The sequence below is a fragment of the Centroberyx affinis genome, unplaced genomic scaffold, assembly GCF_046629955.1.
Source record: "Centroberyx affinis isolate AG114_WGS23_722 - 3 ecotype Tasmania unplaced genomic scaffold, CSIRO-AGI_Caff_v1 ptg001851l_1, whole genome shotgun sequence".
Lineage (NCBI taxonomy): Eukaryota > Metazoa > Chordata > Actinopteri > Beryciformes > Berycidae > Centroberyx > Centroberyx affinis.
In genome coordinates, this window is record NW_027280230.1 from 142,148 (window position 1) to 204,542 (window position 62,395).

A 62,395-nucleotide genomic window follows, 5' to 3' on the forward strand; every position below is an offset into this window, starting at 1 on the left:
TTGTTGAAATGCACTACAGAAACATTATACCAACACTTTCCATGTTGCTCCTTATTCTCAGGCTTTATTGTGTCTACTGGAATTATATAATCATAACATCTACAGTTCTATATTTGAAGCTCTCAAAGTCGTCTAGGCAAGGCAAGGCAAACTTTATTTATATAGCACATTTCATACACAAGGCAAATACAATGTGCTTCACATAAAACAGAAAAAATACATAAAATGACATTAAAAATGAAAAGAAAGAAAGATGTTGAGCAGTCACTCTCACACTAGTGACACCTCTGGTCAGCAAGTATAACTTCTCTGAGAGTGACTCCCTCAATTTTTTCTCTCAAAAAGGAAATCAATTTATATGAGATCTTGAAGGATTCTTCGAAGGATTCTTCGAAAGAGCCTAGAGTCTTTCCAGTGGTCTTACCCCACCCTATAGGCAGGCCCCACAGCCCCTATAGGACTTATAAATGTTCTTGTAGAACAATACACAGATCATCTAAACAATTACAATTATAAACTTTAAGAAATCCTTCAATTCTCAATACAGGTTTGAGGATCCCATCAGAGCAGATAAACTACTCACCAGAGTTCCTCTAGACTCCTGTTGGGATCCTGTTCGTGATGCCAATTTATGAATAATTTTGCATAAAATATAAGCTGTTTTTTTATGAAAATTGCTGAAGATCTCCATACCAATCTCTGCTCATCTCAGTAAAAGACCATCTTAACTAGGCACAATTACTAATAGCTAAAGTTCATGCTTGCACCATTGAAATAGGGGACTGTAACTGCCTGCTAGCAGCTAAAGTCAGGGCGAGAGTTGGCTTGAGTAGACAGAACCTGGACTAGCAGACTGAGTGTCCCACCATTACAGAGATCTGAGAGAGGGGACATGGGGGGGGGAAACACTGTGCATGTGTAGCAATCCAATTAGCATGTAGTGGTATTATAGAAGGATCTTTGTGAGCGCAGGGGCTTGTCGTTGAGCCTGAGCGAGCAGGCAGACAAGAGGGCGGGCTGGGAGGGAGACCATCTACATGAGTGCTGACGGTACAGTGAGGGCTCTCAAACTGTCCATTAACATTCCTAGTTGTGCCCATTTTAATACAGGCGCAGCCTCGCCCAGGCTCTGGCTGGAACGAGACCCCTGCATTAAGATAATTGGTTCCCATCAGAGGATAATAGAACACATTTTTCATTTCATTCTGAGGCAGGGCATTAGCTGCTTAAAAAGCCGACCACGTGGAAGAGACACACAGCCGCAGTTGCCAACTTCTAAACGATGTCTCAATTCATATAAAATGGGAGCATCCTACCCAAAGCAAGCCAAACAACCCCGCACTAACCAATCCACTATGGTTCAGCAAATGTAATTCGGCTCTTTACCGCTTCTTACTCAAGACATTTTAATTAAGAGTGACAAACAAGGCTATCCTTCAATTCAGTGAACTGGAGAGTAACATCTTTACTGTGACTGCTGTTGACCAGTGGGACTTAATGCTATGAAATTGTGTGGAGAGCCAAAATCATTTTCAAAAGACATGCATAAAACACTCTTCCTGTTGACTGATGAGAACAGAAAAGCATGATGGGAGATAAATTACCACTCAAACATCACTGTCTCTCATCTGGCAAATTGAGGATCACGTCTAGCCCACTCATTCCTTACTTAGACTCCCTTGTTCCACTGCTCTAACTTCAGTTTCTCTCAGTCATCACTTCTACTTGATCGCCTGCTAGCACTAATGTTAGGTTTGGTTGCTTTACTGTAATCCGTCATTGGGGACAACAAGGTGCCATACAGGCCTAGTCATTCAATTCCTAATAGGGACACTAGAGTGTTGCCTAGAGACCGCATACTGCATTACCTCATCCTGCATTAGCATGCGCTGCTGAGTCACGAAGAGGAGGACCCACTGATGCATGTTAAAAGAGGGCATGCAGCAGGGCAGATGGGGGATTATGGTAAGATGTCAGAAAAGCAGGCCTACTTGAAACATCATTAGCCAATGCATAATCACAGTAAAAAGCACAGCCTTACTGCACAGAAAACTGCAGGTTTTGGATGTGACTGAGTGACAGTCCTCTGAGTACAAGTCTCCCATTCAACATCTACTCAGCTTTCCTTTTATTTCTATAATCTAATACATACAGTAATAAAGTCTTCTTCTTTTTTTTTTATTTTTAAAATGGGAATATTCTCGTTTGATAAGTTGTCAAATGCTGTCAATGCATCAGAGCAGTGAAGGCTGGTGGCCCAGAGATTTCAGTATACATTGTGTGTACGAAAAAAAAACCCTTGACATTTATCACTGTCCCCAAGTGCCCAGACAGGATAGGACATGGCAGCGCTGCACCTGCTGTTGCTCATCTCCAAGTGAAAATGCCTGGGTGAGTGAGCCGGGACAGGGAGCATGACAAGTGAAAGGGTGCAGCTTAACTTGGGAAATGGAACATGTAGTACTCTGCAGTCAGTCACCAAGGTGAGCCAAATATAGGGGCACCTTGGACTAGGGTTTCTAAAAGACAGAATATTTAAAATTTAACTGGAAAATTCAGCATGAATTTAGAAACGTTTGAACTTTGGGGAACTTCTATCCACCTTAAAAGGTGTCAGTGACAGGCGAGGAGGCCTGATCAACAAGACTAAGGATGAGACTGACACTCATAAGAGCATAGCTGATAACTGTGTAGAAGTTGTTTACTGCTTATGACTCAAATAAGCTGTAGATATTGTTTCAAGGTGTAAAAGGGGAGACAGAGAGGCTGAATCATTATTGTATTATTTCCAACCCGTCATGAATCTGGGGATGGAGGCAATTCGCATTCAACATTGCCTTAACAGCAGTAGAAATGGCTGAATTAAGAATAGTATGCAGCAACTGAGTTCTGTTAACTATGAATTAAGTGGTTGCTAAAGTGCTGTACGTCTGTGTGCTGCTCCGCTGTGGAAGGAACTCAGCATGTCCTGCTGAGAGTGCCATAGTTAACATGCTGTGCAGCCGGGGAGCTGCATCAAGCAAGCTGTGTTCCAAAAGTAGGTGCATGAGTCACTGGCAGGCAGCTAGTGCAGCAGAAGATACTGTGTCACGTTTCCTCTGTGCAGCCTTCAGCAGTGCAAATAAAAAAAAGACAGAGAGGGAGGGTGAGCAAAAAGACCCGTGAATAACATTCTCTGACTTGGCTTGTGAGTCGTGACTTCCGGTCCAAGCAGCCTGCCTGCGAGCACAAGCACATGTGCGCGCGCACGCACAAATGCAAGCATGCACGCAGACGGGAGGCGAATGCAGAGCGGCGCGGCATTCAATATGGCGAGGTAGGGAATGCCCGTAATTTGCCTCCGGGAAAGATTTGGTAAGAGACATTCAGCTGTCAGCAAAACTACCAGGGGACGGCCAGCACACAAAGACAAATACAAAGGCAGAGAGAAAATGTGTGACTCCATGTGTGAAAGCAAGGGGGGCGGAGGGTAAAGGGAGGGGAAGCAAAGAGAAAGAGAGTAGAGAAACACAGAAAATGATGGGAGGCGCCTAAAATGAAAGCGATTTTAAAGTATTTAGTACAAAAACAGCTATGATGCGTCCTGCCTCCTGTGTGAGGAGACACTCAGATAAACAGCAGGATCATAAATAACTCCACTAGACAGTCTGCTGCAGATCCCAACTCCAGTCTCCAGACACTGCTTGGCAGGAAACAAAGAAATCTACCAGGACCTTTGACATGTGGGCATGGCTATTTATTTTGAAAAACTTAAACATGTTGATACCCCTGGCAGTTCACTGCAACCCGTAAACGCTATAGAAATTTAGACACTAAATATATACACATAGAGCCCCCCCCCTGGGCGTCGGCCAGCCCCTCCTTCCACTTCTCCTTTGTCCAGTTCTCCAGACAGAGGCATGCTGAGCTCCATTAACCACCAGACAGTCAGCAAGTGCAAACTTAGAAGCGTAGAGGCTACAATTTAAGTTGCCCATCACAATCTTGCCACTGGCATCTTCATCATGGAATGGAGTTACCAACCTTTCTCGCTTCAGTAACCTAAATGTTTTTTATCTTCCCAGTTTGTTTTTTTTTCTCCTCTATAATGGCTTGTGCTCATTGAGTGGAACAGGACAGGAATCAGGATAGTGCATTCCTCCGCAGCCCCCATATGCATAGACAGACCTCTAAAGTCAAATCTGAATTGAACCCATACAAGTAAATTCACCATGAAAGTGACTGACAGAGAACCAATCAAGGAGAGTCATCTTTGGCGGTGGATCATAAGAAGTAAAATGTCATTTCTGTTAATCACAGAAAAGTTGTAAAAGAATGTTTGGTTTCAATCACTGATACTGAGCCAAGGATAGTGTTGCATAAAAAAAACAGGATGGAATGCAATGTTTTTGGAAAACATGTATTCCTTATCTCCTTATCTCCTTCCTTACCTCATCTAGGGGGCAAATGGAGGATCTCATTTAGAATACAAGTGTTTTGGCTGATATAAGGTAAAATAATTAGCCTAATAAAATAGAATTACATTTGGAAACAGTGAAAACATGTTAAAATTATGCAATCTGATTTATTATGTTTTTGATTTTTGTGGTAAAAACACTGCAAAAAACACTCTAGAAAATGTTCAATGTAACTGTATAGTTATCTTCGATTATTGCCACACTCAGAAATCTGATAACTACTTCTAGAAAAGGACTGAGGGAAAGGAGAGAGTGAGGGTCTGAATATTTGATGCTATTTATGCATCTGATCACTGAGCAGATCCTCTGCATTAGTGTGGCCCATGTGATATCAGCACATATAACAACAACTACAGAAAGGCCTGAGCCAGATGTTCTTCAGATTATTACCTCCACAAATCTTGAGACAAGAGCTTCGAAAAACATCTTTCTACTTCCTGCTTTCAAATTTGTCCTTCTGTACTTCATAGGCCTTGTCTAAATGTGGGAATGCAGATTTTACAGATTATTTAACTCAGAGACCCTTATCTGACAAAATACTCAAGGCCATTTGTTCCTATTAAAGTCTGATGTATTACTGGTCGAGTGCGGGCAGCCGCCCTAATCTTTGCAAATGTCAGTGCCTCGTTACCCACCAAGTTGCCTAATTAACATTTTCCTCTGTTGAACACTGATAGAGGGTGGCTGAACGGATGATAAAAGTTGGTCTTCTCGTCCGGTCTCATCATCTCTCCTCCAGTCTCTGGCCCCAAGCCCGCCGAGTTGTGACTCTTGCAGTAATATCTTGGCAGTCAAAGGGGTGCCACTCTACACAATGGCGGCCTGAGCTTCACCAGGGTGCTGCAGAGGAATGCTCCAGTGCCACACCAGGAGCCTGGATTAAAGATGAGCTCACAGTCTGGCCAAGTGCCACACTCAGCCTTTTCACTAGCTCATGGTCGTCTAATCCACAGACAAATAGCTGGGTGTCAGAGCAGATGGAGCTGAGCTCTAGAGCGGTGGTAGTTAAGGGTTGATGAAAACTGTTGAGCTCACCTGAAGGCTCTCATCCTCCTTCACCAGCTCCTTCTGGGGGAACAGGTCCTTGGCCTTGATGTACTCCAGACTGGGAGGCCCCTCTTCACCCTGTCAGACACAAGCAACACAGAGGTGGTCAGATAATTCCCCTTTGCCATCAGGTCCGCAGAGCAGGATGGCACAGCTTATAACCTAGGATACATCTTAGAAAATACATGGCTTCTATCACAAATAAAAAAAACGGAGAAACACACAAAAGACAAATGACTAGTGAAAGTTAGTTTAACCACTGCAATGTCAAATCATGGGTCAGAATACTGGTAGGGCCATTGCAAAAAACTTCAATGAAAACAAACACAGCGGTCGACTAAGTACTCTTTCTAGAGTGTTCCTGAATTGAGCATTGATCAGTGTGGTTAGCCTCTGATGTAAGAGACAAGCCAGGTGGAATTTCACAATCCTAGCAAGCATATTCACAGGCATCACGTAGGAGGTTAAATATTGACCATGAGAGATCTAAAATTCACCTCAAATAGGAGGCACAAGACCTTGATTAAGGTCAATTCGGCAAGCTATTTTGTAGAAAGATCAATCTCACCATAATTTCATCCAATACAATTAATAATGGTGTTGTAGGAGGAGGTGCATTTTGTAATCCTGGTTGATTTGACCTTTGCAATCAGTTATTTCACATATCAAAGATAAACCGGGCACCTAATGCCAAGAGTTGTAGCCTTGGACATGGATTGCCACAGTCATGAGCAAACAAAGATACTGGAGCTTTGGAAAATATTTCACACACTTGATATTTTTTTGCATGTTTTCTCTACTGTGGCCATTTCTGATACCAATAAAGTTACTATTTTCTATATAAAAGATGGTCATGTAGACCTAATTTACAATCTCTAATGTTTCATTTCTAATGTAGCTGATGAGTATAAAGACCAATTTATAAGCCCTGAGAGGAGCCTTATCAAGTGCACACTGGTTCGCTGAAACAGGGCCACAACACCCCAAGAAGCAGTAACATGAAGAAGAGACGAACAGAGGGGGCAGTCATCCCTGTCCTTTTTGCTCACTTTCAAGTCATACAATTATCTGGAGAAAAAAAGACAAGGGCACAGGGTAATCAAATGATGAGTCTGAAGGGCATTTCCCTGCCCTTTGATCTTTGCCTAAAAGTCACCACTGAGGGTTTTTTCCCCCTCAGTAGACTTTTCTTCTTAATATCTTATCTTATACACATAGATTCTCTAAGGGTACAACTTGCTGACTGAATGTTTTTGTGTACAACTTTTTCATTCCATGAACCATACTTAAAATCAGTGTTACCAAAATAAAATCCCTCAGAGAAATGCAGTTGCTTTCAAATAAACCGCTCTTTATAGGCCTACAAACATGTACAAACATGACGAGTAAGAATTTTATAGATGAGATGCGGCAAAACTCAATAATTGGAAACCCTATCAGGTCTCATCTACCATATTCCTCCACCAGAGACACTTGGCTAAAAGCCAAGCCATCCCGGCTGTCTCAGCAGCAGTTGGCCAGCTCCCTCCCTCCATCCGTCACTGCCTCCACTCAGACTCTCGGGGGAGGGGGGGGGGCCTTATAGAAATCTTTGTGTGAAGTAAAAAGATGTGTGGCAATGTTGTGGCAGCCAGGGTACACATTTCACTACAAACATTGATGGCTAATGATGTCTACTCGGTTTTGATTATCTAGAGGAGTGAAGGTCTGGAATATATCCATAGGTTATGAGAAACAAAAAGCTTGGAAATGTAATTAATTTAATTTAATAGTTTTAATTTAACTTTAAGAAAAATGGCCTTTATCTGTGTGTAGGTGGGGGTCCTTTGGAGGCAAGCAGCAGATGCTACTGACTCAGTAACTGGTATCTACCTAACAACAGACAGTCTTCATCTCATCACAATATCATAAGCCATGGTGGGAAACCCCCTGATGGCGGATCATACAGACCTCCAACCATGTGAGTAGTCATTACATCTGTCATCCTCAGGTCTCAGCCAGTAATTAAACCACACGACAAGCATACCGCCCATTGGGCTGGCTGGTAACAGATGGAGACGACGTGCCAGCCATGGTAGCCCCTCCTCTCCAAATCACCAAACTTGTCGCCCATCTGATTTCAAAGGCATAGAGATCATAGATATATGATAGCCAAAGCACTAGGTATCAACTCCTGTGACAAAGATATGACATGAGGACTAACTTTGTTAACAGAAGATGAATAAATAGTCCCCATCTCTGGACTTGGCAATAAGGAAATGTCTTATTGCTGACAATTCATTGCTTCATATATCCTGGCTATCACAAGCCAAGCCAAATATCAAGCCAAACAAGAACATATGCAATCTGTCATACCTAAGCCAAGAAGTGGAGATGAAACACAAGACTGGCAATGCAACTGATGGGATGAGGACATAGAAGGTGTCAATACCTTAGGGATCCTTGTTTGTAATGAAAGCTTTGTAGGGGCGTGGGGGGTCAGTGTTTGGAAGAGTTTAATGGGATTAGTCACTACATAAGCCTAGTCTACCTGCTACTTCTACATTATAAATCGTAATAAAAGGCAGTTCTGATGGCAACCAGGGAGGTGGGTGTCAAGGCTGTGCCATACTGACAAGATGTCAACATTCCTAAGATGCACCAGCATAATTACTGTCTGGTATTATTATGAGCTCCATTTCCAAATGATGCCATTATGCTCCGGCTAATGCTGTGCCTCCATCTCCACGTAACAGGCACTCAAGGTATAAGTGAGGTGAAGGCTATTTTCTAACATAAGTAGCTAGAGTGAATGTGGTGACAGAATTAAATATTTCACCTGACCTTGACAAGAACAACAAAGCTGCCCACAAGACGTCCTTGTGAAATACTGCATTTGAACCTGTACTTTAATTCCAAGGAGCTACTTTAGTCTAGACTAAAAGCCTCAATCTCAGATTGGTAAACTTGTCTGAACTCGTCCAAATCTCTTTGCTGTGCAATCCCACTAATCTCCTGACCTTTGACCCGGGTCAGCCTCCAGCATGGACTGAATGATGAGGCAGCTGTGCATCATCAATTTCTCTACTTTCTTCTGAGACTGGGTGGACTGGGTGGACCATGACAGTGGCCATCAGTCAGAGGCGACCTGTGAGAGTCAGGTCATTACAGGTAGATCTCACACGGTTGCCGGGCAGTCTGAACACCAGCCTGCCATCCGGGCACCGACTCATTTGCTATTCTTGGGGAATAAAGTTTGCCGGGATGGGCCAGACAGAGGCCATAAATTACTGGAGAAGGTATCGGTATAGAGCCTCCCCCTCCAGAAATTCAATGCCAGTCACTAGAGAAGAGCATATACTCAACACACACACACACACACACACAGCTCCTAGGTCAATAGCCCATCAACTCCCCTGGTTCCCATTTTTCTTGGTCCTGCACTACTTGCTTGGTAGATGACTTGGCACCATTTGCTCAATTCTCTTATAAAGCAGCCTGATGTTGCACTCCTCTTAAGAGGCCTGCTAGAACAGAGTGTACTTTTAGGAGGGGAAAACGGCTGAGCAGAACTACTCTAGATGATGTTGAACTGCTCCATGAATCCATGACAGAGACGGAGTCTATATACACAGACAGGTGGGCTTAGACTGAGCTAAGCCATGACAAGCAAGCCATGACTTACCAAGATGAAACGTTAAAGAGACAAAAAAAGGACATAAAATGACAGGGGGTATAAAATATAGATTGAGTGGTGCCTGTGTTAGAGAGTACAGGCATAGCATCAGCGTAACAGTGCTAGGAGGAGGACTTTTAGCAGGTGGCACTGAAACCTGTCCTGCAGAACAACCCCTGATTACAGTCTGGTGATTTCAGCCACACAAGTCCCTTTGCATGATAGACATGAAAGACAGGACACAAAACTCTGTCATTAGATGTGCAAATAAACACTACAAGTGAGGCACTTTGTTTCTGTTTTTTTTTTATCCACTGCATGCTGTCCACAACCAGATACAATCAGCTTACAGAAGATTAAAGCAAAAGAAAAATGCTCTCGCTTCCAACGGAGACAGAAAGATGGAGAACAGCATGTCCTGTGCCCAACACGTTTTTGCTTCGTCACTGCTGAGAGCCCGCACACCCTCCCCCACCTTTGTCCAACAAGCAATCAAAATGCTGGATCTGATGGGTGCACACACACACACACACACACACACACACACACACACACACACACACACACACACACACACACACACACACACACACACACACACACACACACACACACACACACAGTTATTAAACAACAATTCGACAGCGCATAAATTCTCTTGATAACATACATTTTCATAATAGTGATACTGGTATCAACTGACTGGACTGGTCTGACATGAAAAAGTTAACACTGTACATCTGCAGGTAAAAAGAGGCTGGGCTCATTTCTAATTTGCTAAAACAATGCTCTGATCCTTTGGTGAAAGCATGTGTGTGAGGCGCTCTTCCAGGGATTACTGTCTGTATGTATGGAAAACAGAAAAAGACAGACAGTAGGACAGCAAGATACATTAGGTAGAGGAATTGAAAAAGACATTGGCACAGTCCTCATGAATAAGAGTCTGGTTGCCATGGATACAACAACCTCTCTTTTGAGGCAGAGAGCCTCTTCTTCTATAATGCCTTTGGAAACAATGTGCTGTCCTTACTCTCCAGATTATTTACTTAATCTGACAGGGGTTTTGTCCTAGAGTTGCCCAGATTAGAGAGCCGCTACGTGATGCAGAGGTGACCTCTTAAAATATGTAGAGGGCCTGCACATTCACTTCCACTTTGAAGGGTCTACTTATTTGCACAGTTTTGCTCATATTCACTGAGGCAGACACAGCTTGGCACATGGTCTAAAATGTGAAGCATGACCGCAAATAAGGTGTCAGGGAGTAACAATAGGACAGGGGTGGATGGAAACAGAAATAAAGAGGCAAAGAGCACATTGAAAGGATAGGACAGAATGAAAAGCTGCAGAGATGCCCGCCGATAAAGAGAAAGAGAGAGATTTGAACAAAGAGCAATCCAGACAAGGACGTTTTGAGAGCCGAGTTGGCCAGTGCAGCCTAACTAATGGGTCCAGATCAGGGATGGCAGAGTATGACGAATCATTCCAAACTCACTCATCTCTCCCCTGTGCACCCTCTTCCCCCTCCAACTATGTTAATATTTTATAGATCACCGTGTTCTAAATGAGCAGTCCCATTTTAGTTTTAAGACTGAGCCATACTCCAAGAGCTGGGAACATAAGCCTGGGCAGGGTTTTCTATAAGAAAAGAGCTTATATCTCTTGAATACAAAGATGTAGTAACACTCTGTTGTACACCGAGCAGTGAGTATGTCTTTCTCTATAAACATGTTTAAGATACCTGTTGCTCCCTGGGAACAAATTAACTAACCACCACCAGTTAGGATGAGGACATGCTGCAATGACCTGGTTAGGATTATACTGTATCAGTGCGCTGGGAGGAGCAAAGGCATACAAAGAAGCAAGGTAAATGTTTCAACAAAAACACAAACCAAGCTGACGGGTGACAGTTCAAGAGATTGAGACAGCTAAGCGAAATTAACAAGCAAGCTTATATCTTATAGCAGGATGAGTAAACACTACAGATAAAGTGAGTCCTGAATTTGGGCCCTAGAAACTGAGAACAGAGTCCAATGTGCCAGCTCAATTATTCCCTAGTTTCTCTTTAGTGCGATGGAAAGTTCATCCATTTATCATCTTGTTGCCCTTGAACCTCTATCAGGAGGCTGTGGTGATGACAGAGGCCGGCAGCACTGACTGAGCCACATACTGCCAGGATCTTGGGGGCGTTCCTCCCTCGGTGCCAGGCAGGGTGGCATAACCCAATATCAGAGCCATCACAGGTACAACAAGGGATGCAGACTAAAACACATCCCCAAAAAGCTACTGGCTCACGTTGCACTTCTGATTCATTTAGCCAGTAGGTATAATGGTATCTGAGTCATGGAAAAATCTTCACCAATTCAATTACGACTTTTTATAGTTCCATTTGGTGGATGCAACATATAGCAGAGGGAAACAAACATGCCATGTGGAGGATAGAAGAGACAGTAGCTGAAGATATGTTTTTTCCACAGCCGGAAAACAGCAGTGGTGATGATGCAAGACTAGGCACAACACTGCACCCCCTGTTTTACTTGGGAAGATTGAAAGAGCTGTGATCCACTGAGGTAACGGGGGACGTTGATTCTAAATTATAAAGACACTGATGCAGAAGGAGGACCGCCGACTCAGCTGGACCACAGGCAGTAAAACACATTAAAGTGAGATCATAAATTGTGTAATGCCTGGCCATGTCTAGAGAAAGGGCTAAGGAGAAGAGGACCAGGCAGCAATACTGTCCTTCATCCACCAGACAAACACCACAAGGTGTTCAAAGCACCTAATGAGTGTTCATGGCACTGAGAAAAATGAGAAATTGCAATGGAAATGAAAGGGGAGTTATCCAAAGATTAACTTCCATTCTTGCTGGGGTGAAAGGTTACAGCTAGTTGCAATAGTGTTAGCATTACCTTGCGTGATGCTAAAAAGTGAGGAATCCCTCACTAAACACTGTCTAGATAAGTTTGAATCTGTACAGTTGAATGGCTGTTGTACAACAGGCTGATTTTTGATAGTTTTCACTAGTGGTTAAGATTCCAAAATGCCATCTTTTATCCAATTTATTCCTATATTTGCCCATTTGTCTTTTTTTAAACCTGTTTTTTGTACCTCTGTTTCCATAGTTTATCTTATTGGCTTTTATTTCTTATAGTTTTTATTGTCTGTAAAACATTTTGTAACCAGTTTGAAAAGTGGTATACCATTCAACAGTGGAGGATTGAGGATTCCAATTCAACCATATAATAGCATATGAATTGGATGGGTATTCAAAGCTTGATAAAAATAGCAGTCCTTTAAAATAACACTGCTACTCTTGATGTTACATTGCAACTATAAAACCCTGTTACCTGTTGCTAACTTACTCTTAGCTTCTTTTCTTTTTTTTTAAATCCATGAGAAATTAAAAACTGCAGTGTTAAATCTATAAATAAAACAATAATCTTTCAGACAACAATGTCGAACTAGAAAAATAGTTATGTGTTTTTATCCAGTTTGGAAAGTCGGCATGGGTCGGCTGGCAGGTTAAAGTGAAAGATGTGGGTTATGAAGCAGAATGTGGCTAATTGGAAAGTTGGCAGTTAACAAAGCCCTGACTGTAACATACTGTATATTCAACACTATCTGCCTTTCACTATGGGATGGGCTCAGGACAATAGGATGGGGCTGATATCCTTTATGTACAGGGTCAATAAGAGCTTAATTTGTGGTGGAAGGCAGGTGTGTCTGCTAATTAGGGGGCCTTGTTGAAAGGTTAGAGGTTGACATGTCGACCAGAGGCTGATCTGAGACAGGACAGGAGGCTGAGACCACCCCGTCTTGTTCCTAAACCATCTGCCAGAGCAGCACCTGCTGCACATTACTCAGTCTCTTATATATAGCCCCTGTACATCCCAATACCATAACTCCTGCTGAACACAAAGTCCTCTACTGCACTGCTCTGAGGCTGCAACAGTGACTGCACAACGCGCTCGCTCTCAACAACGCACATGTTCCCCTGCCTTCCTCCTCACATGCCCTCTTTCTCATCCCGGAGCTGAGAAATGACAGCAAAGGCAATAAAGTAGCTTTTCATCATCTTACGCATGAGGAGAAGCTGAGCTAATTCAATTATTTCGATGTGGTACGGAGTCGACGTCGGTTACTTAATAATAACTGCAGCGCTCACGTGTGTCGACCAACACCCCTCCCACCTCCCCCTCCCCCCATCCCCCAGTGATTGGCAGGCAGGCGAGGTAGAGAGAGTAGAGCATTAAAAAAAAACAAAAAAAAACACACCCATCACAAACCAGACACACAAACACAACGAACACCGAAATAAAAGCCCGTTGACTTACAAAGCAGTTGAGCATGGAGCAGGAGACCCTTCCAGCGAGGCTCATGTCGAGGAGAGGCAGGGCTGTGCCTGAAAGACACACAGCCTGTGGAGCAGCAGCACGACCAGAGCACGAGGAGCCGGCATAACCATTCTTCCCCCAGCCGGAGCCTCTCCAACCCCTGTCCGCTCCAAACCCCTGTACCTACCTCCCCTCTCCCCCCACCTTTTGCACGTTACCCCCCACCCAAGAGGTGCTATGGGACGGCACAACAGTCCCGGCTCTCATTCAGCAACCCCCCCCCCGCCCCCCCACCATCCCCAGAGAGGGGAGCAGAAACAGAGAGAGTGCACACCCGGTCCCTGTTGCACTGCTGAGAGGAAAAGGATAGTCCATAAAGGTACAAAATAAACGCAGCAGTCCACCCGATCAGCTGAGGAAGAACTGAGGGGGAAACTGGAGTGAGGAAACGACTGCAGATGTGCCTTCTCAACTGGAGCAAATGGATGGGGGGGGGGGGGGGAGAACCGTGAGAGAAGAGGAGAGAGCAGGAGAGAGACAGGGAGACAGAGGGAACTGCCTGATGCTAAGCTCCACCCTCTGCATGCGCATCAGACTCCCTCTCCCACATTCACGTGCTCATATTGCTCTCTGCCCTTCTTCCTCTCATCCCTTACTCCTCCCCCACTCCTTCCTCATTCACCCTTCACCGAGATCTCCTCATAAGCATGCTTCTCCCTCAGCAACCAGGCGGTTCAGCACACAGTGTACTGCTGGCAAGCGGAGGATGCTCCGGCCGCCATGTATGCACCATCTAACAGCCACCCAGTCTGCAGTGGCACTTTCTAAAGCGCACACGTCTGCTGGTAGCTGTCTGCACATGCCTAAGCGAGCTTTATGCTGAACGCTCCACCCTGGAGGCTCTCTTTGCAAGGGTTTACTTGCTGTGTTAACATGCTGGCTTAAGCAAAAACAAACTCATGCACGCAGACAGAGGCACAGAGCAGCAGAGAGACACCCCATCCAGTGGTTTTGGACGGTATTCCATCCCGAAGCCGTCGCAGTGGCAGTGACTGATCTAGTGCAGAAGGGAAATACGTGGCAGAGAACAGAGGAGGGAGGGTGCTGCGAGCGGAGCGAGTCTATGCGGAGATCTCCAGTGACACAGCATTCTACAGCCGCTCATTCTCCCTCTCCCCTTTCTCCGAGTGTGTCTTTGGCACCGTCTGAGTAGCTGCAGTACATCATTGCACTGAGCAGGGCTTGCAGCACCCTCTTCTGCTTCCTAAAAGAAGGGGAGGGTATGTGTGTATATGGTGTATACAGTGTCCCCTAAACTAGAGGGGGACACACAGCCCATCCTGCCTCTTACCCCAACCTCTTCCTGACGGGAGGAGCCACTCACCTCTGGTTCCCATTTCAACCATTTGGTGTCTCACTGCTCAGCATTATGTGGTGTGTATTATGAAGTATGCATACCATTAATTAGCTGGATACACAACAAAGCGCTATTCAAACTGGATTAATTTTACCGGGGGAGGTCCTGTAATGTAATTTTTACACGCTAGAGCCCCATTCGGACAGGATTAATTTCACCAGGGTAGGTAGGGTAATTGTAATTATTACTGTTAATTGTAATTCCATCCAGAACAAGCTTGTCGGTGATTTCCCCCCCCCCCCCCACCGACCCCAGTATTAATTTCGTCCAGAATTAGCTACGGTTTTTCAGCGCACTCATAGGTGGTCTGATAATTTTAGTCCAGCTCACAAAGAGACTTGAGAGTGCTTCAACTCCTTTGCAAATGATTTGGGTGCCAGTCATGCTACTTTTTGTTTGCCAGTGAGTGTGCAATTTCATTTTTGTCTGTGAAAATGAATATGGGCTGACATGGACGAATTTGAGTAGGCTTTTGCTTATTTAACTGCCACAAACCCACATATAACCATACTGTACACTCCTTGGGAGTCAATAAGGCAAAGGCAGAAGTTAAAGTCCATTGGGAGAGCTAGAACTTGCATGCTGCTATGATGGGCCATTGTATCGATAGCTACAGTGTAAATCTGTAGGGACTGAATATGTGGAACCTCAGTGGAAGTGATCAGTTGACCTCTAACTTTTCCGAAACACAGAGGTGGGTAATTTGCTCTGGATTTTTCACTTGGTGGATGTGTAAAAAATACAGACATTGCCGATTTGTACTGGATTAAAATTACAGATGCTGTTAGTAACAATTGCAGGACCCCCCCCAGTAAATCCAGTTCGAACAGCCTCAGGGGAGACATTTTGGCATGTCGTCAAATCCCAACATATTTTCCCTGGACTAGCCTATTTTCTGGTGAGCCTCTGACCTCCATCAGCTGGCGTTCTGGCAGAACAGCACGGCATTTGGTCTTCAACTGAAGCTAGTTGTGACTTGCATTAGTTTTCAATTTTCAATTTTAATTTTAGTTTAGTCAGTTTAGTTCTCAAATTAGATTTACTAATTTTACCTCAGCTTATGCTGAAGAAAAAAAAAATATTATTGTTTTTTTTGTTTCAGTTTTAGTATTTTGGGGGTCAGCTGCAAACAGAATATGTACAAATGAGCTACATTATGTGTCCAGCATTAAAAAATCTAACAGTGTTGGGAAATTACCCTGGGATGTCTGTAGTACCTCGGAATATATTGATACTAAAGGTGATTATTCATTTCTAGGTTATTCTATTACACACGGCACACTCAACTTTGAAACACTGAAACAATGCCTAATTCATGCCCATTTTCATTTTATTTCAGGAAGCAGAAATTATAGTTTCAGATTCACAAACTGATTTTTTCAGTTCACTATTTCTCCCATGCTTAGTGTGGCTTTTCCATATATATAATTACATTGGCAGGGAGAGCTGTATGTTGCAGTAGAGGCATGATGTATGGTACTACCGTGCAGTGTGACTTCAATCTCATCATGTTAATGGACTGAGGCATCCGCTGCTGCAAAACGCACTTTCACAAATAAAGCAGAAGTACCTTATAGAGATTTATTTTCATGTCACATGACTCATCGGATTTATTTTCCTCAAGCTATATGCAGACGAGTGGTGAAGCATTATGCATTACAGCAAAGTCCAGTCATGCCAGCCTTACAAGAAACCACATCCGTGCTGGCATATGTGTGCTTAATTGTTTGATAGTGAATGAAAGCTTGTGTATGCTTTTAGAGTGAGTGAGAAGGAGAAGGCGGCACACCTATAAATCAGCTCCTCTGTCTTGCAATGTTGGGTGAGTGTGAATCGCAGCACCATAGTCTCAAGTGTTTATTTCTTTGGCCAAATCCCAAATGATTGGACTTCCCGGATTCCCAGACAAGTGCAACCTCATCAAGTCTGGGAAGGATGAGGGCTATCCCTTGATGAGATTAGCAAGACCATTAGCAAGGATCTCCTGCAGATTTTTTGAACTCTTTATGCAGACTTCCAGTGAGACTTCAGCAGAGATACCATTCAAAAAGGAATGTGTTCAGATGTAAGGTAATTTGTGTCAATAAATTAGTTGAAAATATTTTACATTTTACATACTTTTAAATTTCACCTAAAGCTTTAATACAATGGCACACAATTTGAGTGTAAACCTGTGTAACTAACTGTATTTATCAACCTATATTATTTTAATTTTTTTATTTAGATATTTTAATTGCTAACACAGATCCTATAAATTAAGATTTACCCTCACTCAGGCTTTCAAATCATTTCCCAATTCATCCATATTTCTATCCCACATCTTGTGGTAGAAATGGGCCATCTCCAAGGCTGTTCCAAGTTCTCTCCTAACTTAAACAACCTTGGAGTGGCCAAGTTAAGGACTTGGAAATATGCCAACCAAATCTATGATGGCTCAGTCCACAGGTCCAGTTCAAACACTGGGCTTCAGCCTCCCGCTCTGCCCAGCCCAAACTCCCACAACAGTCAGCTCCCGATATGGCCTCCTGTGTCTCTGGTTTTATTTTAGGAAAGGAGGGCAGCGACTCATGCAAGCAGAGTGTCTGCCTGCATGTTGACACACAGCTATAGAAGCAGGATATGATGAAGACATGAGACATTAGGAAGAGGGTTTATATGGAGCTAAAATCTATTCAAACTCTGGTAGTTCAAAAAGTTGAACATTTGTATCACAAGTGCAAATGTGTATCACAATGTGCAAATGCATATTGCTGTGTTTGCATGCACATTACAATTTGAAATCATGCAAGCGGTAACCTGTAACTAATTAGGACCAAGTACAAAAACACTTTGCAAATATGCAATAAGTTACTGGCATCCAGATTTTTTTCCAACCAATTACAATTATTTTGTAGGTAAAATAATCTCAGCATGCATACAACACCTGCACTGCAGATATTATTATTGTGTTTGTGGCCCTAAATTCATTATAGCTCCGTTAGCTGTGGCAACTCAATCATAGTTGTGGAGACATATCTATTTTTCTGTCAGAAATCACATTTTCACTCTAAATGTACCTTGCCACCAGAGCTCATTTCTCCTCAGTGAAAAATATGATCCTTGGTGCCTTGAAGCTCTACTGAATCGTTTTAAGCCTGTGGACATTTCAGCCCTTCAGTCCCTGCACTTCAGCAGTGTACTTATTCACTGCTGAAGTGTGGAGGTACAAAAAAGTGGTACCAAGAAAAAATAGGTTTTGGGCTGGGTAGGAAACTTTTTGACATCAGGAAGTTCCAACTACCACAAAGCTGAGAGTCGAACGCATACTCGAAATAGCCTACATTATGCTGACGATAGTGCTCTTGTGGTACACAGTCGATTAGCTCCTCAAGACAAACTTGTAGTGGCTGTGACAGCAGAAGGAGACTGTCTGTAAACATCCAACAGTGGCCTGCACCCGAATACTCAAATTTAGCCATCACAGATTCTCCAATTGCCACTGACACATAACATGGAAGCATCTTTCAGGAGGCTTTCATATCGCCCAGGACATCCAAAATCAAACAGGTCTCATTATCCTTTGGATGCTGTAGGAATCAGTTGCTCAACAACAGGAACCTGCAACTTTACACTAAAGTTGTAGTTTATCAGTTACAGTCTATTAGAAGAACATTATACATAAGGTCTTTAATGGATCCTGAAAATGACTTGGCAGGTCCGTGAGCTACAGCAGACTACATCTAGACTACTGTCATTCACAACCTGCTCAGATGGCTTGGCCGCTGGACGACTGCATCCCCCAGAGAGCCCTTAACAGTCAGCTGAGATTAGCTCATTGCTCTGCCAGAGGACCCCAGAAGCTACTGGAAGATCTGTCTCAAGAAATGCGGGCTAAACCCCAACTCCCTTGATACTATGACTTCTGACCATTCTGCCTGGAGCGAGAGGCAACATGCATCTTGCAAGCAGTAGTCAAGATCATCATTGAATACAATGGTCTATCAAAAGCAAGTAAGTAAACCAAAACGTATAATAATGCAGGGTTTCCAATATATTGGTTACAGCTGCCTGCCCAGTCAAATTAACAGCTCCCCAAGTTGATGTTTTTGATGCAGTGCACGGTCATATTTTCTCAACGAAAGTAACAATAAACAATGGGAGTATAATAGTAAGCTAATACTGGAGTAGCAAGCTAGCCAATGATAGCCTCAATAGAATAGTGCCTGAAATGTGAATAAAATACAGCCTAAATATAGCTTACTTATATATACACACAAAACAACATCAAATCCACTGAAATGACTGAACATAAGGAACAAGGAACCAGCCACTGGCAGACAGACTGTCTTCAAACGTCAGAGTAAGGTCAAACAGTGCTAGAAGCAAAAGTCCTTTCAAGGAGAGTTGAAGTCAAATCATTAACAACAACCTGGAATGAACCCTCCAGCTTTAACTACAACCCTCACGGAGAGTTTCTGGTGTCTAGTCAGGAGACTAGTCTCTGTCTCAACCCTCGAGAAAACACACATACAGGTGACTTCATCCTTACGTAACCAGGTGACATCATATAGGGCAGTGACACAGAAGCTCCCATCTTTACATTGTACCTGCACACTGACCTCTCTCGCTCATGCCTCACAGCCCCTAAGAGGTAGCATGGCAGTGCATTCTGGGTACCCAGGGAATGGTTAAATAACCCCATTGTCCTCCTTTCCATGCTCGTATTATCCTGCTGACAATACGGCAGCGTGAGTGGACAACAGCGTGAACTCAATACTTCCCATTTTGTTCCAGCCAAAAAGCAAACATGGCACATGGAGGCTGGGAAGCAATTAAATGCTGCTTCACAAGACAGGATTAAAGGGATCGTGTTACCTGTGGAAAAGACTGCTGGAACACACTTCTTACAGTCCCACCTGAGAAAACAGGCCTTTAGATCAACAACATCTGAGCACAGATGCCTTACAGTAATGGCAGCTTAATATTGCTACTATACTTCATACTTCCTATATTTCAAATGCATGTAGTACAAATACTGCCAATCTCTGTGCACCTGTGAATCGTAATCCTCCAGAAACATCATCAAACTGGATTTGAGATAGGACTAGCTCAGGTCTGCACACTTGTTTGAAGTGCCTCAGTGGGCACATTGTTTTTTCCATCAGCCCCGCCACCAATTAAGCCCGGAGCTAGCCTGCCTGCCGCACAAAAGGTTGGAGCCTGGGCACAGGACCACGGACCATGGTAGCATTCTGTGGACCCAGCCGACCAGAACCTCGGGACACAGATTATTCCGTTACACTTCCTATTTCCGTCCCATAAATGCTGCACCCACTAGCATTGTCACTCATCTTGTCACTTCTCTCTATACAGATGCTGCCCAGCATCTCCCTTTATAGCTCCACCTATCCTGGCTGATGTAGATTTAATGTACATCCAATAACAAAGAGCGGAAGGACATATGCCCATACACATTTACTAAGTCCTTAGGAGCATGGCATTTGGGGGGGAGGAAAGGGGTGGCAGGGGAGGGGTGTGGAACAGAATAATGGATCCCTGAAGTCACTCTAATGTCCCAACAATACTGATCTGATCTCCAGTATTCAACCTATGGGCTATATGAAAATACATAATATACATATATAAATTACTCAGAATGAAGTATAGATACTACTTAGATCAGTCTGTATATATGCTCAACAATCACTGGAAAATAAATGGTATAGGCTCATGTAAAATGAAAGAAGAGTGGGGCTATAGTTTTGCATCATGCAAGTTATATTTGTTATGATATAATTACTACCCTTAGGCACATGATTGCAGCATGACTAGACAAACCACTGATTGTCCGATGTACAGAAAAATCTGAGACTCAGCATTTCCACCCAAACTCTCTGATTCAAAGTCTTTAGTGCATGCAGCAGCTTGAAGAAGCTTAATGCTTTCCCTATCTACTGCTCCAGTGCCATATATGATATCATAATATCATACAGAATAAAACCCTGGTCCCACCTAAACCGAGTTGTCTCTCAGAACTGAAGAGCCACTAACGTCCACTAGGGGGCAACCAGCCTGTGCAGATAGAGATGAGAGGAGGACCTACTCCAACATACCAGTCAACCAGGAGATATAGGAACAGATAAATGGGCTAATCCAATTTAAACAGCTCTTTTCAATACCTACTATAGCGGATTGATGCCTTGGTCATTATGGGTGGAAGTCTACTTTGCACCATCACCACTTAGGCTACAGCACAAGGATTTTATTTTACATTTTAGTCATTTAGCTGAGGCTCGTATTAAGAACAACTGACAATGAATAAGCAGGTAGGGGTTCAGTGTCTTGCTCAAAGACAATTGGTCCCCTCTGCCGCCCTATGAAGTACTGGTGTCTTCTATAGTATCACATATTACCATCAGCTTCTAGATGTGAATGGGAAGAGGCGGCTAACAAGTGTCCATGCTGTGTCTGGATGTGCTCCACAACAGAGGGCTCTCTGAGAGTTGTACAGGAGACACGTGGCAGGGAGCGACTTAGCGGCTACATCAAAGACTTGGACATCTGTTACCTGCCACACAGCACTTTCACTGACGCAGCAGCACGTTCCTGAATGAAACAAACAGGATAATAAAACTTTAGCCCCGTTGAGGAAACTGCTTACTGAACTGCTGCAGAATATGGCTCCTTCAGCCCAAATACTGAGCCCAGACTAGGGCTGACTATGGCGACATTGATAAATCCAATTATTTTGTAAGACACTGTGAATTATTAATCACAATTATTAGTCTTGATGATCATGATATGAGGAACAAAAATATTTTATTGCATTTTTTGCATCTTATATAAATCAACATCTTAACTACTTTATTGAAATGTTTCTATATTTCCAATACACCAATGTTCTATATTATCATTTGTGGAAACTGGGATGTTAGAATTGATTAGATGGAAATTTAACAATCCCTTTGGGGAAATGGGGAAATCAGGAAAATGTATATTAATGTAGCCCTAATCCATATATGAGGTGAGATTGATAAAGTGACAAAAGTAGTAAAACTGAGTTGAGTTGAGTAAAATTTAAGTTGTACTCATGCAGTACATTCTGTAAAAGGGAAGGAATCTCAAACATTTAACAACACCCTGCACTTTGTTTAGGCATGCAAGAGTATGGTACCACTTCCTGTGTGAGAGAGAAAAAGACCCAACTTGGCATTTTCACCCTGAAGAAGCACATAGGAGGACTGCAGCAGCAGCTAGCTTAAAAGCAATCAGGAATCACCCAGTCAAGCATATGACCATATCCGTGTCCCCACCCTCATGGTTTGATTGGCTCACCATGCTGTCAGTCAGTGCTGCGATCTGGGCGCTCCTCTTCGGATCCCTCCCTCTCCTCCCGTCTACCAGGCTCCGCTATGCCAGCGACGGCTCCTGCCAACATGAAAACACACTACCTTCAGACATGGTGTGTGCGTGTGTGTGAGCGTGATTGATTATACACAGGTCTGGATTCCAAAACTGACTCTCCTTAGGCTAAAATACAACAAACAGAATGACAACCAATAGCAAAATTAAACATGCACAAATGGCCTTGTAAGATGGTCTCATTATTGAGGAGGTATGGGTGGTGTTTGCAATTTCACCTACCACACTAGCCTTGGGAAATAGTTTTGCAGTGCTCAGCAGAGCCCCTCCCCCCTCCAATCAAACAACTTTCAGAAGAGAGTGTGCTGTACAGAGGGATGGGTTAACCTGACTGCCTGGGTCAAGATGTGCTGTCTACAAATCAGGTAAACCCTCTCCATGTGTGTAGTGTAGCAGACAGGACAGACATGCAGGCACATGCATGAGGGCTGCTGCTGCCGCCATGGAAACCCTGGTCCAGAACAACTGACCTTCTAATGGGAGAAACTCTGATTCACAGGAAAGACAAACTCAAGATTCCTAATTAAGAAAAGCCTCCTCAGCAGCCAATTAGATAACCTCAGGATATGAAGGCAGTAGAGGCAGACAAGTTCCTCAATTCTGCTCCACACCCAACACTTTAACTGGTGTTCGAGTTGAGCTGGCTGGATGAGCTGGATGGCCAAATCTTGCAACAACACAGTTAACCGTTACCTCAGTTCATTCAAATATTGAAAATCTGAATGGTAGCCTACAGTGCATTGCTACAAGTGGTTGCAGGGATAATAATGCACTACTGTAAAATACCGTGCACTTGACCAAAACAAGTTTCATCAGTACAAATATGTGAAAATACAGTGACGCACCGGCCAGTCTGAAACACAACACCTGGTTTAGCCTTAAATGACTGTATGAGAAGTTACACTTCAACATCGCACTGCCTTCTCTTCTTGTGCAAGAACAAACCCGATCAGTAGGGGGTGGAGGACTCAAATACCCCACAATGTCACTCACTGCAAGATTACAATAAAGAGCGTAACACACACAGACAGCCAGACAAAACACGGGCACTGTGTTCCCTTCTTTGTTACAAAGTTGACCTACTACATTGATTACGAGGATACAACTAGGAACTAGCTTGAAATTCTTCTCACCAAGCAGTGCTGGGTTCTCACTTCCCCACACTTGGTTTTTTCCCCTGACACACCCCCTTTTGCACACAGCTCCACAAAAAGAAGAAAAAAAAAATACTACTCAAAAAATACTCTTCTCAATTTGGACTTCTCTTACCTGAGCAAAAGTGCTGAATCAGTGGCCTACTTTCACTGCAAAGTTTATTGCTGAAACTTTTCCTACCTTTTAAAGTTGAATTAAAGCTAAATTGCTTGCGAAGTGGTAGTACTCTCCGTCTCCCAAACACACACTGGTTGTAATCCAGGGCATGACATACCTCTCTCCCTCCCTCCCTCCCTCTCTGTCTCTATTGCTTAGTCTTTCTCCCTCCCACTCTCTGACTTAGTGCCAGGCTTCAAAGTGAAAAGAGCCATACTACAGGGCACAGACTCTCTGGATTTCACCCACTGTACCAGCACCGTGTGTATGTCTCATCTTATCAACAGGGATGGCTTTCATCACTAACCACTTTATTAGCACGAAACAAACCACCACTTGTAAGCAAAGTCAGTCATAATTGCTTTGGAAAAAAAGCAAGATATCTGTCATGTAAGTGTCATGTAATGGCAATGTAACTGTACATAGCCAATGTGTACTTAAAAATATTGTGCCATAAGTTAGGCTATAGGGCAATTATAACTTGATATGAATAACTTTTCATTAACCAAGATATACAAGTTGAAATAAATTTGACAAACTTTTGGGAGAGACAAGACCAAGTGAAAACAAAAGAGATCAAACCTTAAAAAGATGCAAATTTGGAGTCACCAGTCTTTTAAATGTCCTTGGCATATACTAAACAAACTGTCTTTTTACAATAGTAGACAGTGCAAACAGCCTGAATGTTCAAACATAGATGAAATCCTAAATTCTGTTTGCTGACAGCAAAATGCTTCCTCTAGCCAACTGATTAGATTGCCTTATTTCCAATCATCCACGTATTCTAATATTTTTCTCTCAAACTGACTGCAACGCTCCCTTTAGAGGGACAAAAAGACATAGTAACAAAATATTGCAAATAGTTTAGACAGTTACTTTTCTTCGCCAGGCATATGTGACATTGTGGGAAGAGTTTCAACCAGCATTGTCCTGGTACAGTCAGTCTGGCCCTCTGGCATTGCTGGGTACATAGTTAGCAAAATTAGCAAAATTTTTGAACGCTAATAACACCACTAAAATTCTGTTTTTTGTTAGCAAGCATCTGTATAATTTCGGGGATGGGCTCATGCCAAGGAGCAGCCTATTGTCCAATGCATAATTCAAATGTCCAGCCCCTCAATCACTTTCTCTTCAGACCAAAACTTCCAATCAACCTGCGATTGCAGCAGCCACTTCTTGATATCTCTGCTTTTCTGGACAAAGCTTTTTTTTTTTTTTTTGAGGGAACTTAATTTGTCAAAAGAAAGCAGACTGTAAGTTAAATTGCCAATCACATTTGTGCCCCTAGACACCCCCCCCTCAATTTGACACTAGTTTATTGGAGAAACGCATGCAAAAACCATATGCTGGAGGCTGGAACTTGTGTGTTAATAAACAAAAATAATGTTCCATAACGTTCCTTGCAGTTTTAGTTTAGAACAAAAGTAACTCTAGGCATCTGTTAAACATTGGATTTATTTGGCCAATATTTCTCAACACAAGTAAATACCTTGCGAGTAGAAACCACAGCTAAGATTCCATATATAGTAGGGTGTTTGTACTGCATAAAAACTGAAGACAGAAAACGTTACTATTAATCTCTAGTGACAATCCAACTGCCACGCCTTACACACTCATATGCAGCCTCATGCATGTCAAATCATGTCTTCAAGTACATTAGCACTATGCCTGCAGCACACTGTACATGAAATTCATTCATTCAGCTAATACAAGTTTTATCTGAAATCTCCTGCACTTAAGTAATGGTAAATTATGAGCCCTATTTTTATGCCCTGTTGAGTTGCATGATAATTCCCTCACTGCCGTCTGGTCACTGAGAGATTCATAATGAAAGATTAATATGAGTTCAGCCTATATCAGTCACCAAAGTATGATGTTAAAACTGCCTGACAGTGAAATCGCTTTGCAAAGAGGAACTGGTCTGAACCACAAGTCAAATTTGTGATCATGGTAGATCACATTTTCTCCTATTTATGATGTGGATAGATACAGTTAGTCTTGGTAAAAAGTATCAACCCACCATGCTTTCCATGTTTCAGTCTACATACATCTAACATGGGCAGCTATGAGGATCCCTTGTAAGCAGCACCACTTCATTACTTCATTTTCAAAGCCTTGTCTAAAAATAACATTTTGACACATCTACAGACAAGTAAAAGTGGACCTGGGTAATTGTATTACAACCTATGTCCTAGACACTTTGGCCTGGTAACTATAATTGATACTGAGAGGTTTGAAAAGGCCTGAATGCTGTGTTGTGACAGTGGATCTCCAGTGTAGCGAATGTTGGCGGTTGACTGCTCCTGAACTCCTATGGAGATGTGCGTGCTGAAAAGTGAAAAAAAAGTTCTACCGAATTGAAAGATCACTTTGAAGCCCCAATCCATGGTTGCAGTGGGGAGCCCCATGATGAAATGCTGTTGTCCTATTACTCACTTTGTTTACATAGTGATTTATTGGATTGAAGATTTTTTTCCCCTAAAATGTACGGTTTGAGCTTTTCACTGAAAGACTATAGTATGCCACAGTAAAAGGAGTTTGTTTACATTTGTGATGATTACAGACACAGGAGTAAAATAGTTGTGTATTTTGAGTTATGATGGGCTGGGAAAGTTACAAGTTTGCTAAATATTCTGATTGCAACACCAGTTGTGATTCATGTGAACACTGCTCTTTTTATCGAATTTCCTTTGCAGAAAAAAAGGGTAAACATGAGCTGATAATTTCTCAGTTTGCAAATGATGATGATGATGAAGATTTTCTCCTGTGCAACTTGATTTATAGTGCAACAATTTTGCACAGCATCAGAAGTTATTGTTTAGGAACATCTTTCAAAGAAAGCCTTTTCCTCTTACAATTAATTTTGTTTTGTTTTTGTTTTTTTTCAATTAATTGTGTAGTCTCAAATAGAAAATATGTAAATATGATAAAAGATATGTAAAATAATATGCAGAACTTATAAAGTCTTTCCAGGTATCTTTAAGGACTGCTGACAGGTGGAAAATATTCTCAGAAGTGGAGAGAATAATATTCCTAGCCTATAATAATAATATTAGTATAGTGCATTTCAAGGTACTCAAAGACACTTCACAACAAAAGACAAGGTAAAAAAAGAAGAAAGAACTGCAATTTCAAAACATTAAATCAAAAGCAGACAGATGAAATGACTCAGCAATACAGAAATGACTATAAGCCATGAGTTATAAAAAAAATCTACTGAAAAAATATTTCAAATTGCAAACATACACAAACTTAAAAAAAAAGGGATAGAATTAAATCACTACAGCTTTTTTAAAGGAGGATAGTGAAGGAGAGTCTCTGAGATGTCGGGGGAGAGAGTTCCAAACTGGGGAAAGCCCCGTCCCTCCAGGTCCAGTACTTGGTCCTAATAGCTGGGGTAAGGAGGGTGGGGTCAGCTGATCTGAGGCTGCGGCAGGATGCACGATGATGGAGGGGGCCAGTATGGTAAGAAGGGGCCAGGTTATTGAGGGCTTTATAGATGGTGAAAATAATTTGAACTGAATTCTTTGCTGAGTTTAGGTTTTGTAGAATGGGAGTGATATGATCTCTTGAGCAGGTGTGGGTGAGCAAGAGGGCAGCAGAGTCCAGTACATATTGTAGGTTGTTTTTAGGATTTTGGAGGATGTGCCATAGAGGATACTGCTGCAGTAGTCAAGCCTTGAGGTGATAAATGCATGAATAAGGATTTTGGCAACTGAGAATGAGAGTGACAGATTGAGATGGGCAATGTTCTTGAGGTGAAATGAGGCTGTTTTTGGCTGGACCGCAACAGCGGGGCCAGCCCTACAAACACGAATGTCTGTCACTGACTGAGTGACTGACTGACTAACTGAGTGATCAAGTTACACCATTGGTCGGCCGTGGCACGTGGCACATCATAGGATCACAGAGCCAGAAATTAAAGTTTCGTTTTCTCCGCCATCTTGCTTCTCCGCTGACATCAGGAGCCCGTTTCTCCCACACAGTAAGCAGGCTGACCAATATCATGCATGTAAGCTGAAGCTGAAGTAGAATCTATACAATTATATCATATCACCGTTTATGTCGATGCATATGTGCGAGCTCAGTCCACCTGAAGCCCCCTGTTCTGTCGGCGGAGAGAGAGACACAAACAAGCATGGAGGTTTCATCACGCCAAGGGCTTATTTCCGACCTTCCCGAAGTTTCCCGGGGCCACGATTCCGGCCAGTGCCGATAGCTGGGCGCCGATTTGTTCCCGGCGAACAGCGTTTTCTGCACCGATGGGTACTAGAATGCCTGCCACTTGGATCGGGAGGATCAATGCGGGCTGTGGGCACAGTGGAAACGACAGCGGCGGAGAGAGGAGACGGGACGCGCTGGAACGGAGATCAGTATGGATGTATGGACTATTATTCTGTATTAGCAGTCTACAGCTGAGTTAGTTACACCATTGGTCGGCCGTGGCACGTGGCACACCCATACACGGTCCAGCCATATACTAGGTTTTGACCTAGTCTTGTTACTATTTGGTTGACATGGGGTTCAAAAGAGAGGTATAGGATCAAGATAACACAAAGGTTGGGGGCATGGGTGGACCGTGGATCCGTCAATGTGGAGGAACAAGTCATGAATGGGTTGGGTTTGGGATCTGGGAATGATGACAGTTATTTCAGATTTGTCACCGTTCGGTTGAGAAAGTTTGCTTGCATCCAAGATTTGAGTTCCATGAGGCAGTTGGTGAGGGCAGAATGGGTAGCCGCTGTAATAGACTTGGTGGCAATATAGAACTGAGTATCATCTGCACAGAAGTGGAACTGGAGACCGTGGTGACAGATGATGTGACCGTGGGGAAGCATGTAGAGAAAGAAGAGGAGAGGGCTGAGCAACGAACCTTGGGGGACGCCGTGGGAGTGGCAGTGTCTGATTGGCAGTTGTTGATGTTGATGAATTGGTTGTCTGTCTGAGAGTTATAATTTAGCCTAAACCAGGAGAATGCTGTGCCAGTGACGCTGACGAAAGACTCAAGCCAGGAGAGGAGGATGGAATGTCTGATGGTATCGAAGGCTGCACTGAGGTCTAGAAGAATCAGAATATTAAGGGGGCAGTGTCAGATGAGAGGAGGTCGTTGCTGACTTTTAGGAGAGCTGTTTCAGTACTGTGCAGTGGTCTAAATCCAGATTCAAAGTGTTCACACAGATAATTAGATTCCAGGTGGGTTTACAGCTGAGATGCAAATACTCGGTACAGTATTTTAGACGAAAATGGAATAAACTTGGCCTGTAGTTATATAAAATATCAGGTTCAAGACCAGGGTTTCTGAGGATAGGAGCAACAGCAGCAAGTTTAAGAGCTGTGGGTTGTGAGAAGACAGGTCTTGAAAGAGCAGGAAGGGATGGGCTTTAAGTCACAGGTAGGAGTCTTCATGCCCATCAGTGTTTTAATGAGGTCGGTAGCAGTGATTAAGGGGAAATGAGAGAGGGTCTAGTTGGTGAGAGGACAGGCTGATCAGGTCAGGGTGAGATGTCCAATACAGCAAAAATTAAGGAAACCAATTCTGTCATTACAACCATGTCAGTGGGAGGAACAGTGGAAGAAATAATAAAAACACCCCTTGCATGTCTATTTTGAGGGTGAGGAAACAGGGGATGAAAGATAAGCTCTACTAGCACAGCAATAAACTGTAGTGCTGTCACATTTTATTAAGACATCATGCAGTAGCAGCTGAATATAAAAAGAGACAGAATTTCTCCACCCTTTCAGGGAATCATCTGAGGACATTTCTAGGACGCTAAAAATCAAACATTAAATACCTCTACTAAAGGATAACACTGCTCGATGTAATTTACCCATACAAGTGCCATTTCAGAGAGCAACGATATGGTTATGTGGCAGCAGATAATGGCTATGGTTATGTTGATTAAGTTGAGGAGCACATTTACATTTCAAGGCAGCTATTAAAATTGGATGTCATTAACACTCCAGGGTCTCAGGTAATGGAAGAGTTTGTAAAGACTTCTAAATGCTACCCAATTTGCCCAATAGGTGCAGTAGAAATGTAATGAGGTTGAATAGGCTACTGATAATGAAACCTTTACCAAGATGATGCTATTACTAGCAGGACTTCGGAAAGTCCCCATTCCTCATAACAACCAAAAGCAAGTTTCCCAGTCCCGTAGGGAATCCCAGGGTGTTTCTCTCTGACTAGCAAATCAGTCTGGAAATGTACAGGTTTCATGAGAAACCTAACCTCCGGTGTTTTCAACACAGGTGAAATTGTCAGCTCAACTTAATGAACCATAGACAGCTGACCCACGACAACACAACAGGTGCAAAAGAGTAAAAATATGGTAAAAGTTTGCTGGCATGTAAGGTGAAAGTGAAAGTGGGTGAGAGTTTGAGCCTCCCTTCTGGCTAGTGCTTTACAAGGAGGCGACTGGTTGGCTAAACCGAAAGTATGTGTGTGAGTGAGTTGTGTTAAGTGGTACGTGTGTGTATGACTGTGTGCGTGTGTGTGTGTGTGTGTGTGCTAACGTTAGCATGCTAGCTACCGGATAGCTACATTACTGGAGGCTGGTTTGTAATATTCGCTAATTTGGAAACAAAAAGAACCAAAACGACGTAAAGTTCACATGTTCAGCAAAAGCCTGACGACCCGATAACACCTCACACACAAATACAATGTTCAGAAGTTGCTTCATTTTGAAAATTAAATCGAGTTACTCACTCAGAAAGAATCAGCTGATACAACGGTGACTCAGTAGACTACACGACTTCCGCATTCCCGTGTGATGACATCTACGTCGGCCAATGGCCAGAAAAGAATCCGAACATACTGGACCAATGGCGCTGCAGAGTTTCTAACAGCCAATAGGAGTTTACAACAGGTAAGTGAGTGATGCACACACACCCACAGCACAGCCAATCATGTACGACCATACTTCCAAGGTGCACCAATAGAAAATCACAGCGCGGCACAAACTGTCCGCACGCACGCGCACACACGCACGCGCACGCACATACACACGCACACACCGGCCAACCAGTCATACCTGGTTTTGAAATAAACGAAATAATAATAATAATAGTAATAATAACAATAAACTTTATTTCGATTGTACTTTTCAAAACACAGTTACAAAGAGCTTTACAAAGCAGTAAAAAAAATCAACAGCAAAATCAATACAAGGAAGGTAAAAGAAATTAAAAACCAAGGCAAGAATCATAAAAGGAACTATCAATAAAAGGTCATTACATAAGAGTAAGAAAAGAAGTTACAGATTTAGCCAGCCTAAGCTCCTCAGCTCGTTCCAAAGTCTAGGAGCTCTGACAGCAAAGGCCTGATCGCCTCTTGTTACATGTTGGAGCACGTAACTTTAATAATAATCAGTACAATTACCCCATGTTCATGCAAATGTGTAGAAAAACAAAGTGCATGCACAACTTTTGTGTTTCTCATTCATTTAAGCGGCCTGACACAGACACTGGCATGTGTATGCGTGTGACACTCCCAGTTTGCAGCACTGTAGCTAGGGCCAGACACTATTTTCGTTCATCGGCCTTGCCTGTAATCGCCTGGGCCTGACCTCATATGCTCTCTGATAGCAGTCAACAGCCTCACAGCCCTTCACCTCAGCCCTACAATATGTATGCTACACTCCAGTCACATTGTCCCCTGCTCAGCTAGGCAAAGCATGACCCCCTCATCTGTCGCACTTGAATGTTTTTTCACCCCAAGATAGCAAAATGAATATTGTAAGTGTGCAGTTTACGTTTGAGGTATTATTATCGGGTTATTTTGTCTTGCCGGAGTCTGCCATGTTGCTCCCATGATGCTCCCAACTAGAGTACAAACAGCAGTGAATGACCACTCTAGGTGTGAAGTCATGTGTTAAGTCATGATTAGAGTCCCTGTCCAGCCTGTTTTTCAGTCTCTCTGTCAATGCTTGAGTCAATATGAAAATCAGTATTTAATGGCTATTAATGAAATGAATCACCGTTCAAAAACAGTAATGAAAAATGATTCATCAATCATTCAGAGGAACAATTCAGAATCTAATCATATGCAATTTGAACATTCTTCACTGGGATATGTACTGGTCCTATATGGTTGCTGATCTGTTAGTATAGAGGTCAATACTCTAGCTCCATCTAGTGGTGGAAATCAGAACACAGGGAAGAATCTCAGACTGATGTGGTGACTGGAAATACTGGTTATGTTGGTGTGTTTGTACCACACTCTGATGAGCATCTGTGTGCATCACAAAATGTTCTTCACCTGAGCTTACTGCATAGTTAGTGAGTTATTTTATACATTCAGTATTCAGTATAAGGGATTTATACTGAATTTCAGATACTGGAGTGAGTACAGTATCTGTAACCTACTTGCCTTAATTGCTTTCCCATTGTGGATAGCTGAATTTAATGTGTTAATCTGTTTCATAGAGTTTCTATGACTACTGAGCCTTTGAGTACAGACAAATGAGCAGAAACAGAGCAGGATCGATACTCAGGAGAGCTGACAACACCCGGGCCGGTGTTGTTGAATCCTCGTGCTCCGAGTGCAGCAGGAAGGTAGGAGGCGGACAGGTGGGTGTACATCCCAAAGACCAATCATAGTTGGTCCTCGGGCCAGTACTTATCTGTACACCGACAGGCCGGACACTAATTTTGATCTTTCTGCTGGTGAACTGCAGCCCATCTACAATCACAGCATGGTGAGAGACTTCATCATTATGAGAATCAGTTGAGTCAGATGGTTTCATAGCTGAGTAACTGATGAGTTTCTCCAATGGAGATGAACCAATTTAGTCATTTAAGAGAGCCAGAGTCAGCCTGAAGTAACCTTGTGAACACTGATAAAGTTATAATGATTTGTATTTTTTTTTTCCTTTTTAGACTAGCTACACAGATAAAGGGGAGAAGGTAAGATAAAAACTGCAAGATGACTTTTTGTGTGATGATACTATGCACCTAATTGTTGCACCTGCTGCTTCTGATGAAGAAGAATACTTCTTCATACACGACTAAATGTTGTATATTAATCAGAGAAAACCTTCAGAAATCCAGAGCTCTTTGGGATATTTATAGTGTGATTTCATCCACATCATTCCAAACCTAAAATTAATGTGGCATTTCAATAAAAATTCATCATTCATCATTCTATATTTCCAAAACGCAGGGAATCCACTCTGTTAAGGTGTTATCAATGTGTCAACCAAGAGTTGAACATACCTACTATTCTTTAAAATGTACCACAATTTGTTTTCATTTTGTGCTTTCAATCATTTAGCAAGAGTAGGTGTCACTTTTTGCAAATGGCTTTTGGAATGTAATTCTTCTGTTGCACTTTCCCCCTTATAGCATGAAAGGGGAAAGTTTGTCCGGTTTCATCATTTGACTTTCTGGGTCGGCAATGCCAAACAGGTCAGTATCCAAACTCTGCGCTGTCTGTCCTGAAGCTGAAGACAACAAATGCATATTTCTAAAAGGTTTATATTTTTCACATGTTTAAAATTGACTCTAATCCAAGAATCTCAGAAGAACTCTCACACTGTTGACGAGATTTTAAAGGTTTACACATGTTTGCTGTTTACAAATTCACAAGTTTAGTTTTAGTACAAGAGCATATATTGTTTTTTATATACAGACCGTACAATGGTTCACTTAATAACTGTAAGTTCCAGTTCCAGATACATATAAAAGAGACAGCAGTTGTTTAATCTTTATACTCTGGAAGCTCAGGCCAGTCTTCTTTTGTTAGGTAAATGTTGACATTAGCTTCCTAGTAACAGATACAGTCCAAAGTTATATTTTTAACATAATAGCTATAGTAAAGCTATAATCACTACATAAGCACTATCTGAATCCAAATGCTGATACATTAAATTTACAGAATAGGAAATATCTGAGTTATCTGGTTTTCTTTGTATCTATGCAGGCAATGGGCAGGTCTTTACAGAGTAAATAACATTCCTGCTTCAAAGACTTACTCAATAGTTTATTCAACCGTACTGATTCAGCACACAGGCCAGGTGACACACAGATAGGATTGAGCAATCTCACACAGTCAATATCTCTCCAGGCAAGAGATGAACTCTTCTAACTGTATCCCCTTTGTCAAAGTTGATCAAAAATTCCCTTCACAATAAAGACAATCCAATCATTTTATAGGCAGCCGCGTACTACTGTGATAAGATGGGCTTTGAGGCTTTTGCCTATAAGGGTTTGGAGACTGGCAGCCGAGAGATGGTGTCCCATGTCATCAGACAGGATAAGGTATGCAGGTTAACATCTTCTGCTGATTCGGAAATAAACACTCACAAATACTTGAACGAATATCCAGAATTAAAATGATCTTATCAACAATCACAAACCCTCCCTGTCACTTTGCAGATAATGTTTGCATTTGAATCTGCCCTGAATCCAGGAAATGAAGGTAATAATAATAAGTTTTCTCTATAGTAAATGATTGTAATACTTGAAGTTACATGAAAGATTAAATGCTGCCTTAGTAATATAAGCTTGCATTTCAACATGGTTTTGTCTTCCCTCAGAAATTGGAGAACACTTGATTAAGCATGGGGATGGAGTGAAAGACATTGCTTTCCAAGTGGAAGACTGTGACTTCTTGATCAAGGTAACAATGAGGAGGCGGACATTTGACTGTGATTCACTGATGGATATGTACACATATGGGTTATCTCACTTACACATGTTATTCACATGAGGACAATGGTCATCATACCATGATTTGAACTTGCTCTGGTTTGTGTGTGTGCATGCGTGCATGCTTGAGTGTGTGTTTGTGAAATAGGCCTAAACATGCTGTTCTTGTGACAGGTTCTCCTAAGGACAGGCTTGAGGTTTAGTGGTTCATTTGAACCTTTTCCTCAGTCAAGGTCAGACTGCAGGTTTGGCTGAACTCTGCTCTCGTTTAATACAGAGATATTACCTTTGACTTAGCATAGAGATCACCAACACAGCCTCCTCCATCCAAAATAAATCATCATCTCAGAGTTGGAAGCCTGCACAGGAAGATGTTCTATTTTCAGCCACTGGAGGGCTGCCAGGAGCCAGAAAAGGCACCTTGAGAAGCAGTATGCTGTGTGTGACTGTGCTTCCTAACTGATTCCCAACACCAATTTGTTGGCAGACAGCTAAGGAGCGAGGGGGTGTAGTCGTCAAAGAACCCTGGGTGGAGCAGGACAGCTACGGGAAAGTCAAGTATGCTGTGGTCCAAACGGTAGGTCATGAGTGGCAGGCACACATTTTAAATATCTATGTAAATGCCCAAACTAGATTTCAAATGAATTACTATTGTGTCAATGATTTGCCCCCAGTACGGAGATACAACACACACACTCATCGAGTACCTTGGACCCTACAAAGGCCTGTTTCTACCAGGCTACAAAGAGCCTCTGTTCAAGGATCCCCTGCTACCCACACTGTGAGTGTCTTCAGATAAGATAAGATAAGATAAGATAAGATAAGATAAGATAAGATAAGATAAGATAAGATAAGATAAGATAAGATAAGATAACATAACATAACATCACATCACATCACATCACATCACATCACATCACATCACATCACATCACATCACATCACATAGCACAATATAGTATAACACAGCATAGCATAATATAACAACATTGCATATCACAGAATAAGATAGCATAACACAACACAACATAAGATAATGTAATGTAACGTACAGTGTCGGTATCCATCCCCCTTGTTTTTTTGCACATTTACTTTTTTACGTTTCAAATTTAGCTCAAAATACATTTATTTGGGATTATTGGTGTAAAATCTGGGCAAAGTAGCCTACTCTTATTTTTTTTTTTTTTTTTTCTTAGCTAAGTGAGGGGGTCTTAAACATTTTTGCATGAAAGGATAAAATTCCAAAACTTACTCACTTAGTCCTTTCATAACATGTTATTCATAATGAGACATTGAATATAGTGAGATATTTTGTATATATATTCTTGACAAAGCTCTAATTTGACCATTCTTGCTAGAAAGTGTTATACCAGGTCCCTTTCATTCATCTTAATGGGATTTTGGGGTCTGGAGTGAAATTTGCCACAGAATGCTGTGTAGTACCAGTATCACTTATGTATGGCATTTGAACCCAGTTCCTGAGATTCAAAAAAATAAATAAATAAACCATCCCTTTATATAAAAATACAGACAGGTGCACTATCACTGCACTTTCTTTTCTCTAATTTTACTATAGAAGTCAAAGATAAAATTGTACTTTGCCAGATTTTACAGCAAAAATCCTTAATAAATGTATTTTGAACAAATTTTGTAGCACAAGAAAATGTGCAAAACGTCAAGGAGGATGAGTTCCTTTTATCGCCACTATATGTTGTAGGCTTTCCCTAACAGTTATGCTTAACTCTTTTTGGAAAACTAGTCATGCTATTTTTTTCTCTTCTTTTTCTTTGTAGTCCGCCAGGCGGTTTGAGCTTCATTGATCACATTGTGGGAAACCAGCCAGATGACCAAATGGTGCCAGTGTCAGACTGGTAAGAGGCCTGATGGAGCACACGTACACACATGACTGGCACAGCAGACACACGGGGCAAAGGGACAAGTAAACACTCCTCAAACGATCACTTCACTATTGCAGGGTGAAACTCAGTGTGGTGCAGTAGAAATTCAAAAGCTGGTCCCAGTACAGCATTACTGATCCACAGAAATGTAAAGGGAAATGTAGTTTTTGTAATACATTTAAAAAACAATTGATTTTTGTGGAGCAGCATTGCTCGCTGATCCTCAGAATATTTATAAGTGTATATTTGCCTGCCACTGATGAGGAAGGTAGATCTGCGTTTTTTGCAAAATATTGAAATCCAAATGTGGATCGTTGCTAGGTGTTTTTATTCAATGATCAGTGAAGTCACCAGGAAGAGAAGAGGTTTACTTCAGACTGTCCTGAATAAGGCACAGCTTTTGTTCAGCTAGCTTATCACCAGCTTTTCCTTATCTGTTTGTGTTCACCAATTCCAGGTATCAGAAGTGTTTGATGTTCCATCGGTTCTGGTCAATAGATGACAAGCAGATCCACACGCAGTACAGTTCACTGAGGTCCATAGTGGTGACAAACTATGAGGAGACCATCAAGATGCCCATCAATGAGCCTGCGCCGGGGAAAAAGAAGTCACAAATCCAGGTACAACCTCCCCTTATAGTTGTGCCACCACACTCCCACACCTTCAGTCTCATGTTCTTTGTGCTCTTTCTTTCTGTTTACTGCAGTGGTTCTCAAAGTGGGTGCAGGGACCCCTAGGGATCTTTAAGGGGGTACCCAGCAAAATGAGGAATAGGTTAATTTCACTATCATCCAATTCACTAGAATTTATCCCAATTAGAGAATGTATAAGAATGACTAATGTAATTATATTTTCACTCTCACATGTAGAGTGTAGACAGTTGAAAATTACATCAACAAGAAAATTGTAAATTACATCAATAGCAACAAGAATCTTCCATATGGGGGTCATTGGGACAACATTTTATCAAATGGGGGTCCATGGGCTGATGTAGCCATGGCATGATGTAGGCATGGCAGCAAAAGCAGCAAATATTAACATGTGTGAAGCTGTAACCAGCAAGTGTTTGGTATTTTTACTTGATAAATGAGTAAAACGATTAATCGATTATGAAAATTATAATTGATTAATTTTCTGTCAATCCACTAATCTATTAATTGACTAATCGTTTCAGCACCAGTCTCAGTGTATTTTATGTCCTGCATCTCCCTCTTCACAGGAATATGTGGACTACAATGGGGGGCCAGGTGTTCAGCACATCGCTCTCAACACGTCAAACATCATTCAAGCTGTGAGCCACCCCTCTCATTATCATCAACATGCCTTGGGAATACAAGTTAATCAACAGACTTCACTTAAAACTGGAATTCCTGTCAGTCTCATCTTTGTGTAGCCTCCTAAAATCTGCAAGTAAAGGCAGGTTCCACATCCTTCTTTTTTCTGGTTTTGTCTTAAAACAGATAGTGAACCTGCGCGCCCGAGGGATGGAGTTCCTCTCAGCGCCTGACACGTACTACGACAGCCTGAGGGAGAAACTCAAAACCGCCAAGATCAAGGTGAAGGAGGACCTCAACCGTTTACAGGTAAGGAGACTTATTATTTCATCACCGCTGAGGTTCATGGTCATATTTACAGGCTTTTTGCTGGTGTAGCAAAATGTCAATGTCCTGTGTTTTTTTGTATTTCTTCTGTGTGAAGGAGTTGAAAATCTTAGTGGATTTCGATGACAAGGGCTACCTCCTCCAAATCTTCACCAAACCTGTGCAGGACAGACCAACCCTTTTCTTGGAGGTCATTCAGAGGAACAACCACTTTGTAAGTACTAGAAACCAGGTAGGCTAACTATTGGTTATTCCTTAAAGGTCCCATATTATGCTCTTTTTAGCTGTTTAAAACATTTCTCAGTGGTCTGTAAAATAAGGTTATGAATTCTGTTGCAAAAAAACACCCAAATCCAGGCTCTATGGGGCCTCTCCATCCTCTCAGTTTCTCCCCTCATTAACTATGCGCTGTTCTGAGTGGGCGGGGATGCTCTGATAATGAGGCGCTGCTCTGATTGGCCGCCTGATCGGCTGGGTGAGGGGGGAGGGTGCAGACGCGGAAAAACTCCAAGACCAACATGGCAGCTGTTTGTAGAAGAAAACTCCGTGACACAACATGTAAAACCTACAGTTTTGAGGCGGAATCTGTCAACCGAACAAGAGGAGGAAGCTGCCGAAGTTTTACAGACACGGTTACAGCAGGATGTCTCTGACTGGTAGGTTGAAATTTCACTGTTTTCCTACTTTCTCACCGTGTGTGTGTATGTGGTTGCGTCGGCTAACGTTATGTGGTCTTTCTGGATAGCCATAGCGGACAAATTTGTATCCCATAAAAACGATATCTAACGTTACCTGCCGGAGTGTCTCGCACTGTAACTATACCGTATGGTCTGTTTGATTCGTTTTTAGCCTGACGTTCACCGGTGCCGGTGGTTTGAGGCTGTCTAGTAAGCTCGTCAACACAGTAGGTGTCGGTAGCTTTTAGCTGGCTACTTGGATAGCTGCTGTAATGTTTTTCCATGGAGTGTCTTCCAATTGCCGTTGTACTGGCTAGCGATAGGAAACAAATCCACACCAGACATTATGTAGTTATTACGTTCAAATACATCAAATTGATGTGAAGACGCAAAAGAACTCATCTGCAGTGGATACAAATATTGTCACGACACCGGCAAACACATGGTTATGTCCTATGCTATCTACCATTTGGACATATGACTGTCGTAATTTATGCCAGTGTTACTCAGCTATAACGCTAGCTCAACAGTTTTAGAACTATAGCTGAAATATTCAAAAACTGCATCTCATGGAGGCCTGCTGGTCATTCCCCCTGTACATAACATCTTACCTCTTTTAGAGTTGACACCTTTGTTTGTCCTGTACATTAGGTTGTACAGTACTCACATCTACTCTAAATTGTCTGTGCTAATAAACATATAATATAGATAAACGTAATCGTCAGTGTAATGTTCGTATAAAGCTTGCAAAATTCAGTAACAGTTACCCTTTCTCATTCCTTAGGTTACCAGAAGAATGAAGCAGCTTCAGGATCCACCTACATGCGTGTTGATCATCCTGGTCTGGAGCCTGTATGTTTGAATGTGTTCTCACTACAGAATGCAATGAACATTTATAAAGCAGACTACGGGCCCTTACAGCTTAGAGGTAGAGAGCAGTAAGTTTCTTTTATGCATTCTGTGCATGAATTGATTTGAACATGTGACTTTGGATAATACTTTACATGACAATAAATTTGAGTAAAATAACTGTGTGTTGTTATACTTTATTACACATCCATGTAGAAAAAACTTTAGCACACCTAAAAGTCTTTTAGTGACAGGGGCATAGGACAAAAGTTACTGAGAAAGTAATATAATCCAACACACTGTCTACACTTGCATGGTGCTTTATTACATTTCAGTCATTGAAATGTAGTAAAGCACCATGTAAGTATAGACACTGTGTGTGGGATTATATACGTTTTTCCCTTTACACACCCATGTAAATTAAATGTGAAACCAATAAGTAACCACAACACTGACTGTTCATACAGAATAAAATTATTTTATTTTAGAAAAGGTATAAAAAAGGCACATGTAGAAACATAACATATTGCTTATAGAGGACCATACTGGGCTGCTTATGTTACAAAATCTACATCTGTGAGTGTACACAGGGTGTATCAATCACAATAATGATTTATAATTTGATGTTTTTAGTTATCTTATGTATTCGTGGAAAACACCCAACTACAACCTGACCTCATGCCAGATAACCAAAACAACAATAGAAGAGACTAAGTATTCAAATGAAATATATTGACAGTATGTGTACCCTCTTCTCAGTGTCTAGCCTACAGATCCTTTGTCAGCTAGTGCTGGGGCTTTCTAGGTCTCAGGGTCAGAGTATTGATACCAGTGTGTGTGTGGTGCTGTGCAAATGCTGTGAGCTCCATGATGCTGCCAGCTGCGTCGGGTTCAGACTGCCTCTTGATTGAACCGAGACACGTGGCTGCAATGACGTCCACCTTGGCTGGCCTGTCAGACTGGGCGCACAAGTCTTCTGGGATGGGGATCTTCAAAACCTGGCTCACATGAGGTGCAGGGTCCTGGAAGACTTGATCAAAGATGAGGTCCATCAACTCATCGACGTAATCTGTGGAGTAACAGAAACACAGAAGTCATCAGTTGTTCCATTATAAAAGAATATACATTGCATAGTGTGGCCTGACACTGGTGAGTCGCAAAATGTGCAATTTTGAGTCATAAATTATTTTATACTATAGTTTATACTTTGTTATAACATTTGTATATTTGTTTAACGACTGTCTGAGATGTGCTGGCCCCATAGCAGGGAATAGCAATGTTTAATGCAACCAATTATCTCATTGTCATATTGTTTAGGATATTGCATCATGAGTAATACCTACACCTTACAATATACTGCAATCCAGTAACATTACCACAAACTACAGCCTCAATAATTACCATGTAGTTGGTTCTAAACACAGTCTCAAGTAAAATAGGACATTACAATCTCGAGAAAGGTAGCATTTATTGTAGTCTCTTGTTCAGGTTTTCTAGTTATTTTTTGCCACAACCCCAGCTGATTACAAGACTAGAGTGGCCAGACTAGGTGCAAAGACAGAACGTGAAATATTACATGTCATCAGCCAGTAACTCCTTTCCATTCATTTGGCGTTAGAAGTGAAATGTTTGCGGTGACCAGAGTCCCCGATAAACTAAGTACTGTTCGAGTTTTGCCACGTTAGGTGCGGCTGTCTAGAAAGGAGATGTGTCCGCAAAGTGAGCCAGAGGAGCTAACCTTAGCTAACGCTAACGCTAACGCTAGATTAGCACGCCGCTAACGGCAGTAATTCCTAGCCTGGATCATAGTAGCTTTGTCCTTTCGGGACCTGGTTAACTAGACGATTGCTAACTGTTGTTGTCGTTGTGGCCAACAGGCTTCCTCGTATTCACAGGCCCGCATCAAACTCCGTCCCATCGGGACTGGAGCTAAATCGCTACCCGATGCTAATCGGACTGAAACACCATAAACTACCGTATTCATTTCTCATTCTCAAGCTACGTTAGCGGACACATCTCTCCACACAAGGCAACTGATTTAGCAACAAAGCACCATAGACTGTGTTAAAAAACAAACATGAAAACAATGTCGCAAACAAGCAAATGGAACATAACTTTACACACGTTAGCAAACCTCGACATGTTGTCAAGCCCAGCTGACTGTACCCAACTGTAAATATCATCACAAAGTGGCGACACTTACCGATTGCACATTTGCTGTTTGGCCACATCCAGTTGGGATAAATCCATCTTCCATCTTCCAGGAGCAGTGTTGATGTAAATCCTGCTTTGTATTGACACTCGTTTAAGAAGCAGTCCGAGGTAAAGCGGTTAGCACAAACACGCAAATTTGGACTAAGTTTACTGTAGTCAGAATGTTATTGTAAAAAAATATATTTTTATCTTCCGATGCTGAGAGGCAGTGTAGAGCTCCGTGTTCAGCCTTGAAGCCAACAACGGAACATTTAGCATGTTTTGCTCTTGCTTTTGACATCTGCTAAGCTGTAGCAGCGAAGGAAAACAATGGCGGCCGACAGCCCACAGAGAGCAGAGAGGAGTGGGAGTGGTTATCCACCATGGAGGTCGGCGTATGCAAATTGCTCCCCTTGGGACGTCACAAGGGGAGCCAAATCAAAACGGCTCGTTTTCTGGCATGTGTTCCCAGGGAGGAGGCTAGGGCAACAATGCAGAGGCATTCACTTCTCACATTCTGGGGGTTGTTAGGTTGAGGGATGACTAAAGTATATGTGTATGGGCAAGGAAAAACGTGTTTTTCATAATATGGGACCTTTAATATAGGTACAACGTGAGAAATATATTTTAGCCTTTATGACATTGCCTCATTAATGAGATTTACAGGCCCCTTGTCCCTGTTTCTTTCCAGTAACCAGCCAAGACAGAGCAGCCTTAACACCTGTTTACGCCTCCCACCCAGTGTGAAGAGTACAACAGTAGCCCACTTGTAAAAGCTCAGTAAATCTATCACAGTTACAGATTAAAAGGCTCACTGCTTTACAGCGAGGGGGATCTTTGGATTGGGTTGCACCCTGTGGCACTAAATTTATAACACCTAGCCCCCTCTCTGCTTGTCAGAACAGGTTCACCTTGTCATTCTCTGGCATTTCACTGAGTCTAGTGATGTGGATACAGCGTATGAAAGTGAGAAACTGAATGTGAACCACACCAAAGGACCTCTAACAGCAACCACTAACACTTGATCTTTTGATTATCTATGAAAATATTTACATGATTAATTTGGGAGCTCCTCGCGAGCGCAGCTCCCTGTCAGAGTGGAGAAGGTGTTTGAACCTAAAACCCTGTGAGAATATTTATCTGCCGTTTGTGATCCAACATCAAAGTGGCGAACGCCCTGAACGGTGTCTGTGAGAAGATCCCCAGAGCCATAACAAATGACATAGAAGAAGGCAGATCTTTGGGTAATTAGCCATCTGCGCCTGTCTGTTCTCTCTCCAGGGCTTTGGGGCTGGAAACTTCAAGTCTCTATTTGAGGCCATTGAGAAGGACCAGGATGCTAGGGGCAACCTCACTGTGCTGACACCCGAAGGACAGCCCAAAGCCTTCTACTGACCCCCAGACTGGCACCGAACCACACCGAGACACTGTTTCATCAACATCACCCAGTACACCTAAACTATATCAAATACATATTGTTGCATATCTTTATGTAACAAGTAACAAGCAGCGAACATTATCAGATACACTATAAGCTATCAACAGATTGCATACGGTACAGCAGCATGGTTAAATACATGAAGGCACATTCATACAGTTCGGCATGTGTGTTTGGGAAATGTGGGGCACAAAATGTGAACATGGTTTCTTGCTCATTTTAAATGCATCAAAGAGTAATCCATCTTTATTACTGAAACATAAAATGAGACGTAAAGGAATCCAAAATGAATATTCAGCCATGATCTACTCCCCCCCATGTCAGTCAAAACTCCACTGAAGTTGGTAGGACCACCAAGCACACAGAGAGTTAGCTCCTGTAGTTCCTTCTCAGCCATCTCCCAAACTATTGAACTGAAAATGACAGAAAATGTCCATCAAATGTCTTCAGACAGCTCATGCAGTATAATCTGTGTTTTGTTTTGTGGCCAAAGAATTGCACTGTGGGTCCAGAGCATGCGACCAGAGCGTTGTCAGTGAGGAAAATATAGGAGATAATGAGGTAAATGTTGGACCTTTGGACCTACAGTGCAATCGTTTGGCTATGACATGCTTGCATTATGCTGCATGAGCTGTTTGGAGAAACCTGACGGACTTCAATAGTTTGGGAGAAGGCTAAAATGGAACTACAGGGGCTAACTCTCTGTGTGTTGTTACCAACTTCAATGAAGTTTGGATTGACATAGGGGTGAGTAGATCATGACTGAATTTTCATTGTGGGTTGAACTATTTAACTTTAACAGGGCCGACTCAAACACAAATCAGTAGACACTGTGGTAGTTCTCATGCAGTTTTCATTCTCAGCCTCATGCAGAAAAATTTATTCAGCACACAGGTTTTATTTCAAAATAATTTATTTGCATATAATTGGAATGAAGCCAGGTTGATACATCTGTGATGGCACTGGTTAGTTTCATATAGATACATTCTATACAGAAACCATTGTTTCAAACCTGGACAAAATGGATAAATATATTAGTAAATAAATATATTAGTGACATGTCACCATATTGAAATGTTCTATTATATATAAAATACAACACTATTTCATTTCTGTTTTTGTCTTTCTCTTTTTGTACACAAAGTATCCAAAATATACTGACATATCCCTTAAAGTTCTGGAGGGATTGTACTCTATTAGAAAAAGGCAGTTTCAGCTCATTATTCTTGCAAAACAAAACAAAACAAAACAAAACAAAACAAAACAAAACAAAACAAAACAAAACAAAACAAAACAAAACAAAACAAAACAAAACAAAACAAAACAAAACAAAACAAAACAAAAACACAAAGAGAAAGATCTTAAACAGGATAAAATCACATCAAATATTCTGTGGCTTTATTGATGTAAATGCTATTTTCATGTGCTGATGGTTGTGGGCTTGTTTTAATTCAATGCTTTGAGTTTGTTTGTTTTTTTGTAGTTAAAATCTTTTGAAGCCAAAGTGCTGCTTGTAATTCAGTCATTTTCAGCTCAGTCTAGGAGACTGTTCTGGGCACAATAAATAACAGACGAGGAAACCCTGATATTTTAGCTGGAGGACTGCTTTGAGACACATTCAAAATGAGGTATTAGCATGAGGGATTGCAGTTGAAAATTTCTGTATGATTGTCCTAAATTCTGACTCCAAAATGACTTCCACTTCAACCCTAACGTGTTCTCTCTTGTCAGCTAAAATACACTTAATTAGTTTGAGATTCAAGGAAAAGGGGTGGAGCAGGAATATAAGGCACAACAAGTTCTATGTTATAAGTTCACTGTATTCAAGACTTGGCCTCTTTGGTTAGATAAGTAAGAGCTTAGTGTGTTGGGAAGTTCCTGATTTTGGATCATGAGCAGTACTTCACTTCTTTAGGAAGTGAGATCTAAATGAATAAGGCACATGTGATATGGATAGCATAGACTGATCCAGCAACACAAAGTATTACTAGAATTGCTTCTCCTAACATTTCTCCTGCAGGCTTTACTAAGTGCTACCGGCTCCATTGCAATACCCAAGAGCTCTTTGTCTGCTGTTTGTATTAAACTATATCTGCAGTGTGACTGCTGAGAAAAAGAGCCTCCTTTCACATTTTCACTGAGCCTTTAAGGGAAAGTCCACCCTAAAACAGAATTCATGTATGCTATTCCTCTGATCTCAGATTTCTCCGTCTAGATTTTGTGAGCATGAACAAGTCTTTCACAAAGCCAGAAATACAAGCGCCAAGACTCTTATCTTTGATGGCATGAAGAGACACTTTTGGAAATGGTTTCACTGACATCAAATGGGAGGCCAACTTTTATCTACACTGTATCCGTATCCAGAGTGATTTTCCTGGGATAAAGCCACATTTCCTGTGTAAGAACTGCTAACAATGCCAGAGTGGCTAATTGGGAGCAGAGGGAATTGTGGGCCACAAAGATTCAAGCCTTGATTCTGCAGTTTCGAGCTTTGGGAGAGAATTGTACATACTCAAACCCATTTATCAAAATGCAAAAGATCGTTAAAATAACTGATTTCTGGTTTAAGGTGGATCTTCCTTTAAGTGCAGTAAGCACAAAATCGGGGATAGACAATGCACATTTATCACGACAAGTAATTTTCACCAATATGGGTATCGTTAGCCTAACCTATATGAATTATTTCCATTTTTCCAGTGTTTGATTGTTCCTGAGACATTTCTCAGGATCTGCCCATTAGAGTCAGAGATCACGGGAAAAGTGCTAACTGAGCACACCAAGCTTTCATTAAGCAGATGCTAAGGCAACGCATGTATTTGATGCTTGGTACTGTAAAGTCTAACTAGCATGGCTTTACTCCAGTTATATTATTATATAGTCACTATGTCTTTTCTATGGCTGCAATGTTTAAGAACATCTTTGTAGAGCTTTAGATGCTGGAAGACGATGGGAGGGTGCATCCTTGCTGGAGGACATGATCCAGTATATATGAGGCTAAGTGGGTGTTAGAGGGGGAGGAGCAGAGAATATGGTCAAGGTCCTTCTGGAGCTGCGGCTCACACACTCTGCACTGGTCAGGGGGCTAAAACAGCACTGAGGTCAAACATAAGAAGTAACCATTGGCAAGAAAAATGATGAGAGCAAGAAAATAGCTTGTAATGACGATGACATAATTCAGTCAAACTGGTTCATTTTTAAAGATGAAAACAAAATTACAGACTACAACAAAAAAAACTAAACAAAAAAAATGATCCAAAACACAAACGTGTTGAAAACAGCTGCCATTATTGAAATAATGAATACAAGGCCCATGCTAGGCTCAGCAACCTCTCTGAATGCTCGTTGTTTGAGGGGCTGAGGGAACAACCACTCTCTCCATTTAGACAAGTCAGACCGTCAAGAGGAAAACTTCTTGTTGAGTTTATGGGAGCTACATGGTTATGACAAAATACGTATATACATATATATATATGTATATCTATCTATATATATATATATATATATATATATATATATACACATATGTATATATACATATATTGAATTCACTACAGCAGTACCTTTAAAGACCCCATGTCTGGGGCATGTTTAGAAATCTGAGCTGAGGTAGGCTGGAGAGAAACGCTTCTCTCAGCTGAGATTAAGACTCAGCAAAGGGAGACAAAGATCAAGCAAGCAAAAATAAGTACCTCTGAATAAATCAAGTTACTTTGTCGTTGAGTGAGCAATGTAGAGATGGAGTCTCACTTCATGAGGGCTCAACACCCTAAGCAAAGATCATTCGTTAGTTGTCACTAAGGAGCATGGGAACTTGCGATATCATGTCGGTATTGAATATTCTTCCTATAACTGACAAGGCGAAACACACGCACACACACACACACACACACACACGCGCGCGCACACACACACACACAGAAAACACATTTTCCCCTTTGTGCTGTATGAGTTCCCCAGCATCTCCCAGTCTCCAAACATTTAAATCTGAAATATTTTGATATATAATATTATGCATGCTGCATACAGCGTTACCTTAGATTTTTAACATGATATGGGGTTAATTCATATTCATTCTCAGTTTAAGTTATATAGGATTAATTAATACCTTCCTATTAAGATCTAACTCAATATCTGACTGAACTTTTCGACACGTAATTCAACGTTTCAACACTGAACCCTGGGGGAAGCTGGGGAATCGCCTGAACGAAGGTGTCGCTGTGGAATTATTTGGAAGACGTGAGAGAGATGGCCAATGAGAGGCTTGTCCATTCTGGCTCCTGTGTAGCAGCGTGACATTGGGGATGCAACAAGTTCTCACACACCAGACTCCTCTTCTGATCCTGTGGACACAAAAACAGCTTGAGTCACACCTCCAAATACTCAAAATATAATGCAGAACACAGAAAACTACATAAAAAAAAGTCTACAATATTTCATACGTCTACAGACCAACAGGATGGCCATATTTTTTAAAGGTATTTTTGGCATCTCTGCATTTTTAAAAGCCTACTGAAAACCTAGCTATTCAGCTTGGCTTTTAGATAACTTATTTATTATTACTACTTATTATTATTACTATTGTTATTATTATTTGTTTACTACTTATTTGCACTTTTTTCTCCTTCTTTCAATGTTAACTGTTTTATGTCTTTTCTTATTTCGTGCTAAAAGTAAAGCACTTTGAGTTGCATTTTATGTATGAAAGGTGCTATACAAATAAAGTTTATTATTATCATTATTATATTAAAGACCGGAGACACCCACCCTGATTGTGGTGTAATGTTTGGCAGTATAAACAAATGTCTGTGTTGGCGGCGGCGGGGCCGTGGTGGAACCTGCAGGGCGGCCTGTCCACAGAGGTCCCGGGCCCCAGGAGCTGAGGCTCCGAGTGGGCCTGCTGCACCCGCTTCTGCCAAACCACGTGGGCCCCGCCGCAGCAAGGCCAGTCCTCCATGCCTCCGGAGTCCAGGATGAGGGGCACGGGCAGCAGGGCGGGGGCCAGGTCCGGAGGGGGGCAGCAGAAGCCCGGTCCCTGGCCGTAGTGGATGTGGATGCTACAGTCGTCCTGCAGGTCCAGGCTCTGGTGGAAGCGGACGGAGGGGCCGTCCAGCACGCAGCCGCCCGGCCGCCCGCTCCTCCTGTGCGGGTGTCCGTGGCCCTGGTGGCAGCAGGGCGGCTGGAGCTGTAAAGGAACCGGGGACACCAGGACCGGTGCCGGGGGAGCGCTGGGCTCGCGGTCCTGACCCTCCGTCCCCAGGCCGGGCCTGTCTGTGGGGTCTGCCTTGGGGCACTGGCAGGGGCTGTGCTTGAGAGGGCATACGGGCGAGTCCTTGTCCGGAGCCGGGGCGGCGGGCCCGGCGGCGGCGGCGGCGGCCCCCTGCTCCTCGTCCGAGCCCCTGCCCGGGCCCTGGCCGTGCTCCCCCTCCTCGTAGTGGTGGTGTCTGTGGCGGTGGAAGTGGATGTGGCTGAACACAGTCTGTGGCTGCTCCTCAGGGCAGCCCGCTTTGTTCACCACAGAATCCAGAGACCGGGGCCGGGCCTGGGCCCCCGCCTCCAGGCTGCTCCTGCGGGGCGCGCGCCCAGGGCCCGGCCCGTAGTACACGAACGGATCGTAGTCGCTGCTCAGAGAGCTGCGGAAGGTGGACCAGCTGCCGTAGACCCCCTGCAGGGACACGTCGGTGCAGTTGAGCACCGAGTCGCTGGAGGAGCCGTGGCAGGGCCCCGAGCTGGAGTCGCTGGCCGGCCCGTCGGCCAAGTAGCCGCTGCGTTCCGTATGGTAGCTGCCGCCGGAGCAGCTGCCCTCGTCCTGCCGGCTGTGGGCCGCCGCTCCGCGGGTCTGCGGGGCGGAGGAGGCCGCGTGGTGCAGTCTGGAGCTGGAGGCGCTGCGCTGGGCTGGACAGGATGAGCGGTAGTTGTGGCAGGAGCGACGGGGGGTGTAGTGGTGGGTGGAAGTCCTACAGTTGCCTCCCATCCTGTGGGGCCTCCCGGGGCCCTCTGCAGGGAGGTGGTAGCCGCAGCCGGGGCCAAGGGGCCTGCTGGTGAGAAAACGTAGCGTTTGGGTGTCCATGGGAGAGGAGCCACTGTAATGGCTCAGAGAGGGATAGGGTCCAGAGGGGCTCCGGGGGTAGTGGGGCCTCATAGAGAAGGGGATGGCATGCTGGGGGAAGGGGTGGCTGTGTGGGCTGCTGTAGGACTGAGGGTGCAGGAAGCCCTGGCTGTGCTCTGGAGTCTGCTGGAGTCTGTTTCTCTGGGGCTGACGCTCTGTACCTGTGGAGCACAATACACACACTCCTTCAGCATTATAAGAATAAAATAATGACTTTTATTTACAGAGCACTTATCAAAACAGATTTACAAAGGGGTTAAAAGAGATAAAGCTAGGCCCTAGTCCAAATGGTGATCAATACAATTTTAAAATCAATCTTAAACTGCATTGGCAACCAGTGAAGGGAAGCTAAAATCTGGCTGCCGCATGTTGGACTAACCTGAATGTGGATATACTGGTGTGCATGGAATTACAAAAGTCAAGGCATGGCAAAAGTCAAGGCATGAGTCAAGGCATGGCAAAAGAAAAGCATGAACCAGTTTCCAGGTGATTAAAAGACAAAAATGCTCTAATTTAGGAAAGTCTCCTGAGCTGTCGAAAACCTGACAGACATGTTAATCAAGTTGTAGATGAAAGTAAAAAATAACTTCCAGTTTAATAAGCAGCTTCTCCCCCAAGGCTGAACTGAAAATGTTGAATTATTACCCATGATGTTGTGCATGCAGAGGGGACAGGTGCGGTGCTGCAGCAGCCAGGGGTCAACACAGTCTTTATGGAACTCATGAGCACAGGAGATAATCCTCAGGTCCTAGGGGTGGAAACACACATTTACTGAGGATAGAATTAAATTCGAGCTATAACTGATATAACTGATGGACAGTCCAATCTACAGACTTGTTCCTCTGCCTGTCGCCCCCTCTCCTCCTACCTGTCCGTCCTGGAACTCCTCCAGGCAGATGGCGCAGACGGGGCTGGAGTTGGAGCTGCTGGCCGAGCCCCAGGCCCCGCGGTGGCGCTGGGAGGCTGAGCACCCCTGGGAGCTGTAGGTTTTGGTCTCCAGACGACTGATAGCTCGCATGGTCTGCTGATGGACCGAGTCCTGCATACGCAAGAGGAAGGGGTACAGTTAGAGAAACCTTTGAAACAGTAGTAGTAGTAGTAGTAGTAGTAGTATCTAAAAAACGTTTATAAAATATGCTTTTAAAGAATTAAATTAATTTAATCTTTATTTCGCAAGAAGAACACACTTCCACCGTCCCTGCTGGCTTCACTCACCCAGGTTCTGTTGGACTTGCACTTGTAGCGGAAAGCAAAGATAAGGACGATGGTCAGAATAGCCAGGACTATGGTGAGCAGGATACCCACGTCATAATGAGGCTGGAAGGGGAAAAGGAGAAAGAAAAGAGCAAATGTGCTCTTAGAACACTTTGAACATATGAACTTCAACAAACTGTATCAGTAACTGACACTTCTATATCATTAGAATCAAAATAATAATAATAATAATGGATATGGAATTTATAGTATATCTGAAATTCTGGTTCATTTATGCATTCCTAAAAAAAGAAACAATATAACTGTACTGTACTGACATAAACTCCCACTGAAACGCCTAAAGTCTTTATAAAATATTTCAGAAAGTCTATGGCAAAGCAGCACTGTCCCTGAGAAAACTGACTTGGCCCTCCAGGTCTTGTAAATCTATGAAATTTATTTAAACTGGACACGGATGAGACATGGCTCCCTACAGTGTTCATGCCCAAGGGCCCATGGGAGTCATAACCCAGGCCCGACTCCGACACACACTATGAGAAACACACTCTTCTCTGCACTGGATGGTCCATTTGTATCCCAACTCCCAGTCCACATTACCACATGGCAGTGCATTACCCAAACAGAATTAAATTCAAAATAAAAACATAAAGTGCCTGAAGGTTCCTCTCAGCTAACTTTTCATGAGATTTCCTGAGCTTTCACATGATTTCCTTTCAGTTTTGCTCTTTCTCTACGGACAAAGGCAAATTGCCAGAGGGAGTTTTGTTGTCTGACAGTGGAGAGGAAAGTCAGAGGAATCTCTGGAAAATCATTGGCTCAGGTTGAATCATCATATCATTCTGGATGGTCCTTAAGTGTGTGTGTACAGTATATGGGTATATCTATATGTGTGTGTGTGTGTGTGCTGCAGTGCTTACCCATTTAGGCTGCTCCAGCAGGATCTCAATGCGAACTCTGGCTTCCTCGTTCTTGTTGACCAAACCCATCAACTCCCCGGCATCCTCAGCCTCCACCAACACCACCGGACGGGGAAGGGAGTCTGTTTCACGCAGCTATGTGTGTGTGTATGTGTGTGTGTGTGTGTGTGTGTGTGTGTGTGAGAGTGAATGAATATGGGACAAGGAGGAGAAAGACAGGACAATGTGAGTGTAAAATAAAATAATTATCTTCTGTATATCAGCTATGACTTATGAATATTATATATCTTATTTATATACTAATAGAAAATATTTGTCTACAGCTGTGCCTCAGTACTCACCTCAGTGGCAGCGTTGGCATCATCAGTGACATCAAAGATGACAGCCTGAGCTCCTTTATCCAGCGCCATGCGAGCCTGAAGGAGAGACCGAAGGAAAGACTGCAGTTAAAAACTAAACATACACACACTAATGTGTGATACTTCATTGCTCCCATAGGGAAATTCTCTTTCTGCTTGCACCCCAGGGATGCAGTGCCTTGCTCAAGAACACTTCAGCAGGGCGGATGCTTGTGGTTGTGGCTCAGGAGGTAGAGCGGGTCGTCCAGAAGGTCGGTGGTTCGATCCCCGGCTCCTCCAGTCCGCATGTCGAAGTGTCCTTGGGCAAGACACTGAACCCCAAATTGCTCCCAATGGTTGCGCCAGCACCCTGCGTGGTAGCTTGCCGCCATCGGTGTGTGAATGGGTGAATGTAGGCATGTTGTAAAGCGCTTTGGATAAAAGCGCTATATAAATGCAATCCATTTAACACAAGGGCTTGAACTTGGGTCGTCTGAATCAAGAACAGTCTCTCTATTCACTAGGCAAGCCTGCCACCATGCGATTTCTGCATCTATATGATCAAAGGCAAGAGGAAACAATACTCCTTTAGAAGTCAGTTAGGCAGTGGACAGTTCATGGAAATCAGAGGGAAATGGAAAAGGAGGAACACGTCACGCCTCTCCATCCAATGTCCTGAGCCATCACTAGGTGGCAGTCATGCCCCGAGCTTGTGGCCTCACAACAGGGGCCAAAGTACAGCTCCTCCTTACACTTTTCCACCTGACTCTGGAAGCCAGACAGTAACTAGAAAGTGTATTAGCGGAAATCTAAAGGCCACAGTGCAAATCCGCTGCCCTATCTGCACTTTTTTTTTCCAATGTGGAAGAGTGTAGCCAAAAGAAAGAGAGGAGAACTGTTTGACTGAGTAAAAGGGGGATTATGCTGAGCAGAGAAGAAAGAAAACAGGTGGGGCACACTGGTAGTGCACCATGTGTTAGAGACGTTTTGGCTCTGAAAAATTTCTGTTTCATCACTTCTGTCATTTTCCACTGTATACTGCCTAATAAAGCTGAAATGTCCTAAAAGAATATAAATAGGCTGCAGACAGGGAATGTGGGCCACCTAAACAAGCATGGTGGCACAGCAGTGGCTGGGCAACATATGACTACTGTCGACTGACCAGTGGCGTCAATGGCATAGCTAATGGCAATATAAACAGTCGCCTAGGATGGCAGCTGGCTAGGGCAGACGGATCGCTATTTTATTTATCAGTATATTATAAATTTTAAAGTAGTTCCCTTCCTGTGCTTGTGCTGTGCGCCCCATCAACTGTGCCCCCTCCTCTTCCCACTCAGCGCCTGCCTTCTGTGCCCACAGGAGCGCTCATATGACTCGAGGAATGGGGGGGGACATGTCATAAAGGTTACATCAAAACAATATGCAAGCAGGTAGCTGAATGCACCCCTCCCTCTCCTTTAACACACAATATAGTTGCTGGAAAAATTTGTGTTTCTTAAGTCACAAGACAGAAGGTTGTCACGCTGAGAAGGAATAATGACAGCTAAGGGTGGGTCAATTACAGGCATGTAGTGTCATGTTAATTGGGCCATTTCTTCTGCTATTTATATGTACTGATGATGTAATGACATGTGCCAGTATCTTTTATTACAGTCAGAAGCAACTATGTTAACATGTTTAACACACTTTGAAAGGAGTGACTTTGCACATTCTATAAGCAGTAGTCATTTCAGGAGGTGTGTGTGTGTGTGTGTGTGTGTGTGTGTGTGTGTGTGTGTGTGTGTTGGGACCACCACTGCTACAGACTGGCTGGGTCTGTCTGAAGTCATCTTATTGTCTTACTGTATGAGGCCTGTTCTGTCAGTGTCTCTGTGTTTGCGTTGGCTCCGACAGTGTTGTTTGTGTTATGGACTTGCGAGGGGCGTGCTCTGCAAAAAGCAGAGAGATGTGTTGCGGGCATCACCAGAAGACGGAGGGAAAACAAATAGCAGCCTTTTCATCAATGTCTCATCACATGCTCTCAAGGGCCTGGCATCTGCCAGTGCTTTAGTGAAGAGGAGACGCAAGTTTAAACAACTAATCACCCAGGTCAAACACAACCCTAAACAGTGATTCCTGGCCTACTGCATGCAGCCCACGGCAGGAAAGAGCACACACACACACACAAACCACACACACACACAAAGGGCGATACATTTACACAAAACTTCAGGCAGAGACATCACTCAGTTGATCCATTAATCACAAGTTAATGAGAAACCTCCCTCGTGGAACGGCATCATTGAACTCAGATCACTTTTTAACACTTCAAAAAAGAGAAAGTCAATGCACGACTGGAGAGAAACACACGTTTCCTTTGTATACACAAACTGTCAGAGGCTTACCCCTCCTACTCATATTTCCTCAAAGCACATTGCAGAAAATGAGCAGTGAAGAGTGTTGTGTACGCTGTGAATGAGTGTCTTGTGTGTGTGTGTATGCGTGCGCTTATGTGTGTGCTTTTGCCTGTGCATGTGTATGAGTGTCTTGCAGCCTCGTCCCTAACATCCGCTGGTGGTATTCAAAGGGCATAGTATTGACGGTCAGAGAGGGGTCAGATAAAAAATTAACATATCCCCTTTGATCTGGCATCCAACTGTGGCGCAACAGCCTTTCCCCCTGTTTCATCAGAACAGTAATTGTAGTACATGCATGGGCCTAACTGGGGTGCGGCCACAAGAGAAAAAAGCTGGATCTCTGACATGTGGGAATATGCTTTACCTGGGGTTCAAAAGTTCCCTACCCGGCACTGTGCCCACGCGTCCTCTAATCGTGGTAATAAATGCAGGGAAGACTGCTCTTGTGGTCCAACACACACATACACACACACACACACACACACACACACATACAGGCAGACACACACGTGTTGTGAAATAGTCAAGGAGTTTCAAACAGCCTGCTCCAGTTCCGACTACAGGACCACAGTAGCCATTTCTAGAATATATCATAATATATTTCTCAAATGACTGCTGTGGTCCTATTATGTCATCTTAGTATTAGTAGTAGTAGTACCACAGTGTGGTCGCCAGCTATGGTCTAAACCCATAGGCTTCTATTTAGCCACAAACCCGGAAGCGGCCTGAAAGAGAGAAGAAGTCATAACATGATTAATGGGAGATATATTTAACCTTTAATGGTCCAATGAAAAACTCAAGTCTGACTCTAACAAGACAATTAAAGGGACTGCCAGCACAAGCTTTTCAGCATCCCCAGCTTTGTTATGGTCGGAACTGTAATAGACATCGTTGTGGTTAGGTAAACACCCGTCCTCATGAGGTACAACATGACACACTGGATGAGATACTATTTGGCATTTAGGCAAACACAAATGTGGCATCGGAAATGACTGTGGCTTGCAGCGTTGCGCAATAAAGACGTCATCAATGAAAGCGAACAAACAGTTCGAGCACAATAGTCTGTTTCTGCTTTTACCGCTGCGCTTGATGGGTTTTGTTTGATGGGAGAGCGGTGCCATTGGCAAATGTGGGTGATCTACCCCTGTGTTTTCTATCAGAGAGTGAAATCATTTCAGCACATTCTCCCTGATAGGTCAGGCTGGTTACAACTAGAAGCAGGTGATTCAGTCTAAATGTTTCTTCTGGCCTTCTGCAAAAGCCAGTTGTCACCAATATTAGACTGTCCCATAAACATAAACATACCCGTGGGCGCAGAGGATAATACAGCCAGAAACGGGTGAGAGGCACTGGGTAGACACACACACAGACGACACAAGCATACACATATAAACACACAGAACAACCCATAACCTGCATTCATACCAGTGTTTCCTTTACATTCGTTCAGCTATGGTCTGGTGTCCCACAGCTGGAAAATGTAAAAACAATGACAATTCATCATCTGGTCTTATTCCTCACTCTTCCCCTCCAAAAAACAATAACAATCACAGTAAGATCCAAACTACAACATCTACTGGAACTGATCCTGGAATGAGTCCAGCAATGAACCTGAATCCACAAGAAAAACTGATTCACACACATGGGTGTAAACGAACAAACTAATGAAGAATTTATGCACCACCTGTGCTGCAGTATTAAGCAGCGCTCATCTAGCGTAAACCCCGGATCTAGCCGGTGCCCTGCCTCCCCCAGTAGTGGGTGGCCTGCTTGGGGCCGGCCAGCGCTGTTTGTTTACATCCCTGGCAAACTGTGGTCTGGGAGCCGGGGGTTGGCATCACTGTGTTTTCTCCACGGGGCAGAAACAAACTCCGCTCTGATGTCTTTATTTCACATAGGGACGGGCCAAGGTTTTTCCGTCGCCTGACAAGATCACTTTGCCTGTTAACGTCTCACAGTTTGTCATGGGTTTTATGTGGTGCGGATGGCACGGCCAGGCCAATTCAAGCCTGCGGGTGACTTCCCTTCATCTGCAGCCATGTTCCAACGTAACGGAGAGGAAAAGGAGAGGGCAATAATAAGAGAATAATACACACATACACACACACGCGCACGCACGTACACACAGGCACACACAGTCTTACCATGGAGAAACATCTGGTATATTAGTTGAACATCTATGATTACAGGACTATCTTCAGAGCAAGAGGCTGACACAGGATCTTCATAACCTTTGACTTTTAGACAGATTTTAAAGACAATATATGTACGTCCGTGCATTACAGGTGCATTAAGTTACATTTTTACTGTCCCATAGCACAAAATGACCATAATATATATCTGCAATATATCCCCCCTTCATTTCCAACTGCTCAACGATGGAGGACGGTGCTACGAGCATCACAAGATATTTCGTTCTCAAGCTAAAAAAAGCGAATCACAAATCAGTATTATCACACTAATTTGCAATGTGAGATATATATGCGTTTCTGTTGGATCTCTGCTCTAATTAGCTGGCATACTCGTCTCTATTGTGAAAATGTGACTTTACTGTTTGTGTCAATTACAGGCCACCAAAAACTCTGCCAGGCCTTTTTCACTGCATGGCACTGGAGGGACCCTCTGGCCTATTTTGCCTGTGCGTCTGCACACATCGTTCAGTGCATGAGTAAATTATACCATGGATGAATGTGTGTGGGAATAAGGAGTGAGAGTGAAAGAGAGAAAAAAAAAGAGAAAGACAGAGAGAGTGAGAATGGTGAGAGAGAGAGAGAGAGAGAGAGGGAGAGAGAGAGAGACTAGCGAGCAGGCTGTGGTGCTGAGAGCATTAAAAGTGTGTAATGACAGAGTGCAGAGCTCCGGGCCTACAGGTCTGAGGCCGACTCTCTGCTCTGTCATTTCTCCTGACCGGCCCGGCACACTGGAACCATTACTGAGGCACTGGGACACACCGCACGGCTAAATGAGAAGCAGACGGGGGTGGGTGGGGTGGGGGGTGTGGGGGTGTGGGGGTGTAGCGTGGCATTGGAAACAGGTGCAGGTGGTTGTTAGGGATATCACGGTTAACTGGGCATAATGCTTTCATAGGCAGCACCTCCCTACCGTGTGGTCCCCAATGGTTTGTGCACTTCTGGAGGTCTTGATTCAATGCCAGGACTTGATCAATTAAAAGAATAGTTTTTGGGGAGATTGGCCCATTGGTCAATTTACCTGGTAAGTGATGAGAATATAGACACCAAATCATCTATGTGCCCACAGTAGGTCATTGGCTCCATAGCAAACACTATTTTGAGTGATAGCAGGTGACTAGCATTATCTCAAAGGTGAGACCTTGTAGCAGCTCTAAAGCTAAAAGGTAAGTAATCTTAAATGATATGCAGCTAAATGTGATAGTTTTGTGTACATTTGTAAAAATTTACATAAAATCTGACACAAAAATAACATACACCTTTTTACTGTATCTACCAAGGATTTGTTTCCCTGTCAGAAGATCTTTCTTCTGTGAGACTTGGAGTGTTACTTGTGTTGCTTCCATGAGAAGCGGATGTGCTGGGCGATGGGAGACTGTGCACAGTTAATTATCACTGTGCAGCCGATGAATACATGGTTGCTCACCTGAAATAGTTCCAAAAATAAACCTGGCTACATCAGCTATATTGACTCACTGATGTGAGTCCTGTATGCATCTACTGGCCATAGAATAAAAACCATTAACAACTTTTTATTACTAAAAGGTCAGTCTTCCTACTTTAGATAATGCTAGTCGCCTACTATCACTCAACACAGTGTATGATTAAGTGTTAGCATGGTGCACTAGAGTGGCGATCTACCAGGGACACATGGATGATTTTGGTGTCTATGTCCTTGTCACTTAACGGGTAAGTTGACCTCCCAACAACATGTTGCATTCCTTTAGTGACGGTGTCAGTGGTACTCAGTAGCTGGTCACAGTAATATCATTACTTTTCCCAGGAGTAGTGAGTCGTCTGAGGAATTACTATTTCAGTTTCAGCATTAATATTACAGTTGCCAAATACCTTCACAGTCCTTACTTTTTTTTTCACCCTCTAAATATCAAATTCAAGTTGAATTATCCAAAAACTATTCTATCCCATCCCCTGATTTGCTTTAGTCAAAACTAATATTTGCTTAGCAAAATTAGATGAGAAATGGCAGAAATGTTTACTTTCTCCCGGCAAAAATATTCCTACTACTTTGACTACTTTGATCTAGCAGAAACATGACAAGAACATTGGACATCAACACTGTTTGGTTTTCCTGCTCATTTACTAGGGAGGCAATGGAGTTTTCCAACTTTTCAAGGTAACAGAGGATGCAATCTCCAAGTTGGGGGAGTGATGGAAGACTAGGCTGCTATAATGAGTAGAGTTCTTTTTGAGTACAGACCCTGAATAGTGTGTAATGTACCCAGTGTTTAAAAAGTAGGTATACATTTTTATATACATTAATACTCACTGTATTATTAAATATTTTTCCTGTTTTCAGGTAAACCTACAGACAATTGAATGTTAAATCATTTTGCTAAAATGACTAAAATTATACAGCTTTGTTTTTCATTATGATTATTAAAAAATGTATACCTACATACTGTATATTTAAGTGTGTGTGTGCCTCTGACTGTGTGTGTGTGTGTGTAGTGTGATTGCTGGGTGCTTGCCACTGGCTGAGCTGCAGTTGAGTTGGTTGGAGGAGGGAAGGGTGTGGCCCCGCTGGGTATCCATTACTCACAGGGGTGCTTTGATGTGGGGCTGCCGGGAGGAGGGTTGAGGGTGGGGGGGTGCGGGGGGTTGGTTGGGTGGGGGATGTAGGGGATGGGTGTGGGGGGGGGGGGGGGGGGGCAGGTGGGGCCTGGCTGGCATGTCAGGGCAGGTAAGTAGACTCTACGCTCTCAGGAAAGTACTGAGCCTGAGGGGGTGGGCCTGAATCACACACTCCTCCTCCTCCTCCCATTCATCCTGGCACACACACACGCAAATGCACACACACACACACACACATACACATACACACACGCATGAACACTTAATCCTGAACCTGGGCTTGGCCACCTTTCCCCTGCAGAAGAGGGACGTTCACTGGAAAAAGTTATGAATCTGATCTGCCCGTCTGGAGGTAAGCGAGGTCAGTTAGAGAACTCAGAGCGTTCCAACCCTCTCTCTCTCTCTCTCCCTCCCTCTCTCTCTCTCCACTTGTTAGCCGGCAGTGGCTGCGCTGTGACATAGATTTGAAATGCAAAACACAAGGTGACAGAGAAAGGACGGTGTCATCTGATACACTATCACTTGCTAAATACATCCTAGATACATCAAAGGGCCTGCTGCCTGGGGGCCAGATCAACCTGATGTGGCCGCTAGTGACAGCGGCGATGATGGAGCCGACAGGCCCGACCTGATTCCACACACGCCACCATGTGACCTCCCACACCACACACTAAACCCAGCGCCCTGAGCCTCCCGTGCTGAGGGAGTGTTCACTGTAATGTACACAACGCTCCCTCCTCAATACTCTGCTCTGTTGCTTTCCAGCCACCGCCATTACTGTTAATGCTGCACTATAAAGATTAGGTAAGATGGAACTTTAATGAATTGGATCATTGCAGCAGCAAAAGTAATAGGATACAGCAAAGAAAAATAGGGTATAAATAAGAATATAGCTAAATGAGTATGTAAACATAATGAAAACAAGACAATTGCAACACTAGAATGTGCGGAAAGTACAAATGTATGAATGAAAAGTATGAAAAGAGGAAGAAATAAATGAAATTAACTTCATTATTCTGAATCTAGCAAAAGTGATTCACACCTTTGACCGCATAACAGTCAATTTAAACATAATAAATATGTGCTAACTGAAAATCACCACTCACACTACTACTTATCTGTAGCTTAGCAGACACTTTGTTTAACTAATGTTCAAGAACCATATTGCTTGGAGGATGAATGACATTTAATTATTATTATTATAATTTAATTATTATTGATAAAAAGTAAAATATTACTACTACTACTACCACCACTACTACTACGGCTGCTAGTATTACTACTTATAATAATAATAATATATTTTTGACATTTTTGCATTCCATTTTATTACACTGGTGTTACCACCTGTTAACACCTCTTACCTATTCTAAAATCACAGTTAAGCAGTCTCTCATTGCTTATTGCTTAAGTATAAGTATGTTATATTGATATTAACAGGTGACATGCTGTAACTACTGCTACTACAAACAATAACTATAATTACCTAAAACTGTATAAGCGCATAAAATAGTTCTAAAATTAATTACAGCTGTACTTATGATGATATACTTCTAATTATAGCAATACGTGCCCCTAATAAGTATAATTAAGCAAACCACCTGGGTAACATGGCAGAGAGAGAGGTGTAAAGAGGGAGAGTTGGGATCTCTGGTTGTACTGACTCTTCTGATCTAACACAAACACACCAGGCCTTTTAATCCAAACCCCACCTCCGCCGCTTTCTTCTCACCCTTCTCCAAACATCTAGAGGGCCTTTTTCAAAAAACCTCAGCCGTGAAAGTTGCCACATGAGAAACCGTCCAATCCCACAGAGGAGCCACTATCGCTTTATTGTTTGTATTGCACTCAATCAAGAGATTCAGGCAGGAATCGCCGCCCTTTGAGTGGGAAACGATGCCCTTTTTTTAGGCTTGGACGTTCTCTGCTGCCGGGGTATCAGTATGTCGATACATTCCTATAGGGCTGATGAGACTATAACCAGAGTATAACTAGAGGAGAGCGAGCGAGACAGAGGGAGAGAGAGGGAGAGAGTGTCCCACATAATTTCTCTCAGTTTGTGGCTGGGGCCTGGCAGAGGCCGTGCTTTTTTCTCCCACCAACGGGGCGGCAACACAGAGACTCGGGGGAAGCCAATTAGAGGGCCTTTCCCGGCCTTTTAAGAGGCAGATAATGTTCTTGTTTTCATAAAGCATCCTGTTATTTAATCAGGCCTGTAAGTGAGAGCCTGCCACCCCTCCTACAGTGGAGAGCAGCCTCCCTCCCTCCTCCCTCCCCCTCTCCCATCATTCCTGCCCTGAGCCCTCCATCTCATTCAACAGCTCTTGTAAGCCTCCAGGAATTCATTCTTGGAACAGGCCATGCAGTGAGCCGTGTCTTTCTGCAGAGCAAACACACACACACAGGCACACCAACACAGGCACACACACAGGCACACACACAGGCACACACACACACACACACACACACCAGCTCAGTGACAATTGCACACACATGCTGTCTGTAAATGAGATAAATGAAGAGAAAATGTAAAAAAAAAAAAAAGGGCACCACATTGTTTGACTTCAAATTACATAAATAAACAACATGCTGTGTCATTTGACTTCTCTACAAATATGCACATGTCAATGCAAATCACGTCTCATTTAAGTCCGTTTGTTTATGAAAATAAGACCCACCACATCCGTGCCAATCATAGTAGCCATTTTGCAAGCAGTGAAAAAACTGATTGAAGAGGCATGTGCTGTTACAGTTTCACACTTCAAGGCGACTAATTCCCCAATTGAAATCAGCACAGATATGTTTTTTTTCAATTCAAATGATTGAAGCAATATTGGATAAGTAGATGAAAAATGAAATTGTTATGTTACACATTACATGGTACATACTTTCAATACACAACTCAAACAAAAGATACTGAAAAGATATCTTAAAGTTAAATTCTCATAACATCTATGTTTTTTTGAAATACACATTTTTCTGCTAGATTCCCGTGAAGATCTGTTACAACTTGTGTTTTGCTTTGTGCTGGCTGTACAATGGATAATTCAAATGCCACTTGAAGGTCATAGGACTCAGAATCAGACAAAATGAACAGTAAAAACCTACAGTTTTCCTGCCTTTCAATTTTAAGAAATATATGAAAATAGTGACATTTACCCACAGTCAAAGCAGGCTTAGTGGGGTAAGAGTTTTGACTTATTTACTTTTAGATTTTTGTCTAATATCTTATTTGCCCTTCTCAAGTAGTATAAAACCTTTGTTACAAAATGTGGGCCAATGTGCAAAAAATTGATTTTGACATGCGTAACAGCTATTACACATTTACATTTATCAGAGTCTACATACTCCCACTGTAACCAAGTGAATTACATAGAGCCACACTGTCTGCACTGTGAACCTTTTCGTCAAACCCGTGTTAAAAGCCTGAGAGGGGGCACTTGGCACTAAGCTACCTGAGTCAGAGTTACAGTATCACAGGTTCGCACTGTAGAGGAGGGATAAAAAAAAAAAACACTCACTCCCTTCACCTACAGTGTGGGACTTACAAGACCTGTTTGCCGGTTTGCTGTAATCTCTGCGAGATGCGGAGTGTTTGCTTGCCCGGGGAAGTAGTTATTGGTAACACAAAGCTGTCTACTTTCCACTTTAACTTTCAGCAGCGGCATGCCCTTGCCCAGGCCTGAGGCGAGCCGGGAAAAAAAAAGAGAAAGTAAA

The 62,395-nt window shown here is 42.9% G+C and overlaps 3 protein-coding genes across 3 annotated transcripts in view; 1 reads left to right on the plus strand and 2 right to left on the minus strand.

Annotated features, from left to right (window-relative positions):
• The window catches only part of mtmr4 (myotubularin related protein 4), a 29,443-nt gene extending 15,905 nt beyond the window's left edge, over positions 1 to 13,538 (minus strand). The window contains exons 1-2 of the mRNA XM_071529910.1: positions 13,494 to 13,538; positions 5,493 to 5,582 (exon numbers count right to left, since the gene is read on the minus strand). Of these exons, the coding sequence (XP_071386011.1) occupies positions 5,493 to 5,582; positions 13,494 to 13,538 (135 nt within the window). The remainder of the gene's footprint in view (positions 1 to 5,492; positions 5,583 to 13,493) is intronic.
• Positions 13,539 to 32,505: 18,967 nt separating this feature from the next.
• On the plus strand, positions 32,506 to 42,882 carry hpda (4-hydroxyphenylpyruvate dioxygenase a). The gene is made up of 13 exons (XM_071529919.1): positions 32,506 to 32,526; positions 32,965 to 33,027; positions 33,775 to 33,879; positions 33,997 to 34,039; positions 34,158 to 34,240; positions 34,757 to 34,846; positions 34,944 to 35,050; positions 36,063 to 36,140; positions 36,625 to 36,787; positions 37,387 to 37,458; positions 37,628 to 37,750; positions 37,866 to 37,982; positions 42,769 to 42,882. Exons 3-13 carry the CDS (start codon positions 33,799 to 33,801, stop codon positions 42,880 to 42,882), a joined length of 1,071 nt encoding a protein of 356 aa, XP_071386020.1. The 5' UTR covers positions 32,506 to 32,526; positions 32,965 to 33,027; positions 33,775 to 33,798.
• Positions 42,883 to 46,477: 3,595 nt separating this feature from the next.
• On the minus strand, positions 46,478 to 51,573 carry LOC139652988 (E3 ubiquitin-protein ligase RNF43). Its single transcript, XM_071529926.1, has 7 exons — positions 51,505 to 51,573; positions 51,164 to 51,298; positions 50,247 to 50,348; positions 49,900 to 50,070; positions 49,677 to 49,779; positions 47,690 to 49,192; positions 46,478 to 47,265 (listed from the first exon to the last, which is right to left on the minus strand). Exons 1-7 carry the CDS (start codon positions 51,571 to 51,573, stop codon positions 47,240 to 47,242), a joined length of 2,109 nt encoding a protein of 702 aa, XP_071386027.1. The 3' UTR covers positions 46,478 to 47,239.
• Between the last annotated feature and the right edge of the window lie 10,822 nt (positions 51,574 to 62,395).

Coding starts and splice junctions, on each gene's coding strand:
- hpda (XM_071529919.1), top strand. CDS start 33,799: ATGGGCTTTGAGGCTTTTGCCTATAAGGGTTTGGAGACTGGCAGCCGA. Junction 33,880..33,996: donor ATGTCATCAGACAGGATAAG/GTATGCAGGTTA, acceptor GTCACTTTGCAG/ATAATGTTTGCATTTGAATC. Junction 37,751..37,865: donor AGGACCTCAACCGTTTACAG/GTAAGGAGACTT, acceptor TTCTGTGTGAAG/GAGTTGAAAATCTTAGTGGA.
- LOC139652988 (XM_071529926.1), bottom strand. CDS start 51,573: ATGGCGCTGGATAAAGGAGCTCAGGCTGTCATCTTTGATGTCACTGAT. Junction 50,349..51,163: donor TGCTGGAGCAGCCTAAATGG/GTAAGCACTGCA, acceptor TTCCCCTTCCAG/CCTCATTATGACGTGGGTAT. Junction 50,071..50,246: donor GCAAGTCCAACAGAACCTGG/GTGAGTGAAGCC, acceptor TTGCGTATGCAG/GACTCGGTCCATCAGCAGAC.